The 70,278-nt window shown below is 54.9% G+C and overlaps 1 protein-coding gene across 3 annotated transcripts; it reads right to left on the bottom strand.

Moving 5' to 3' along the window:
• Window positions 1-26,510: 26,510 nt before the first annotated feature.
• On the bottom strand, window positions 26,511-57,997 carry EPHA2 (EPH receptor A2). 3 transcript variants are annotated; one of them, XM_045379789.3, is made up of 18 exons: window positions 57,777-57,997; window positions 52,881-52,948; window positions 50,363-51,032; window positions 40,395-40,550; window positions 39,966-40,298; window positions 37,838-37,953; window positions 37,207-37,360; window positions 36,656-36,755; window positions 36,076-36,131; window positions 35,700-35,825; window positions 35,399-35,587; window positions 34,591-34,652; window positions 34,279-34,488; window positions 33,875-34,024; window positions 32,373-32,566; window positions 31,580-31,735; window positions 27,426-27,504; window positions 26,511-27,295 (listed from the first exon to the last, which is right to left on the bottom strand). In XM_045379789.3, exons 1-18 carry the CDS (start codon window positions 57,859-57,861, stop codon window positions 27,260-27,262), a joined length of 2,940 nt encoding a protein of 979 aa, XP_045235724.2. In that variant the 5' UTR covers window positions 57,862-57,997; the 3' UTR covers window positions 26,511-27,259. The 3 variants fall into 3 exon arrangements, with proteins under 3 accessions (XP_045235724.2, XP_065385504.1, XP_045235728.2); XM_065529432.2 differs by lacking the exon at window positions 57,777-57,997 and adding an exon at window positions 56,229-56,979; XM_045379793.3 differs by having other exon boundaries at window positions 27,247-27,504.
• Window positions 57,998-70,278: the final 12,281 nt, after the last annotated feature.

The raw sequence follows: 70,278 nt of genomic DNA, 5'->3' as shown, positions 1-70,278 counted from the left end.
GGACTCGGCTGCCTGCAAGGCGGGGATCCCACAGTGCAGGACCGGCCCCCTACTGTGTCACGTGGTCCAGCCTCCGGTGCAGCTGGAAGTGTAGACGGGAGAGAGAGGCCCAAACCCCAGGATCTCCTCCTCCTGCTTTGTGCACTCCCAGATCTGCCTGGGGACCAGCTACAGTCTCAGGTCCCTGGGCTGTGGGGCAGGGGTCTTGTTCTCCAGAGCAGGCTGAAACTGGAATGGGCCCTGGTTCTCTACTAATAAAGGACCACTAGGCAGAGGTGGTTGAGGAGGCCCAGAGGACCCCTGGGAGGTCCAGGTGGCATGTACAGGACTCTGTGCCTGAGCCTCTACACTGAGTTTTCCATTTGACTTCATGGCAACCCTGGGAGTAAGCACTAATTTGTTTTAGGTACCAGCAATAGTCTCATTTTCTTTCTTTCTTTCTTTTTTTTTTTGTTTTGATTTTTGTTTTGTGTGTGTGCATGTGTGTGTTTTCTTTTGTTTTGTTTTGTTTGAGATAGGGTCTCACTCTGTGGCCTGGGCTGGAGGGCAGTGGCGTGATCACAGCTCCCTACAGCCTTGACCTCCTGGGCTTAGGCAATCCCCCCACCCTAGCCTCCTGAGTAGCTGGGACTACAGGCATGCACCACCACACCTGGCTAATTTTTTTTATTTTTGTTTTTGTAGAGATAGAGTCTTGCTTTATTGTCCAGGCTGGAATAGTCTTATCTTCTAGAGGGATAAACTGAGTCCCAGGGAGTTAAGGCACTGGCCCAAGGTCCCCAGAACCTGGCATACAATGGCTGTTCACTAAATATTTGTTCAAAGAATGAAGTTGCAAAGGGGAAAGTGACTTGCAAAGCGACCAAAAGCATGAGCAGTCAGTCAAGATTAGGACCCATCTGATGCCAAATGCTCTTCAGCTTCCTGACCTCAGCAGAGCCTCCTCTGCAGCCTGAGGGCTCGCGAATGACACCTGGCTGAGATTTGCCCCTCATGAGCACCCTGTGCCATGCGGCCAGCTTTCCGGGCTCCATGCTGTTTGCTTTCAAATGAAGAAAGAGGGAAGCGACCCCTGACAGCCTGGGGCTGCCTGGCCCCCCCAGCTAACCCTTGGTGTGATCCTGTTAGAGAGACTCCATTTTACAGATCACCCGCATTATACAAGGTCACCCTATGACCGTGATGATCAAGACAAAAAACAAGACCATTTCACAATTATATCCGAACACAGACAAAAAGAAACAAAGGCGACCAGAATCACAAAAATGAGCAAACGTCCCTCTCTCCTGGCTAAACAAATGACGATGGTTTCTTTGCCAATTACAGTTTTGGTTTCAGTTCACTCCTCTCCCCCTGTAGATAAAAATTCCTAAGATCTCCAATCACAGAATGACCTCCCCCTTCGTGACAGAATAAAATTCAGAGCAAACTCCACTTCCCTGAACCCTCCTCAAAAGCATCCAACATGAGCCCGAATCCTCTAAGTCCTTCCTGCACCCTCTTAGACACCCCTCGCTTTCCTGAGGTGTGCGTCTTCCTTCGTATCAATGAGCAGTAAACTCAGCTTTGTCCAGGTGTGTTTCTGGTGGTCTTTGGCTAGAAGGCATTAACAAGGTCTTAGAACAACTGAACGAGACGTGTTTTGTTCAGCCCATTTTGTTGATGCCTCTGGAGCCAGGGGCCAGGAAAATGTCAGCCTCCAGTGAAGCATGACAAGGTGAGAAAGGGCCTTGTCATCGCCAGCTGTTCCCAGGAGGCCGCATTTCCAGGTTGTTGGGTGGAGACGGTTAACTCCTTGCTGGCCCTGCAACTCCATTCACCACAGCCCAAATGCAAGCCTTGACACACCCACCACCACCACCACCACCACCACCACCACCATCACCACCACCACCACCACCATCACCACCACCACCACCACCATCAACACCACCACCACCATCACCACCATCACCACCACCACCACCATCACCACCATCACCACCACCACCACCACCACCATCACCATCACCAACACCATCACTACCATCACCGTCACCACCACCACCACCGTCACCACCACCATCACTACCACCATCATCACCACCACCACCATCACCACCACCACCACCACCATCACCACCACCACCATCACCACCACCACCATCACCACCATCACCACCACCATCACCATCACCACCACCACCACCATCAACACCACCACCATCACCACTGTCACCATCACCACCACCACCATCACCACCACCACCACCACCATCACCATCACCACCACCATCACTACCATCACCGTCACCACCGTCACCACCATCACCACCACCACCACCACCACCATCACCATCACCAACACCATCACTACCATCACCGTCACCACCACCACCACCGTCACCACCACCACCATCACCACCACCACCATCACCACCATCAACACCACCACCACCATCACCACCACCATCACCACCACCACCATCACCACCACCACCACCACCATCAACACCACCACCATCACCACTGTCACCATCACCACCACCACCATCACCACCACCACCACCATCACTACCATCACCATCACCACCGTCACCACCATCACCACCACCACCACCACCACCATCACCACCATCACCACCATCACCATCACCACTACCACCATCAACACCACCACCACCATCACCACCATCACCACTGTCACCATCACCACCACCACCACCACCACCACCACCACCATCACCATCACCACCACCATCACTACCACCACCGTCACCACCGTCACCACCATCACCACCACCATCACCACCATCACCACCGTCACCACCATCGTCACCACCATGAACATCATCACCATCATCGTCACCGCCACCACCATCACCATCACCACAATCACCACCACCACCACCACTGTCACCACCAGCATCACCACCACCATCACTACCATCACCGTCACCACCGTCACCATCACCACCACCGTCACCACCATCACCACCATCATCACCACCATCAACATCATCACCACCATCGTCACCACCACCACCATCACCATCACCACCATCACCACCACCACCACCACCACTGTCACCACCAGCATCACCACTACCACCACCACCATCACCACCATCACCACCATTATCACCACCATCACCACTGTCACCACCATCACCACCATCACCACCATAACCACCATCACCACCATAACCATCACCACCACCATCACCACCATCATGCATCTGTGTGGAGAGGATGGCAGAAGGCGGCAAGCACTGGGCCAGGAGTCAGGAGATCCAGGTTCAGTCTTGCCTCTGCAAGTGGGATAAATGATTGAAGGGAACCCTTCCCCAGTTGAAACTACTCACTCAACTCCCTGCTATCGGCCAGGTGCAGTGGCTCATGCCTGTAATCCCAGCACTTTGGAAGGTTGAGGTAGGCAGATCATCTGAGGTCAGGAGTTTGAGACCAGCGTGGCCAATATGGTAAAACCCCATCTCGATTAAAATACAAAAATTAGCCGGGCATGGTGGCATGTGCTTGTAATCACAGCTACTTGGGAGGTGGAGGCAGGAGAATCACTTCAACCTGGGAGGCAGAGGTTTCAGTGAGCCGAGATCACGCCACTGCACTCCAGCCTGGGTGAGAGAGTGAGACTCAGTCTCAAGCAAACAAACAAAACAAAAACCTCCCTTCTGTCAAACTTTGAGTGGTCAAGACAGGAATCTTCTAGTCTCCTCTATCAAGCCCTGGTTCCCTGAGGGTTAACCAAGCCTTTTCCTTCCAGGTTTGACGCTGGGGTAACCTGAGGAGCAGGTGAGGTCCAGGGATCCCATGTGTCCCCAATCACTACACTGTTGGCCGGGTAGGAAGAAGTGTTACTTGTGGCCATTTCCAAGGGTTCAAGGTCAGGGCTCCGTACCCTTCCATTCCCATCCCTCCTCGTTCCCTGGATCAGGGACCACATCCAAGTCAAACAGGATGGCCAGGACAGAGCCGGAGGTGCCACAGGAAGGGCCCGGCGGAGCCTCGGGGCTTATAAGGAGGACGCTGGCAAGCAGTTGAGGAAGACAGTCTCTGTAGCTCCATTCAGCCTCAAATCCTGCCTCTCATTCGCCAAGGGGATGTGGCATCCTCTGTTCTGCCCTGGGCAGAAAGAGAAGGTGGCAGAAGCTGAGGACTGATGTGTGCGCCAAGGGCAGTGACCTTTCCAAAAAGGGATCATTTCACATGGAAGATCCAGGGAGGTCGCTTTCCCTCAAGTGTGGGATCCTCCAGGCTTCCAGCCCCATCTTTTGGAGGGGAAGAGGGAAAAGGGGAATTCATGCTGGGCGCGGTGGCTCACGCCTGTAATCCCAGCACTTTGGGAGGCCGAGGCGGGAGGATCACTTGAGGTCAGGAGTTTGAGACGAGCCTGGCCAACATGGTGAAAGCCTGTCTCTACTAAAAATACAAAAATTAGCCAGGCATGGTGTCGGGTGCCTGTAGTTCCAGCTGCTCAGGAGGCTGAGGCAGGAGAATCACTTGAACCCAAGAGGTGAAGGTTGCAGTGAGCCGAAATTGTGCCATTGCATTCCAGCCTGGGCAACAGAGCGAGACTCCATCTCAAACAAACAAACAAACAAACCGAAAAGAGGAATTCACAAAGCCTGACAAGGGTGCTGAACCCACCTCCAGCTTCACCCGTCAGTGCCCTCCTCCCTCACACTCCACTCTGATTCACTACTGTGCACCTTCACAGATGTCCTTCGCTCTGCTTGGAACGCCCTTTGCTCCCATATTCCTGTTTGCCTGATAATTGCCACACATCCTTCAAGCCTCAGCTTACATATCACCTCCTCCAGGAAGCCTCTCCTGGTTGGACTTCCTTGCAATGCATCCCGTGGCTCTATTTCTCCCTCCCAAACTTGGGCACACGGGGTTGTCGCCTACTGTCATTCGCCTCCTCAAGGGTAAGGACCTGCCTCTGTCCTGTTCACAGCTGAATCCTCAGTGCCTGGGATGGGCCTGGCGTAGGTGGGTGCCACATAAATGTTGGATGGTGAATGACCACAGTGATGGAGACGTACACCCTCGGGACCAGAATTGAGAGCAAGGGACCTTGACTTAGGGTGGCTTCTGGTGGCAAAGGTCTGTGCAGAGCTTTGAGATTGGAGATAGATAGAGAGAGGGTTCATCCTGGGCTAGGCACAGCCTGATGCCTGTGAGAAATTACAGCTTTGCAGGGGCTTCGGCTTTGAGTCATGATAGGATCTGTAATTTGAACCAACACTCCTTCTGAGGACAACTAAAGTCCCTTGATCCAGTTTCTTAAAAACCATCTTCTGGCTGGGCTCAGTGGCTCACACCTGTAATGCCCACATTTTAGGAGGCTGAGGTGGGAGGATCGTTTGAGGCCAGGAGTTCAAGACCAGCCTGGGCAACATAGTGAGAACCCCATTTGAACAAAAAAAAAAGTGTGTTTTGTTTTTGTTTTTGTTGTTGTTGTTGTTGTTTAATTAACAAGGCAGTAAGAATCCCTTATCAGACAGGCTAGGTGCCTCACACCTGTAATCCCAGCACTCTGGGAGGCCAAGGTGGGCAGATCGCCTGAGCCCAGGAGTTCAAAACCAGCCTGGCCAACATACAAAGACCTCCATCTGTACAAAAAATACAAAAATTATCCGGGCATGGTGGCATGCACCTGTAGTCCCAGCTACTCTGGAGCTTGAGGGAGGGAGGATCATCCGAGCTCAGGGAGGCTGAGGCTACAGTGATTGTACCACTGCACTCTAGCCTGGATGACGGAGTGAGACCCTGTCTTAAAAAAAGAAAAGGAAAAAGAAAGAATCCCTTATCAAACATCTAGGCGAGGAGAAGGTAAGAATCCAGAGAAGAAAGCCACATTTTTCCTGAGGGCATTTGCCAATCCGGAAGAAACAGCTTTGAAACTGAGCTGTAGCTTTGATGGCCTCATGGGGGCTGAGAGGGGCAGGATAAAAGGCAAGCCCAGCCTTCTGTCTGAGGTGAGGAGCCTGATACCCCACAATACCTTTGAGACATCCTCAGAACAAGGATGAACCAGATGAAAACCAAATCTTGAGTGATTCAAGAAACGCAAGCCTTGAGACCGGGCACGATGACTCACTCCTGTAATCCCAGCACTTTGGGAGGCCAAGGCGGGAGGATCACTGGGGCCCAGGAAGTCGAGACCAGCCTGGGCAACATGGTGAAACCCCATCTCTGCAAAAAATTAAAAAATTAGCCAGGCCTATTGGCGTGCACCTGCAGTCCCAGCTATTTGGGAGGCTGAGGTGGGAGGATCACTTGAGCCAGGGAGATGGAGGCTGCAGTAAATTACGATTGTGTCACTGCAGTGCACTTGAGCAAGACCCTGTCTCAAAAAAAAAAAAAAAAGAAAGAAAGAAAGAAAGAAAAAAAGAAAGAAAAAGAAAAAAGAAAAGAAGAATGAGATGAAAGTCTTGAACTTGAATTAAAGTGGCCTTGGATTCGTAGTAGTGCCCCTAAGTGCTTGATAGAAGCAAACAAAACACTTGTCTGAAGGGACAATTTGGGTGTCATCATCCTAGGCCTCAAATTATTCTCACAAATAATTTTCAAATACAATGAGCAGGTCAGTCAAAAATAACCAAGCAGGCTGGGCACAGTGGCTCCCGCCTGTAATCCCAGCACTTTGGGAGGCTGAGGCGGGTGGATCACCTGAGGTCAAGAGTTCGAGACCAGCCTGGCCAACATGGTGAAACCCCGTCTCTACTGAAAATACAAAAATTAATCAGGTGTGGTAGTGTGCACCTGTCGTTCCAGCTACTTGGGAGGCTAAGGCAGAGAATCGCTTGAACCCAGGAGGCAGAGGTTTCAGTGAGCTGAGATCACACTACTGCACTCCAGTCTGGGTGACAGGGTGAGACTCGGTCTCAAAAAAAAAAAAAAAAAAAAAAATCAGTGGGGAGGTGGTTTTCAAGAAATTGTATTGGGAAAACCGGATTTTATTTTTATTTTTATTTTTTTTTGAGACGGAGTCTCGCTCTGTCACCCAGGCTGGAGTGCAATGGCACGATCTCGACTCACTGCAACCTCTACCTCCTGGGTTCAAGCGATTCTCCTGCCTCAGCCTCCTGAGTAGCTGGGATTACAGGCACACACCACCATGCCTGGCTAATTTTTTGTATTTTTAGTAGAGTCATGGTTTCCTCATGTTGGCCAGACTGTTCTCGACCTCCTGACCTCAGGAAATCTGCCTGCCTCGGCCTCCCAAAGTGCTGAGATTACAGGAGTGAGCCATCACACCTGGCCAGACTGTCTTTAAAAAGAGGAGAGGAGAGGGGAGAGGAAGAGAGGGGAGGGGAAGAGAGGCAAAGGGCAAGATGTGGTAGATGGGACACAGAGCTTCCATGCCCTCCCTGGGTGAGCGCCCCCTCCGGTAACCTCCACCTGTTCATCTGTCTGGAAGCTCTCTAGGTCTGGTCCTTTGGGTTTTTATGGAGGCTTCATTATGTAGGTATGATTGATTAAAATATTTGCCATTGATGAGAAATTTAAGCTTGAGTACCTCTCTCCTTCCCAGAGATTGGGAGATGAGGCTGAAAGAACTAACCACTTAATCATGCCTTGGTTTTTCTGGCGACCAGCCCCAGCCTAAAGTTACTGAGGAGCAGCTAGCCATTAGTCCACTTATTAACATAAACAAAGATGTCACTTTGGGGATTCTAAGGGTTTTAGGAGCTGTGTGCCAGGAAATGGAGTTGGAGACCAAATACTTGACATACAAATAAAAGCAAAAAAAAAAAAAAAAAAAAAAGTGAATTGCACTTAATCAAAATACAAATACGTGTTTCATAGTAGCATAGACTTAATGTTTGTGTCTCCCCTGCCAAATTCATAGGTTGAAATCCTAACTCTCAATGTGATGGTGTTAGGAGATGGGGGAGATGAGGTCATGAGGATGGAGCCTTCAGGAATGGGATCAGTGCCCTTAGAAGAAGATAAACAGGAGCTTGCTCTCTCTGTCTCTCTTCCCTTTTTCTTTTATTTTCTTATTTATTTATTTATTTATTTAGAGACAGGGTCTTGCTCTGTCACCCAGACCGCGGCACTGTGGCACGATCACAGCTCACTGCAGCCTCAACCTCCAAGGCTCAAGAGATCCTCCCACTTTAGCCTCCAGAATAGCTGGGTCTACAGGCACATGCCAATACACCCAGCTAATTTTTTATTTTTTGTAGAGATGGAGTTTTACCATGTTGTTCAGACTGGTCTTAAACTCCTGGGCTCAGGTGATCCTCCCGCCTCAGCCTCCCAAAGTCCTAGGATTACAGGTGTGAGCCACTGTGTCCAGACTGCTCTCTGCATTTTCTGCTCTCTATCCTATGCTCTGCTGTCTATCTTGTGAAGATACAGCAGGAAGTCATCTATGAAGCAGGCAGAGAGCCCTCCCCAGAACCTGACCATGCTGCACCTTGATCTCGGACTTTGTGAGGAACAGATTTCTGCTTAAGCCACCCAGTCTATGGTATTTTTGTTATAGTAGCCTGAACTAAGACAATATTGTTAGCAATTAGGGAAATACAAATCAAAACCACAGTGAGACACTCCTTCACACCCACTAAGATGGCTACAACCAAAGACAGACAATAACAAGCGCTGTTGAGGATGCAGAGAAATTGGAACCCTTACACATTGCTGCTGGGAATATAAAATGGTGCAACCACTTTGGAAAACCGTTTGGCAGTTCCTCAAAAACCGAAACGAGGCTGGGCACAGTGACTCACGCCGGTAATCCCAGTACTTTGGGAAGCCAAGAGGGGTGGATCACCTGAGGTCAGGAGATCGAGACCAACCTGGCCAACATGGTGAAACCCCAATTCTACTAAAACTGCAAAAATTAACTGGATGTGGTGGCATGCACCTGTAGTCCCAGCTACTCAGGAAGCTGAGGCAGAAGAATTGCTTGAATTGGGGAGGCAGAGGTTGCAGTGAGCCGAGATCATGCCACTGCACTCCAGCCTAGGCAACAAAGCAAAACATCATCTCAAAAACAAACAAACAAGCAAACTACCTAAATGAGCAGTTACCGTATGGTCTAGCAATGCCACTCCTAGGAATACCCCAGAGAAGGAAAAACAGGTGATGTTAACAATAGCACTGTTCATAATAACCAACAAGTGGGAGCAACCCCAAAGCCCATACAATGGTGAATGCTAAATAAAATATGGTTGGCCGGGCGCGGTGGCTCACGCCTGTAATCCTAGCACTTTGGGAGGCCGAGGCAGGCGGATCCCCTGAGGTCAGGGGTTCGAGACCAGCCTGGCCAACGTGGCAAAACCTCATCTTTACTAAAAATACAAAAATTAGCTGGGCATGGTGGTGCATGCTTGTAATCCCAGATACTCGGGAGGTTGAGGCAGGAGAATCACTTCAACCTGGGAGGCAGAGGTTGCAGTGAGCCAAAACCAAACCACTGCACTCCAGCCTGGGTGATAGAGTGAGACTCCGTCTCAAAATAAAATAAAATAAAATAAAGTAAAATAAGTTCTATCCTCTCAGAAAAAGGACCATTCAAAAGAAAATGTTCATAGTGGACCAGGGTGGTTGCAGTCAGACACGTGGGTAATAAAACCTGGACCTATCATCTCATGCTCACCACTTGCCTGCATGACTGGAGTTTGTGAAAGATTTCACTGAAAGTTGCTGGCTGTAAACCTGTTTATCAGATGCAGAACAAAGACAAGATGGAATCAGTTGCCCGCCACCAGACCTTCCGCCAGACCCTAAGACGCCTAACCTTTCATCTCCACCCGCTCGCTCGACGGTATGTTCATCGGATCTTACACAATAGTGTCACTTAGCTGAGACCAGAATTGCAGGAATGCAGCCGTTGCTTCACGCTGCTTCTGCCACTTTCTGTGCTATGCATATCCCTCTGTGAGAAAATTGTACACTGTGCCTCACAGAACCTACTTCTGGACATGTTCTCGGTCTATACTCTCTATACTGAGTGCCTATTATTTCACTTTTTGATCAACAATCCTTGCCGTGAAACATTATTCACGTTAAAAAAAAGAATAAAGTTCTGATCTGTGCTACATGCGTGAACCTTGAAAACATTAGGCTAAGTGAAAGACGCCAATCACAAAGGCCACATACTGTATATTCAATGTTTGGGTTTTGTTTTGTTTTTAAGATGGAGTCTCACTCTGTCGCCCAGGCTATAGTGCAGTGGTGCAATCTTGGCTCATTGCAGCCTCCACCTCCCAGGTTCAAGTGATTCTCCTGCCTCAGCCTCCCGAGTAACAGGCACGAGCCACCACCACGCCTGGCTAAAGTTTGTATTTTAGTAAAGACGGGGCTTCACCATGTTGCCCAGGCTGGTCTCGAACTCCTGAGCTCAAGTGATACGCTCACCTCAGCCTCCCAAGGTGCTGGGATTATAGGTGTGAGCCACCGCCACAGCCTGTATATTCCATTTATATGAAATGTCCCGAATAGGCAAATCCTAGAGGCAGAAAATGGATTACTGGTTGCCAGGGGTGGGGGACAGAGAATGGGGAGTGGCTTACAGGCTTCATTTTGGGATGATGAAAATGTTCTGAAATGAGACCATGGTGATGTCTGTGCAACCTCGTGACTATAATAAAAACAACTGTTGTATATATTTTAAAAGGATGAATATTTTGGAATGTGAATTGTATCTCAATTTTATAAAGATCCTCACAGATGATGCTAGCTAATAAGAATAATGACTCACAGGCCGGGTGCAGTGGCTCACACCTGTAATCCCAGCACTTTGGGAGGTCAAAGCTGGCAGATCACTTGAGGCCAGGAGTTTGAGACCAGCCTGGCCAATATGGTGGCCCCTAGTAAAGAACAGCAACCAAAATGGGGGAGGGGTCACAGTAAGGACATCAGGAAGTGCTCACCAGGAAGCCATGGTTGCAAGTTGGGCAGCCCTTGCTGTCTGAGATGGGGGAGGAGCTTGGAAGTCTTCCCAGAGCTGTTTGCTGACCCCGTTCCCAGCCAGGAGGCCCCTGCCGGCCCAGAGCCCACTGACTATCCCTTTTCATCCCCTTCTGCCCCTCTGCCAGGACTGGTATCTCTATGACTCTCCCACCAGCTGCACGGTCCTGTCCCAGTCGCCCCAAAACTTTTTTTTTTTTTTAAGAGACAAAGTCTTGCTCTGTTGCCAGTCTGGAGTGCAGTGGTATGATCGTAGTTTACTGCAGCCTTGAACTCCTGGCCTCGACGGACACCTAAACGAGGACAGGGAAATAAGTTTTGGGGAGGCTGCACACAGAACCTGATTCCTGCAATCCCAGTGCTTTGGGAGGCAGAGGTAGGAGGATTACTTGAGTCCAGGAGTTTGAGGCTAGCCTGGGGGAGACAGGGGCCCTCCTTAGCTACTCCGGGTCCTGGTGCAGGACTCAGCACAGCCCTCAGACTCACTCCAGTGCTCAGCCTACCCTGCCCTACCCAGGGGGCATGAGGAAGGGGCGCACTTCTTCCCAGGCCCCTCCTGCTCAGCTCTGGGTCTGGAGGAGGGCAGGGCTGTCACAAGCTGCTGTCTCCAGTGCCTGGGAGAGTCAGCAGTGACTCGGTGGTTGTAGCCCCACTGAGGTGACTAAGACCTGGGGCTCCCTCCCCACACCTGGATCCCTAAGTCTCCTCATTGTAGGGACCTGCCAAAAAGAGCCTTAGCTCCCTGCTGACCTGGAGTGAAGAGGCCCCCTCTTTTTTCTGGAAGCCACAGCTCTGCTGAGAGCAGAGCTTCAGGCCCAGAGTGGGGAGGCTTTTCCAGGGAGAGGGAGGGACAGGGACCTGGGTTGCAGGACATGCTTTCTGATGGCGAGACATACATTCAGCTCTCTACAAGGCTGTCGTGTGGTGGTGAGGGAGTGAACCTGGAGTCAGCGTGCCTGGGCATACATCCCACCTCAGGCATTGACTAACTATGTCACTTTGGGCAAATCACTTGCTGTCTCTGAACCTCAGTTTCCCCATCTGTGAAATGGGCATAACTACTGTGCCTGCCTCACAGGACTGAAACGAGTTAACAAGCAAAGTCTCCTAAGCAAAGCTTCCTGGCTGTTCTAAGTGAGGTCTCGATCTTGTCACTTAATACTCGGTGTGTGCGGGTGCTACCAAGAGCCAGACAAAGTCCCTGGCCCTCAAGGAGCCCAGAGCCAAGTGGAGGATAGATAAACTGTAAATAAGGATTTAAATGAATTAACAAGATTCTTACAATTCGGGGATGAGTGCTGCGAAGGAAAGAGCCAGAGGTTTGGAATGGAGAGTGCAGGGAGGCTGGGGGTGTCAGGAAAACCGCTCTGAGGAAGGGACTTTTGAGCAGATTCTCAAAAAGTAAGAAGGAAGCAGCTGTGTGATGATCTGAGGGGAAGAGCATTCCGGCCAAAGGAAACAGCAAGTGCAAAGGCCCTGAGGCAGAAATGAACCTGACATGCATGACATGCGCTAGGAACAAAAGAAAGGTGAGTGCGCCGGAAAATTGTTTGTTGCAGGATGATTATAGCTTCCCTAGCCTCTGCCCATCAGATACCAGCAGTGACATCCCTCCAACTGTACCAAAGAAAAGTGTCTCCAGAGAGAGCCAAGTGTCCCCTGGGTGGGCAGTGGGGAGGGTTATTGCCCCTGGTTGAAGACCACAGGGTCGGGGAGAGCACAGATGACAAGGCAGACAGATCATAGGGCCAGCAGGGCCTGGCAAGCCCCTTCCAGGGGTCAGATGATGGGAAGATCAAGTCATGGGGACATGACTGAGGAGAAGGGGACACCTCACTCCTACCCTAGGCCTGCCCAGATGGGGGCTCTGTACTGGCCTCCCCTCCACCGCAGCTCCTTTGGAAGTGTCCCCAGGGCTCCCTCCCCAACCCACACCAAGCCGGGGGGCCATCCAGGGGCCACCCCTGGCCCCCACTGAGCCTTTGCTCCCTAGGTAGGCTCACCCTGGGATGCAGCTATCAGGGTGTCCAGAAACTGCCCTCAACCTGAAATACAAATAACCATAAAGGGTCCTCCCTCCATCTTCCACTCAGGGTAGTGGGGGTCGGGAAACCCCTTAGACTGAACAGCTGCCCTCCCCTCTGGGGGCCCCTCTTCCCTCTTCTCAGCTCTCTGGGTCTCTGGGTCCCTATTTCTCAAGCTTTTTGTTTTTTGAAACAGGGTCCTGCTCTGTCACCCAGCAGTGTAGTGCTGGGTAGTGAATCACAGCTCACTGCAGCCTCGAACTCCCAGGCTCAAGCAATCTTCCCACCTCAGCCTCCAGAGTAGCTGAGACCACAGGCATGCACTCTTTAAAAAATTATTTGTAGTAGAGACGGGGTCTCACTCTGTTGCCCAGGCTGGTCTCGAACTCCTGCGCTCCAGCGATCCTCCCACCTTAGCCTCCCAAAATGCTGGGATTACAGGCATGAGCCTGGCGCCCCCTTTCACAAGCATGCTCTCTCTGGGCCTCTCTTGGGCCTCTCCTTGTCTCCCACCTTATCTGCCCCCTTATCCTCCATCATCCTGTCTGTCTGTCTGTCTGCTTCACCCCTACTTCGTCCCTTGCCCGGTCCTTGGCTGCATCTGTCCTCTCTGCCTTGATCTCTTTCCCGCCCTCAGCCTCAGTCTTGGTCTCTCCAGCCTCATCACCCACTGCCCCCCTTCCCGAGTCTGTCTCTCTCCCTCAGTGGCTCCAGTGGTTTGGACAAGCTCAGCTCCCTTCTGCCCAGATGACCTCATTCCCCACCACGTCCACAAACACACACACACACACACACACACGCACGCACGCGCTCACTGTCACACACAAATCCACACAAACGCACGCACTCACACAAAGACACAGTGACACATACACTTACATACACATGGAAACACACTTACAGGTGCACACGCCCAGGGACACCAGCACACACTCTCATATGCTCAGACCCATGCACACGGGTCCCTGGCTGGGTTTCTCTCTAAATCTGACGTGGCCCTGCCCATTGTTGGCCTCTGTGCAGGCTTGGCCCATCTAGTCAGGTCCCAGGGAGGAGTGAGCAGAGCCACAGCAGGGAGCCCAGGCAGGGTTTGCAGAAATCAAGCTCTCTGCTCAGACACACCCGGCCCACTCTTGCCAGTGTCCCTCCCATCTCCCCCTGGAGCTGGGGGTTACTCATGGCTCAGGGTCCCCTCACCCCGCCGCATGTGGACGGACCATCTCCTCTGCCCCCACACGCTAGTCTGCCTTCTGCAAAGGCAGCCAACCCTGGCCGGAGACCCAGAGACCCGGGCCCAGCCAGCTCAGCCACCATCACTCTGGGAGACCTTGGGCACGTGCCTCAGTTTCCTCCTCTGTCAACAGGAACCTTTACATCAATTCTGCAGTATTGCTGACACAAAGTGGGCACCGGACAGTGACAGGCATGAAGATTCTGTGGACAGCCTCCCACCCTCCTCTAGGCTCTCGGGCCCCCCTAGTCTCCCTCTGAGGTTGGCTCCTGCTGGCAGCCTGTCTCCAGGAGAACTTCCCGGCAGACTCGGGGGGTCAGAAGGAAGGGGGAGCCGACCTCCTGCCTTCTAATTTAGATTCCTGGGTTTATGGCAGGAAGCGCAGCAAGGCTGACGCTGTAATTAAGGCGATTCCTGAGGCTGCAGGAGGAGGCAGGCAGAGGAGCCCGCCACAGGGCTGGGCCCCCACTTCTTTCCTCCCCCTGCCAGAAGCCCCAACCTCAGAGCTTCAACAGGCTCCTCTGCCTTACAGCCCAGGCTCTGGAACTCCACTTGGCATCCCAGGAAACCAGAGATGGGCAGCTACATCCCAAGGGTCACACAGCACACGATGGCACGTGCCTGAGCCACCCCTGCGGGCCTCCCTCTGCCACCTGTGGTCCAGCTGGGGGTGCAGAGAGAGCGCAGACACGAGGCTTCTTTGTTCCGTCCAACCCGGACCCCAGGTCCCTCTTCCCTGAGTCCCCCTCCCCCTGCATTCCTGAGGTGTCTGGGCAGAGTCCGGCAGGGCTGTGGCAGGAGGGGCAGCTCCCCCACTCAGGGGTCAAGGCCAGGGCAGCAGCCGGGCCTGAGCACCGAGCAGTCTCCAGCTGAGGCCTGGAGCTGTGCTGGGTGTGTAGTACCCAGGGGGAGACTTGGGGGCTCACTGTCCCCCTCCCTATCCATAGACTGGAGCTTTAATTTTCACTCTGCTCCTCTGGGAGACCCTGGACCTCTCTTCTTGGAGTCCCAGTGTTCTCATCTACACAAAGGGTGCCACCATCACTGGGGAGGCCAGTTCTTCTTCCTGCCCTGGGCTGAGCTGGGGGTGCGGCCCCACCAGAGCACTTGGGTGGCCTTCATCAGCCTTCCCCGATTCTGGTCCCCGCCCAGTCAGGCTCTGTGGCCTTGGGCAACCCCTGCTCTCTGGGTCTCCACACCTTCCTTGGTAAAAATGAGGGGCTTGGACAGAGCCAGGGTCTCCCGCTCTGGAATTTCTCAAGCCAATACTGATCCAAAAAATCAGGGACAGGCTGGGCGCGATGGCCCACACCTGTAATCCCAGCATTTTGGGAGGCCCAGGTGGGCAGATCACTTGAGGTCAGGAGTTCCAGACCATCCTGGCCAAAATGGTGAAACTCTGTCTCTACTAAAAGAACAAAAATTAGCCAGGTGTGGTGGTGCATGCCTGCAATCCCAGCTACTGGGGAGGCTGAGGCAGGAGAATTGCTTGAACCCGGGAGGCGGAGGTTGCAGTGAGCTGAGATCACGCCACTGCACTCCAGCCTGGGCAATAGAGTGAGACCTCATCTCAAAAAAAAAAAAAAATCTAGCCTAGGCCAGGTGCATTAGATCATGCCTATAATCCCAGCACTTTGGCAGGCCAGGGCAGGTGGATCACTTGACGCCAGGAGTTTGAGACCAGCCTGGCCAACATGGTGAAACCCCATCTCTACCAAAAATACAAAAATTAGCTGGGTGTGGTGGGGCATGCCTGTAGTCCCAGCTACTCTGGAGGCTGAGGCATGAGAATCGCCTGAATCCAGGAGGTGAAGGTTGCAATTAGCCAAGGTGACAGAGTGAGATTCCATCTCCAGAAAAAAAAAAAAAAAAAAAATAGGGCTGGGTACAGTGGCTCACGCCTGTAATCCCAGCACTTTGGGAGGCCAAGGCAGGGGGATCACCAGGTCAAGAGACTGAGACCATCCTGGCCAACGTGGTGAAGCCCCGCCTCTACTAAAAATACAAAAATTAGCCAGGTATGGTGGCGGGCGCCTGTAATCCCAGCTACTCAGGAGGCTGAAGCAGGAGAATCGCTGGAATCTGGGAGGCGGAGGTTGCAGTGAGCCGAGATCATGCCACTGCACTCCAGCTTGGCGAACGAGTGAGACTCCGTCTCAAAAAAAATAAAAAATAAATAATAATAATAATAATAATCAGGGACAGGTGTAGGTGGGCACTGACCACATGGCTTCCATGGGCCCCTCTTGGTTCCCAGCCAGCTGGGGACAACTTTGCCCTAGACTGCTTTGAATGTGGGTGGACCTTGGGGCGGCAACCTGAGGGCCAGGCTGTTTGGGGGGCCAGGGCTGCATGCCCTCATGTGTGCGTGTAGTGGGACATGTGAAGGTGGGGGGAACCGTGCTGAGGAGGGTGGTGGTGCTCCCACCCCATAAAGGGCCATGGCTGCCTCTCGGGCTCCAGCCTGGGCTCCACAGAGTGAACACTGGGGTCTGGGTCCGGGGAGCAGATATGGAACAAGGCAGGGGCGGGAGGGGTGCCAGGCATTCCTTCAGCTGGGGAGAAAGGGGGCTTTGTTGCCCGAAACTGAGCCGCCCCCGGTCTCCTTGCATGCCCAGGCACTCGGCCAAAGATAGAGAAGCCCGCACGGTACAGGCGGGGCTGCCGAGGCCTCTCCTGAAACTTCAGCCTGCCCTGGCCCGCGTGCCCCTGGTCAGTCGCTCCCTCCTCCCAGCCTAGGGCCCAGACGGGTCCATTAAACGGTGCTGATGCCAGCCTGGGAGGGGGCTTGGCTGGGGCCTGGAGTCCAAGGAGACACAGTGGTTGGAGTGTTGGTGTCAGGACTAGGGAAATACCCGCGCCCCAGCTAAGGAAGGGGTGAGGCGTGAGTAGCATTCCGGGCACTCACGCACTCTCATCCAGCCTTCCCTACACCCCGCGAGGGAGGTACCGTCAGGCCCATTTTACAGATGAGTAAACAGATGCTCAGCAAAGGGAGGGCATGCAAGTTCGTGGCAGAGGAGGAGCTGCAAATCAGTCCTGTGCCCCCAAAGCTCCAACCTTGGAGACTCAGGGACACCTGGGAGAAGGAGGGGGCTGCCAAGTTGTCCCCAAGCTGTCCCCGTGAGGGGCTTCCCTCTCTGAGTGCCTGCACAGAGCAGCCAGGCTTGAGGCTGATGCCAGACACCACCTTCCAGGCTTGCGAGATTAAATGACCCCAGCACAGACCAGTGCAGTTCTCAGCAGGTGTTTAATAAGTGTTCATTGGTGCCCTGGGTGACAAGTCCCTGTCTCTCTCTAGGCCTCTGTCCCCAACCTGTGCCCTGAGGCTACTTCCCCCAGGCCTGCCTATCAGGGATTGGGATCTTCTTATCTTCCAGCAGATTCATGGCCTCCTTCTCCTGGCCCATGGCTCCCAGCTGGGAGGCCCCCCAGGGCTCTCCTCCTCACCCCACAGGTTCTGCTTGCAGCCTCCTCTGCCTGGGATCTGGCCCTAGATTTGACAGTGGTGCGGGGCAGGAGGCAGGGGGTCTGGAGCTCCTTTATCTCTGTGGTCTCCCTAGCGGGGGATGGGGAGGCAGGAGGGCTGGGGCCTGGAGACAGCCACGGGGGTGGCAACAGGGTCTCCAGTCTGACCTGGAGGCCCAGCTGGTGGGGGCTGGGGGAGGGGGCTCTGGAATGCACAACCTCTTGCCGTCCCTTCCCTCAGACATGGGTAAAACACAAAGCGCCTTCCTTTGTCCCCAGCCCGTGCTTAATAGGATTGGAGGCTGGGGGTGGGGAGCCGGCCTCTGGTGGGGGACACCCTCCTGTGCAGCCACAATGGGGCCCTCTGACATCATGCTGCCCCCTGCTGTGATGTCAGAGGCCGCCACAATGGACCTTCCCAGCCGCCCAGACTGGGGGTGGGACAGATGGCTGGGGCGGGGGTCGTGGGGGGCGGGGCCAGGACACCTGCGTCCTCGGTGGCTCAGTCCCGGCCAGGCCAGCCATGGTTCTGAAGAACAGGCCGGCAGGGCCAGGCAGCATTGGCTGCAGTGCCACTAAGGACAGGCAAATAGATTGACTTTTCTTTGGTGTGAGTCAACACTTAGACCATTTTTTTTTTAAAGGGAACAGCGCCGTTTTGAAAAAAGTAAAAGTTGAGATATTCTTGCCCTTTATCCTGGCTCACCACCACCACCTGTCAGTTAAGGAGCATTGAGCGGCTTCCTGGTGCCCACCCTTAGGATAAAAATAAAATCCTCGGCCGGGCTCGGTGGCTCATGCCTGTAATCCCAGCACTTTGGGAGGCCGAGGCGGGCGGATCACAAGGTCAGGAGATCGAGACCACGGTGAAACCCCGTCTCTACTAAAAATACAAAAAATGAGCCGGGCGCAGTGGCGGGCGCCTGTAGTCCCAGCTACTCGGGAGGCTGGGGCAGGAGAATGGCGTGAACCCAGGAGGCGGAGCTTGCAGTGAGCCAGGATCGCGCCACTGCACTCCAGCTTGGGCGACAGAGCAAGACTCCGTCTCAAAAAAAAATAAATAAAAAAAATAAAATAAAATAAAATCCTCAGCAGAGCAACAAGGCTCAGACCCTGCCCACCCCTCCAGCCTTGTCCCTCCCTGCCACCCGGCCCCCTGCAGCGAGAGCCTTCAGCCACGCTGGCCTTCCTTCCACTTCTGAGCCTAACAATTGCTGTTCCCTAGCCTTCCCTACTGTCTCTTCCTTCAAATCTCAGCTTAGACACCACCTCCTCCAGGAAGCCTTCCTGACTCTCCACAGGCTGAGCATGTTGTTCAATTCCTGGGTCCCGCAGCCCCCACGTCTGTCATATCACAACGTTTATCTTTGGAGTATTCTCTCCGACAGAGTAAGAGTTCTGTGACAGTGCCGCCTGGGCTCTCTCGCCCCTTGCTATCTCCCCAGCACGGAGCAGCATTCATTGAGTCCATTGACTCCTTCATCAAATATGTGGGGGTACCCACTGGGTGTCAGGTCTGGGAATCTAAGGGAAAAACATGCCTGTCCCCATCCTCATGGAGCTGGCCACTGAGTGGGAGGCAGGGATCAGTGACAGAAAATTATCTCACCACGTGGGGCCACAGCAGCAAAGTCCAAAGTGGCACAAATGAAACATGGTACAGATTGGATGCACCTTTAAGATGGGTGATGGGAGGTGGGACGCGGTGGCTCAAGCTTGTAATCCCAGCACTTTGGGAGGCCGAGGCGAGCAGATCATGAGGTCAGGAGCTCGAGACCAGCCCAACCAACATGGTGAAACCCCATCTCTACTAAAAATACAAAAATTAGCCGGGCATGGTGGTGCGCACCTGTAATCCCAACTACTCAGGAGGCTGAGGCAGGAGAATCGCTTGAACCCGGGAGGCAGAGGTTGTGGTGAGCTGAAATCGCGCCACTGCACTCTAGCCTGGCGATACAGTGAGAGTTCGTCTCAACAACAACAAAAAAAGGGTGATGGGGGCACCCTCTTCCCGGGTGTTGCTCATGAGCTGGTAAGATCGTGCTGAGGATGTGGGGAAGAGCTCCAGGCAGTGGGTGGCATTTAGCAGATCTCAAGGATCTTGTGTAGAGACTGAGTCAGATGTGAAAAAAATAGAAAAAATAAAAAACAACAAAAAAAGAAAGAATCTTGCAAAATAAAAGGAGGGTGGAGAGAAAAGCACAAAGAGACCTAGGCTCACTCACTGGGAAATTCACTGATAGCTTAGAGCAAAGCCCTGCGGCAAGGGACTGGGCTCAAATCCTGGCGCTGCCACTTGCTAGCCGTGGAGTTCTGGGCAAACCCTTCACTTCTCTGTACTTCATGGTAGGGTGACTGGATCAGTTATTGTCCAATTAAAGACAGAAGGTGAAAGGGGGAGCTATTACAGCCAATTATACCAGGACGACAGGCCAAAGCCAGGACTGACCTGGACGGAAGGGAGAAACGGCCCCCAGCCCATGGGGTAATAGTAGGACTAGGTCACAGAGTTGTTAGGAGGATGAAATGAGTGAATCCATGGGAAACACTTTGAACAGCGGCAGTACATGTAATGCGCTTAATAATTGTTAGCTATTAGCATTTTATTACATACACGCACACACACACACACACACACACACACAGAATCTCAGGGGAGAGGCTCAGACAGACAGACACACCTGAGTGTCATTCAAGTCCTATGTGATCCATAGCCGGCTGCGATAGGAGCTTGGGGGAGGCAGGGTTGACGTGTCCCCATCGCCTGGCAGCAGAGTGTACTCTGCAAAGGTCTCTCTCTCTTTTTTTTTTTTTTTTTTGAGATGGAGTCTCGCTCTTGTCGCCCAGGCTAGAGTGCAGTGATGCGATTGATCTCAGCTCACTGCAACTTTCACCTCCTGGGTTCAAGCGATTCTAGTGCCTCAGCCTCCTGAGTAGCTACAATTACAGGCACGAGCCACCACACCCAGCTAACTTTTGTATTTTCAGTAGAGACAGGGTTTCACCATGTTGGCCAGGCTGGTCTCGAACTCCTGACCTCAGGTGATCCACCCACCTTGGCCTCCCAGAGTGCTGGGATTACAGGCGTGAGACACCGCATCCAGCCTGCAAAGGTCTCTTGGAGAACGGGTGATTTGATTTGAGCCTGGAAGGGTGGGTGCATTTTCCACAGACAAAAATAGGGAGGGATATGTGGGGGGGTGGGCGAGGGCTCATGGTGAACTGAGGGCAGGTCCAGGAGTCTGGACCACATTAGAGTACAGGGGAGGGGTGCAGAGTCTGGGGAAGTGTGTCCTGTGGCCAGATGCTGGAATTGGTTGGCGGGGCCCATGAGGCCTGGTCCTGGGGGAAAGGCCCCTCCGCTCAGCAGGAGACCTGATCATGCAGCCGCCTGCTCTGCCAGCCCAGTGTGGAAACTGCATCCGTCCATCCATTAGGCTGCTGAGGCCGTGGGGAATGTGATGAGGCTGCTGAAATGGGGCCCGGGCCCAGGGGGAGAAACGAGGCCCCCACCCTGGGCAGGGGTGGAATGTGGCTGCAGCTTCCCAGAAACTAGGTCTGGTTCTGCCGACAGAGACTGGCTGACGGTTTGAACTGAAAAGCCAGACCCAGAGGGCCGGAGTGGGGCCTGCTGGCCGGGCTACCTGGGGCTGCCCAGGGCTGCCTGGGGAGAGGGTGCCAGGAGTGAGGAGGGGGCAACTCTGTGGTGGGGGCAGGGGCCCCTCATCTCAGCCAGGACAGACTTCCTGGAGCCTTCCTCACTACAGATGGACAAACTAAGCCCCTGTGACACCAAGGGACATGCCCGGGAGTCCACAGCCAAGTCAATAGGAGGCGCCCAACCGAACCTCTGTCTTCCCTTCCCAGTCCAAGGATCTTCCTGCCATTTCCTAAAAAGAAGCCCAAGGTCCCCAAGTGTCACGGAGCAGCAGGCAGTGGGATGAGCTGACTCTTGTCTCCTGTGCCGCTCTGTCACCTCCTAGCTGTGGGAACTTGGTCTGAATACTGTAACCTTGCTGAGCCTCAGGGTCCCCAAAATGGGGATAAATGTATAACTCTCAGGGTCACTGTGACCTTGCATAAGACAGTGTGGGTCTTGGGCTGGGCACTGGCATGGCAGAGTCACTGGCACCATGGCAAGTTAAAACCGTGTTGCCAGGCATTAGCCTTAGATTTCCTAATTCGTTAGCAACTCCTCTAGGAACAGGCAATGCTAAAGCAACACCCACCACCTACAATGGTAGGTGTTGAGAAACACTCAACTGCTTCTCCTTACCAGCTTTTGAGGTCCCTCCTGGCCAGCCAGAGGGAGCCCAGGACCATTGCACAGCACTTACCGTGTTTCCAGAACCCATATCCGGCTCCACAGGGCCCTTGGATCTCAAAAGCCCAGTTCTTGTCCCCCTAGTTCATTTGTTTATTGAACAAATGTTTATTGAGGGCCTACTGGGTACCAGACATGGTTCCAGGGAGGGGCGATGGAGGCACGACGCACAGAATGGGTGAAGGCACAGAGGGCCCGAGCCAAGGACTCAAGCACTTCCCACACACATTCATTTGCCCCTGTTCTAGCAGCATCTATGGTGCCCCAGGCCCCATCCCAGGCCCTGGGCTGCAGCTGGAGCTGAGGAGGTGTGAATGGGGAGGCGAGCAGAGAGCTTGCCTGTCCCTCCAGAATTTGCTAATGAATTAGGAAATCTCAGGCTGGTGCCTGGTGACATGGTTTTAACTTGCCATGCAGACTGGGAGCAGCAGAGAAAGCAGGCACCTCCCTACCCAATGCCCCCATCACCACTGCCTTTCACCTCCTTCGGGGCTTTGCTGGATACATCAAAGGCCTGCCAAGGTTCCTGCAGCTCAGAGCCCAGAAAGGGCTGCGGGCCCACTTCTCAGCAGAGAAAACTAAAATCGGAAATGAAGGTTTTGGTCAGGGTGGGAATGAGGGCATGGTTGCTGTCTTACGCTGCTCCTGACACAACAGCCAGGGGTTAGGGTGGCATAGGAGGTGGAGGAAGCTTGTCGTGGTCAAATGGGACCCAGATGTTAGAGGGGAGACTCAAGCCCCACCCACAGAGGTCTGGAGTCAGAGCCAGGCTCTTTTGGGACACTTCTTCCCCTATCTGGTGGACTCCCACTTGACCTTGACCTCAGCTTGGATGGCTTCTCCTCCAGGCAGCCTGCCCGGACTTCCTAGGCTGGGTCAGGTGCCCCTCCGTCCTAACCTCTGGCTCCTATAACACCCAGCTCTGCCCCTTCTTAGCCTGGGTCCTACTGTATTACCATTGCTGCCCCCACCAGACTAAGAGTCCCATGAAGGCAGACAGAGGCCTTATCCATCTTTGTGGACCTTGTGCCCAGCCTGGCATAGAGCAAGAAATGGCCACTGAGAGAAGGGACAGAGGAGCAAACCATCTGGATACCTGGGGTGTGGGATGTGGTGGCATTTGGAGACCATGGGCAGGTTATGGTGCCTCAGTTTCCCCAGATCCAGTGCTTCTCAGACCTTATCTAGGGAAATGTCCATGATGGCGGAGAGGGGAGAGGACGTCTCTGGCCAGTTATGTAACCTCCCTCCCCTTGGTGTTCGAATCTGTAAAATGGGATATTAATAATATCTACCTTGAAGGACTGTTGGAAGAATTAAATAAGTAAACACAGGCTAAGTGCTTAGAACAGTGGGTGGTGCCCAGAAAGCCTTGTGTAAGTGTTTGCTGATACCTGATCTTCAATTCAAGCTCAGTGTTCCTTCTGCTCTGAGTTGGTTTGTTTGTTTTTTCTCTGATGATATTAACTTTGATCACTTGGTTACGGTGGTGTTTGCCAGGTTCCTCCACTGTAAAGTTGCTTTTCGTTTTCTTTCTTATTTTTTTTAACCCCTTCTATACTTCCCTACTGCCTTTCTTTGGAAGGGTGTCCAGTCAACAGTCCAGGCAGTGGGGAAGTAACTTTACCCGCTAGAGGGAAAAGAATCCACCCCTTTGAAACTCATCTGTAAGGAAGAATTGTCTAGTCTCCCCCGACTTATTTATTTATTCAAGCTTTTTTTTTTTTTTTTTTAAATGAGATCTCATTCTGTCGCCCAGGCTGAAGTGCAGTGGCACAATCTCGGCTCACTGCAACCTCCACCTCCCGGGCTCAGGCGATCCTCCCGTCTCAGCATCCTGAGTAGCTGGGACCATAGGCGTGTGCCACCATGCCTGGTTAATTTTTTGTGCTTTTGATAGAGATGGGGTTTTGCCATCTTGGCCAAGCCGATCTCAAACTCCTGAGCTCAAGTGATCTACCCACCTCGGCCTCTCGAAGTGCTGGGATTACAGGTGTGAGCCACTGCACCCAGCCTTTAATCATTTATTTATGTCAGTATGGACTCGTGAATATTTATTTTCGACTTCTGATTTAATCTAATACCTCATCGTTTTGTTGCTCAGCTTGTTCTAGGTTTGGCCCTTGGGAGTTCTTTAGGGCTGGCTCCTGTGTCTCTCTGGCACAGCCCCACCTGTTTATTTTTGAGCACTTCTTTACGCTCTGATGCTCCAAGATGCTCCCAGCTCATCTTGTATTTTCCCTGCTTCAGCCCCAGAATCAGCCATTTCTCTAAGGAGCCCTGGTTCTTTTATTAGAGAATGGTTTTCAGGAACCAAGATCTGTGGGCTGGGTGTTCTTATTGCTACAGGAGTGTTCCTGCATTTAGGCCCTCTAGGAGACAGCTCTGGATTTGCTTTCATTTAAAAATAAAGTTTCCCCTCCTGCCAATTGCAGGGTCCATTGGAGACTGCAGACAGCTGCTCACTGGGTTTTGAGCATCGGACCTGTCTGTGGCCCACAGGTTTATGCGTTCTCACATGCCCTTGAAGGGCCTTATGTCCAGGACTTCAAGGGAGAGAGCACATGAGGCCACCTCTCCCAATGCTGAGCCACTTCCTGCTCTCATTCCTGCTCATCAGCAGGGCCATGGCCGAGTTGCTTTGGGAATGGGACTCAAGCCTGGTCTTGACGTGCCCTCATAGCCCAGATTGCTGTGGGTTTGCAAGCTGCAGGCTTACTCCCTACTGGGCCAACAGCTTTGTCAGTGGTAGCGATAGTAGCCATAGCCCAGCCGCAGAGCTACTGTGGCCACCTGGGTCAGGCCAGGCCAGGGTCAGGCACCAGGAAGGTCTGACTCAGCAATCATGCCCAGTACACTCAGGTGGCCCAACACTAATGGGAGGAAGGCCCAGCCAGGTGCTCCCTGCACTCCCAAGGCTCAGCCAACCCCAGCCACACCTGACACAGGCGGTCAGATGTCTCATGGATGCCCAGTGGGCCAGGACCCAGAGGGAGGCAGCTCTCCTGCAGCAGCGGGGGTCAAGGCAGAGCGTGCCAGCCTTGAGACCCCAGGGCAGGCCGAACACCCTCCCGACTTCGCCAGCGCCTCTCCTTTATCTCCCCGAAGCTCCCGGCTGAGAGTCAGGAGCTCTGGGTTCCAGACCTGCCTCTACCAGTGACAACAATCATGCCACTCCCTGCTTGAAACCTTCAGTGACTCCTTATTGCTCTCAGCTTGAAATCCCCACTCCTAGGCCTGCTTTACAAGGCCCTAGAGACCTCTCCAGCACCTCACGTCATGCCTTAATAACACCAAATTGCTTGTGGTTCCCTTGCACAACCATGTGGTTTCACGCCCCCGCGCCTCACTCTGCATCACCCTCCCTTGGCTTCGCTGGTTAACTCCTAGTAGTCCCTGAGGTCTCAGCTCTGGGACCACCTCCTCCAGGAAGTCTTCCTCCTGGGCCTCAGATCATCTCTGCTCCCTGGTTACGTTCCTGGTGACCTGTGTTTGACATCTTCCTAACTAACCCCCGATATGAATGACCTCTGACCTGCAGGGCTGCAACCCGGTAGAGTGGAGAAGGCTCAGGTTTGAAATTAGGACGCTGGTGCCGGGCGCAGTGGCTCACGCCTGTAATCTTAGCACTTTGGGAGGCAGAGGTGGGCAGATCACAAGGTCAAGAGATCGAGACCATCCTGGCCAACGCGGTGAAACCCCATCTCTACTAAAAATACAAAAATTAGCTGGGTGTGGTGGCACGCGCCTATAGTTCCAGCTACTCAGGAGGCTAAGGCAGGAGAATTGCTTGAACCCGGGAGGCGGAAGTTGCAGCAAGCCAAGATCGCACCCCTGCACTCCAGCCTGGCGACAGAGTGAGACTCCGTCTCAAAAAAAAAAAAGAGAGAAATTAGAACTCTGACTTTTCTTGAGACTGCTGTGTGACTTTGGGCAAGTCGCTGCGTGTCTCTGAGACTCCATTTCCTCATCTAAGAGAAAAGCATCCCACTGAGATTTCTGACCCTGCTTTCAATTCTGGCCTCTGCCCCTAACTTGCTGTGTGGCCTTGAGCAAGTCCAGTTGCTGGGCTCCAGCTTGATTTTCCTTTTCTGTGAAATGGGGCCGCCCACAAAACTCATAACAAAGTGTTGAGGTTCCAACAAGCCGAAACCTGTGAAAAGCTTGTGTAAACCTCAGAGCCATACGTGGATGGTTGAAGGATCTATTTCGACAGCTCCGGGGAGCCGTGGGAGGGAAGCTGATGGCGGCTCTTGCTTTCTCCTACCTCCCAATCCTCCAGAAAACTGAGCAGCCTGGAGATCAAAGGTGATTGGGGCCTGCTGGCATGGAGGCCGGGCTCGGCAAAACCTGCTTCCTGGCCCCCTGCCCACCTCCCACCCACACCTGCTCCCAGGGTTAAGTGATGTGTCTGCCTTGTGCACGAATCTCTGTTTAAACACTCGGTGTTTGGGGGGAACCCTCAACCCCTCAACTCCCACTCAGGAAGCTCTGAGACCCCACTGCTTTTCCCAAGACTGACAGCCAAGATCAGTTTGAATCATCTGCAACTTTATTCCAGAGCAGAAATAAGTCATTTTCTAACAATAAATATAAAAAAAATAATAAATTAAGATTCGAAAAAAATTTTCAACAAAACAAAATCATTAACACTGACAGAATAGAACCTGCTATCTACAGGGATGAGAGATGGGGCCAACTGGGGCATGGGCAGGACACTCCTGCAGCACCGGCCCCCGGGTCCCCAGCTCAGGAATGTTTGACACAGGCCACCCTCTGTCCCCAGCCCTGACGGGAGCCCCTGCCACACACACACATTCTCTCCACAAAGTACAAAATATATATTTAAAAACCTCAACACAACCAAGCATCTTGCAAAGGCCCAGGAAAGCAAGGGTTTGGCCAGTCAGGGATGAGGACGGGGCCCGAGTGTCTAAAGAAGGCACTAGAGGGACGGGGACCGCTTTGGGTTTCGCCCAGTCAAGTTCACGGTCTGCCCTCTTAGTGTGAGAAAATGGAGCTTGAGGTACCCTGTTCACTTGGCACTGGGCCAAGCCCCCCCATCTCCTGAGATGGCCTCATGTGGGAGAAGACGAAGGGGAGGTCGGCTTGGGAATATCCTCTGTCTGTCCGAAGGCTGTGGCGGGGCTCCTGCTCCAGGGATGCTGGGGCGTGGCGGTGCCTGCTAAGTGCTCTGCTGTGTGTGCCTCGCAGGGAAAGACGGCCCGGCCCAGTATCCACGGTCGTCTCCTCAGTTCAGGCCACGGTGTCATCCGAGACCCCTCAGCAGAAGTTGCAGGGGGTATCAGTAGGAAAGAACTAGAAATAAATAAGGTCCCCAGTGGCCCAGCATGGCACAGCAGGAGGCCACTCTGTGTCTTCAAGTATTCTTGGCCGATGGGGCTCCAGGCCCTATCGAGGCTCAGATGGGGATCCCCACCGTGTTCACCTGGTCCTTGAGTCCCAGCAGGCTGTAGGCGATGCGCTTCTGGTGGCCGGGCAGCCGCACCCCAATCCTCTTGATGTCGCTGTGGGCCCGGAGGGAGAGAGGGAGAGTTAGGGGCTAGAGCAGGGGAGGGGGCCGGGCTGGGCAGGGACAGGACTCGGTGGGCGGCAGGGGAGGGGAGTGGAGGGAAGCAGAGGAGGAGGGTGGAGAGGGGGCCTTGGGGACCTGTAGGGCAAGAGAGCTCTGGTTAGGTAGGCCTGGGAGAAGGAGCCACAGCCTAGAAGCTTGCCAAGGTGGCCCATCATCAACAAAGTTAGGAAAACGACAGAAGCCTCAACTCTGTACGATGCTTTAAAAAATAAAAATAAATCAAATCTTCTGAATTATCTGTGAGGCAGGTGCTCTTTTCATCCCCATTTTGCAGATTAAAGAACTGAGGTCAGAGAGGTGAAGTGACTTGTCCAAGGTCACACAGCTAGGAGGTGGAAGAGCTGGGAATCAAACCAGCTATGAACAAATGCCTCCCCTCCCCTCACCCCCAGTCTGTCCCCAGTGCCCCCAGCTCAGGCCTCCTTCCCAGGAACTCTCTAGGGATGTCGCTCAAAGCCTCTCTGCCCAAGGTCTCTTCCCACCCACTGCCTCATTTCTCCCCCACTCCTTCCAAGTTCCCACTGCTGGTCATGAAGGAAGGACTCGGGAAATACTTGAAGGGTTCAACTCCGCGAGTCTCCATGGGTGAAGCTTGCAGGTCACCAGATCCAGTGACTAGGAAGATGTCTTCCCTTGGGGGAACCTCAGTCTCCTCCCGTGTCAAATGGGAGCTACTGTCCATCTGGAGGGCGAGAAGCCTCAAAACCAGCGGCCGAAGGAGAAGGCAGCATCAGTTCCAGGTGGACAGATGTGCCCAGGAGCCCACAGCCCAGCTTTCCCACCCCCACAGGGTACACACTCTCCTGGGCCCCCCTTCTATGCCCCTCCGTCCCCTCATGAAATCACTTATGCTCCCAGGAACCTGTGAGGAGGGCATTTATTACTCACTTTGGGAGCTTTCTCCTCCACCGTCCTCACCCACTAGCCCAAATCCATGAAAACACCCAGGTTTTTACGGGCCGTCTTTTGGCTGTAAAGGGAGCTAATTATATGATGCAAGATTCTAGTTGCAGTTCTGCAGACATGACTTTCCCACAGGCTTCGGGAGCCCCGGGACAGGCGCAGAGCAGGGAAGGGCAGACCCAGCTGAGTGGGGGGGACTCCGGGACCTCCAGCAGAGGCTAATGCTCCCTCAGCAGCAGGAAGGCCGGGACACTTGGGAGAACTTCCTATGCTACCCACACGGGACGTTTCTAACCTGTTGGAGGTGCTGAAAAAGCAGCATTTTCCCACACACTTGAAGGTCTTGAATTATGGCCCCTGGACAAGCGCTCAGACCATGGAGAAGGAGACAGGACCCTGGCCCAACCCCAGATTTGCAGTTCCACAGGCGGAGCAGGGAGTCTGCATTTGGTTGAATCCCAGAAGAAACCTGACATCCGGTTGAAGAACCAGTGGGTTGTAAGCTCCAGGAGGACAAGTGCTGAGACCTCGTCATCTGGGCCCATCACCCCCACAGCCCCTGCTCCCGCCCCCACCCCTGCCCAGGGTCCAGGATAGACCTGGCACATAGTAGGTCCCCAAGGAGTGTCAGCTGCATGAATGAATGAGCGAATGAATGCTTTAGCAGAGATTGGGCCGTTGCTGGGCCACCTCTGGTCCCTCTTGCAAACAGCAGTGGTTAATCTCACAGGACGGGAACACAGTTTGCTTCTGAAGCCCTGTGTAGAAAACTCCAAGGCCATATACTCGGTGAGTTCCTACTGTGTTCTGGCCCTGGGTGCAGGGAGACGGGAGTGAGAAATGGCTCCTAGAGCCTCACGCGTCAGATCATTCATTCATTCAGCAAGCATTCCTTCAGTACCAAGCCTATGCCAAGGACTCTGGAGACCCTAAGATCTACAACCTGTGCCCTCGACCCCCACACAGGATGCAGATGCTGCAGTCCCAGCTCTAGACAGAGCCTGGGATTGGGCTATTTTTCCGGGGTGCAACATCCACCCCTTTCATCAGCTGCTCACAAAACATCTGGGACCACTAGTCTAGCTAGAAACCCAACTGACTCCAAAATAGCACAAATGGAGAAGAGACAGTGGCTGAGGGACCCCAGAGGAACAGGCAGCTGGTCCCCTGGGAGGGACTCAAGGAGGCAGGAGGTTCAGAAGGGGAGGGGATGGGACACTGAAGCCTAAATCCTGATCCCAATGGGAAGGGCACACATTCCCCTGCAACCAGCTCGAAGTCTCCCATTGGGACCCATGGCGTGTGTAGACCCAGGCTTCAGGTTTTAAAAAGTCCTTTGAGATCCCCATTTATTTGAAAAGAGGCAGAGGAGAAGGAGGAGGCCTGCAGGCCCCAGCTCTGAGCACCAGCGGCTGGTGGGGGGGAGAGCGAATGACTTCCTGCCTTTATCCAGGCCCTTTCACAACAACGCACACTGCAGCACTCACATATACACACACAGCCTCCCTCCGTCCAAGACTGCCCCATCCCTGCTCGTGGGAAAGGAATTGGCGAGGAGCACCCCGAGCTATTTAGGGAAGCCTCTAAGAACATGTGTTTCCTATAAGCACTTCTCCTTGCCCTCAGCTCTGGTCACCAGAAGAGAGGCTGTGTTGTCCTTGGTGGGAGCCCCTGGAGGGGCAAAGGGTCTTGTGGATGTTCCCAGGGAAAAGGAGAAAAGGAGGGGTCATTTGCACAGCACTAGAGGAGGAAAGCAAGGGAGTGGAGGAAAAGAGGAGAGCAACAAGGATTTAGCGCCTACTGTATACCAGGCGTGTCATCTGCACTGCACCCATGCAATCCCATCAAACTTGATCAAGGTCACCCACTAGGAAGTGACAGATGCGGGACTTGAACCCAGGCATGTGTGCAGAGCCCAAGTCTGTAGTCCTGCTGCACTGGCTGGCAGCAAAAGATATCCTGTGATCCATCTCCCCTCCCTACGTCTCCCTGCCTCCCTCTGGTCAGCTCTGTCCCTGCCTGCTTCCCATCACGGACTGTCCCCTGAGAGGGACTGTGGCCTTGGCTAGCAGGTTGGAAGCCCAGCTGAGCAGTTTCCAAAGGCCCTAGAGAATGTTCATGAACAGGCTCAAATCCCAGAACTTCTGTGACCCAGAACCATGGGAGGCCCAGGTCATCCCATCCATACAGTTCCCAAAACCTCCCAGCCTCGGGGTCTGCTCCCACCATGACCTTGGGCCATGCACAAGCTGGGTTGTTGAAACCCGCCACTATTTTTAGAGGCACAAAAGGCTAAGAGGATAGTGTCTTCCCCCTCCTGGGACAGGAGGAGGTGTCTGTGCCAAGGCCATGCCGGGAAAAGTCTCAGTGCTGGAGCTGGGACGGAGAGAAGAGCTCCCATGGGGCAGCTAGACAAAGGGCCAAACCCAGGGCCAGCAGGGAGTACGTGGCACTTCTCAGCAGGTGGGACTGCAGGCTGAGAGCCAACCAAATGGAGAGAGGTGCCAGGGGTAGGCCAGGGGTTCAACTCTCCCCTGGGCAGCAAGTAGGGCATCTTGGAGAAGACTGCCCCAAGCTGGCTGTGTGACCTCAGGCAAGCTGGTAACATCTCAGCCTGTTTGTCTACCAGTGACCTCTCTGATCCCTGGGCTCTGGGACCCCGACTGACTGGGGCTGGAATCCTGCTCTGCCCCTAGTGGCTGTGGGACCCTGGGCGGGTCACTGCACTTCTCTGCATCTGTTTCTCACCTGCACCTGTTTCTCACCTGTTAACAGGACTCACCCTGCTGGGTTCTCATTCAAAGTGCTCAAGCAGAGACAGCACACAGCCCTCAGTAAACAGTAGCTACCATTATGATTACGGTTACTATTATTTCCCCACTCTGGTAAAGGATGTAGGAAGAGGAGGGAGCTGAGAGTGGGCGCCCAGAACTGCCAGCTGCTGGCAGAGTTCTGCCCTTGCCTTCCAAGGAGCCTCTTACCAGAAGAGAAAGAACGAAGAGAGGAGCATTGAGGGGCAGGGAAGAGGGTTGGGGGGCGTGGAGGCAGCCTCTGGAGTGGGAGGCAGCAGGGGTGGTGGGGGAACAGGAAGGGGCCTGACTCACTCGTTGGTCATCTGCACCACCTTCTCGATGGCAGTGTAGCCGGCCGCCATGAAGTGCTCCGTATACTGCTGCATCTTGATGGACTCCAGCCACTCGGACACCGTGCGGAAGGGCACCCCCTCCGAGCCACTTGTGCTGGGGAGCCGGATAGACACCCTGCAACCGGAAGCACTGCAGGTGAGGGGCTGCAGAACCCAGTCCACCCTGGGCCCCGCGCCTGCTGCTCCCTAACCTGGATGATTGACTCAGCTGCCCCGTGCCTCGGTTTCCTTATCTGGGCAACGGGGAAGCCCAGTCACATAGGGTTCAATGAGACCTCCTGGCATGTTGGGAGCCCTCAGCATCTGTAACTACTGCTGCCCCTCCACTCCTACTAACAGGACCACCACCAATAACTACCAGATCATAAAACGCTACGAGCGGAGATTCCAGATCCCGAGGTCACGATCCCAGCCTGACCACTTCCAGCTATGTAAGATATTCAATCACCCTGTGTCTCAGTTTCCTCTTCTACAAAATGAGGATAATTTTGTAGAAGAGGACTCATCTCGTACGTTGCTTAAATGAATGAAAATGTATTAACTGTTCACACAGTGCCCTGCACCCTCAACATAAGCTGGTTGCTCCTATTAGGATTTCCGGGGTCATCGTGTCCAGTCTAAGTCAAGTCCACATATAACCTCTGAGCCCCCAGCACCCCTCAACTTCCCCTGGGTGGCCACTCTACCGAAGTGGTTCAGGAGTCTGCAGAAGGGAAATTGGGGTCATCATAGGCAGAGGGCACAGAACTCACCGGGGGTCGAAGTCAGCCAGGGTCTTGAGGGAGTCAGGGGCACGGATGAGCTTGTCCAGGATGCTGACGATGTCAGCAAACTTGGGGCGGCGGGCACGCTCCTGCTGCCAGCACTGCATCATGAGCTGGTAGATGGCGGAGGGGCAGTCCATGGGCGTGGGGAGCCGGAAGCCATCGTTGATTGCTTTCATCACCTGGCGGGGCATGAAGGTCAGGGGTGTTGTTGCAGAAAGCCACTGAAACCCTATACAGCCTCCAGCCTACGGAAGTGGGCTTCGGAGGGAAGGGAAACAGGAACATCCCAGAAACAGACGGGAAGGGTCTTTCTTGAGCTGACACCCAACCTTCAGAGCTGCCCAAAGGGCAAATGCCTAAGAGGCTGTGGCCAGAGTTCACTGGAAGGGACTTTTTTTTTTTTTGACCGAGACAGGGTCTCAGTCTGTCACCTAGTCTAGAGTGCAGTGGCACTATCAAACCTCATGGCAGCCTCAGCCTCCTGGGCTCAAATGATCCTCCCACCTCTGCCTCCTGAGTAGCTGAGACTACAGGCACGTGCCACCACGCTTGGCTAATTTTTAAATTTTTTGTGCAGATGGGGTTTCATCATGTTGTCCAGGATGGTTTCGAATTCCTGAGCTCAAGTGATACTCCTGCCTCAGCCTCCCAAAGTGCTAGCATTACAGGCATGTGCCATGGCTCCCAGCTAGAAGGGACCCTGCTCCCTCACAGGGCACCAGGTAGCAGCCATACTGTGTGCCCTTAGCCCAGCCTCCCTCCCATCTCTCTTCTCCTCCTTCTCTTCATCTGGCTGCCTTATAGTGCCCTTGGTCTTGGCAGAGATGTGACCTCTTCTGAGAAGCTTCCCAGGTCACCAGGCTGAATAAGGCACCAAGCACACAGACACACACACACATGCATGCATGCACATGTGCACACACATGGATGCACACACACGCATGGACACACGGATACACACGCACACCCCACTCCTTGTTTCATCTCTGCACTCTCTGACCCAGCTCCTGGAACCGAGCACAAGGCCTGGCACGCAGTAGATCCTCAAGAAATATTTACGGGGCTGGGTGCGGTGGTTTACGCCTGTAATCCCAGCACTTTGGGAGGTGGAGGCAGGTGGATCACTTGAGGTGAGGAGATAGAGACCAGCCTGGCCAACATAGTGAAACCCCATCTCTACTAAAAATACAAAAATTAGCTGGGTGTGGTGGCGCATGCCTGTAATCCCAGATACTCGGGAGGCTGAGGCAGGAGAATTGCTTGAACCTGGGAGGTGGAGGTTGCAGTGAGCCGAGATCATGCCATTGCACTCCAGCCTGGGTGACATGAGCAAAACTCTGTCTCCAGAAAAAAAAAAAAAAGAAACATTTATGGAGCAAACCTAAGAAGGTTTGTCTAAACTCTCCTCTGCCCAGCCCCTGGAGTTTCAGATGAGTAAAGGCTTGAGTTCAGGTCCGGGCAGGTCTGGGGAGGGCAAGGGCACCCACCTCATGGTTGGACAGCTCCCAGTAGGGCCGCTCGCCATAGGTCATCACCTCCCACATGACAATGCCAAAGCTCCACACGTCACTGGCAGAGGTGAACTTGCGGTAGGAAATGGCCTCCGGAGCCGTCCAGCGGATCGGGATCTTGCCACCCTGCAGGGAACCCAGGCCTAGTCACCACTATCCCCTCCAGCGGATCGGGATCTTGCCACCCTGCAGGGAACCCAGGCCTAGTCACCACTATCCCCTCTGGCTGGCCCCAGGACCATTGCAACCAGGCCCCAGGACCCCTCCCTGGACTCCTACAGGTGTTCCACCTCCTGAAGCCCATGCCCAGAAATACAGGCGAGAGGACACCAGGCAGGGCGAAGGCTGCTTCTCCCTTGAGGTCCCCTTCCCCAACTCACACTGGTGGTGTAGGTGGCCTCGGGGTCGTCCTCCAGCACGCGGGACAGGCCAAAGTCAGACACCTTGCAGACCAGGTTGCTGTTGACGAGGATGTTGCGGGCAGCCAGGTCACGATGCACATAGTTCATGTTGGCCAGGTACTTCATGCCAGCTGCGATGCCCCGCAGCATGCCCACCAGCTGCAGCACACTGAACTCGCCATCCTTCTCCTGCCAGAGTATGGGCACTCAGTTGCAGGCCAGCCCTGAACCTGCCAGGCCAGCCCTAGGCCCCATGACCAGGCATGCCCGCCCCATAACCCACATCCTTACCCGAAGGAACTTGTCCAGGGCCCCGTTCTCCATGAACTCAGTGATGATCATCATGGGCTTGTCTGTGGGGGGGGCACAGGTGAGAGGTAAGTGCACCCGGGCATGTGGGAGAGGTGGGCACAGGTGAGAGGTAAGTGGGCCAGGGCGTGTGGGAGAGGTGGGTACAGGTGAGAGGTAAGTGCACCCGGGCATGTGGGAGAGGTGGGCACAGGTATGGGGCAAGGTGGGCACAGGTGTAGGAGAGGTGGGCACAGGTGTGAGAAGAGGTGGGAACAGGTGTGGGGAAGGGTGGGTACAGGTATGGGGAGAGGAGGGCACAGGTGTGGGGAAAGATGAACATGGGTGGAGGAGTGGGCACAGGTATGGGGAGAGGTGGGCACAGGTGTTAGGGAGGAGATGGGTGCAGGTATCAGGGACAGGTGGGCACAGGTGTAGAGGAGGTGGGTACAGGTATGGGGAAAGGTGGGCACAGGTGGAGTGGGCACAGGTATGGGGAGAGGTGGGCTCAGGTATTGGGGAGGTGGGTGCAGGTGTAGAGGAGGTGGGCACAGGTATAGAGGAGGTGGGTGCAGGTGTAGAGGAGGTGGGCACAGGTATAGAGAAGGTGGGTGCAGGTATGGGGGGAAGGTGGGCACAGGTGTAGGGGAGGTGGGTGCAGGTATGGGGAGAGGTGGGCACAGGTGTAGACGAGGTGGGTGCAGGTATGGGGGAAGGTGGGCACAGGTATAGGAGAGGTGGGCACAGTCACAGACAGAGCCTCTGCTAGGTGGCCCCTCTCCACCCCATGTGGGCAGGCCCCAAGCCTCACATTTGGAGACGACGCCCTCCAGGCGGATGATGTTGTGATGGCTGAACTGGCCCATGATGCCAGCCTCACCAAGGAAGTCCACTCGCTGCTTCTCTGTGTAGCCAGCTTTCAGCGTCTTGATGGCCACGGGCACCTCCTTCTTCCCCGAGGATGTCTTCAGCGTGCCCTTGTACACCTCCCCAAACTCTCCTGTGGGCAGGCAGGGTCAGGGGAGCGCCCCAGTCAGGCCCGGCACGAGGGCTCCCACCCTGTGTCACCACCACTGCCTCCTCAGGGCCCCTCGGCAGTGGGCCGACCTCACCTGCTCCGATCACCTTCTGCCGAGTGACACAGGACGGATGGATCTCGGTGGTGAACTTCAACACAGCTTGGTTGGGGTCCTCATATGTGTGTGGGTCCACGTATGTCTTCAGGGGTTTCAGTTGTTCTGGAAGGAGAAGAGGTGGGGTCACAGGCAGCTCAGGAGGGGCCCCATGGGGGGTGCCCTGGAGTCAGAGAAGGTCACGTGATCTTCAGAGACTTAGACGAGGCTGTGGGGGATGGACCCCTCAGAGCTGCCCACGGAAGCCTGTGGCCCAACCTCAGTGAGCTGGGAACATCCTGGCTGCCCCCACCTCCCCCACAGAGCTGGGGACGGTGCCGGCAGGGCTGGGCCTGGAGCGGGGGCTGCATCTCACCTGACTTGGAGAAGTAAACGTCCTCCGGGGACTGGCGGGCACGCAGGTTCTTCCTCCTGAAACAGCCCCACAGGGAACCAAATGCAGGGAGGTCAGTGAGGTCTGCTCCGGCCAGGGAAGCCTCCTGACCCTACTTTGGTCCGAGGGGGACCTGGGGTGCTCAGAACGCAGCCCAGTCCCCGCCGTCGCTGCCCAAGCTCCACTCTCAGGGCTGAGGGTGCAGAGAAGGCGGGTGGAGTGAGCCAGGACTCCCTCCCCGGGATCTAGGCCCCAGAATGGCCCCTTAAGCAGCGGTGAGGAAGGCATTCCCATTACAGCTACCCGGGGTTTCCTGCCTGCGTGTCCGGAGGAAGTGTGGACACATCATTAAAAACAAGAGCAGAGGTAATGAAGCCCGTGTCCTGGCCCCGCCGCGTGCCAGGCACTTCACTCCGGCTCGTATATCCTCGCACCATCCAGAGGCAGGGATTAGACTCGACTAGCGTCCTATGGGCCCCATGGTTCAGATGAGGAAACGGAGGTTCCTGCCCCATTTTCCCACCCAAGCCCATGAGGAGCCAGGGTATGGGCTCTGACGAACCTGCGGTGGATAAAGAAGCCAACTCCTGCCAGCAGCAGAAGCAGGACCACACAGACAGCCACACCGCCAATCACCGCCAAGGAGCCAGATCCCTCCGGGGCTGGTGGAAGAAATCAGGTGATGACAAATCACAAATCTCAGCAACACCTGCGCTGCACCCAAGACACCTGGGCCCCCACTGTGTGCTGGGTGCTTGCACTTTTGCACTTGGGAAGGCTCCAGAGGGTACTTAGTCCCATTTCACAGACGGTCAAGCGGAGGCCTTCCCAAAGGTCTCACAGGAGGTACTGCAGGCGTGTGAGGCTCAAAGCTCTGGCTCTTTCTGCGATGCGGATTTGAACTTCCTCACATCACTGTCGTGAATTCACATCCCAGCTCCTCCACCCCTCAGCCCTCCATGCTTCCCTGTCCCCAGGCCTGGGGGCAGTCCCCGAAGGGCTGACGGAGAAAGGGGCATTTCTAAGTTCTTTGATTCACTTCCTTTCCCAAGATGTCTCAATTACTTGGTTCTGGGCCCTGGCCCAGTCCATGCCCAGGGTCCCCCAACTCACACAGTGTCTGGAATTCGTGCACCTTGCTGCCGGCCCCCTGGCCCTCCTGCGTCAGTGCCTGCACCTGGACCAGGTAGGTGGTGTCCGGAGCCAGGTCGTCCAGGGTCACGGAGAAACCCTCGGTGCGGCGTACATTGTAGCTGTTGGAGTCTCCCTGTGGGTGGGTGGCAGGCAGAGGAGCAGGCAGTGAGGGCAGGGCAGGGCAGGGGCCTTGGCTCAGCCCACTGGAGACCACCCTGAGCTAGCAAGGTGGCTTGCCTTTGTTAGCAAACTTGAGGCTCTTCTTACAGAGGAGGAAACTGAGACTCAGAATTAAGTGACTCACTCAAGGTCAGAACCACTAAATGCATGACCCAGGACTCAAACTCAAACCGAGCTGTGTGGGGTCCCCAAATTCTGCCCCTGTCCTCACCCTGACTGCCTCTTCCAAGGACACCATGTCTTCTCTCCTACAAATCTCTGCTGTGCTGCCTTGGGAGATGTAACCCCCTGGCAGACCCCAGGTCTCAGTTTCCCCATCTGCAGAAGAGTGCTTCTTCAGATGGCTGGGTGGTTTGGTGAGCATCTATGTGACCAGCCTGTCCCCTGCTCTCGGCCCAGCTAGAGCCAGCCCCGACCCTCTGGGAGTTACCTTCTTGCGGTAGGTGACCTCGTACTTCCACACGCGGCTCTGCTGCGGCGGGGGGATGCTCCAGGAGACGCTAAGCGAGGTGGTGCTGCGGCCCTCCAGTCTCACCTTGGGGGGCTCTGGGCAGGACAGGCAGTGGGGGAAGCAGGTAAGAAGCTGCCTGCGGGCAGGCAGGGTTTGTGGGGGACAAGTGGACGTGGAGCCAGATCCTCCACAGCCCAGATTCTTTTATTTTTTTGAGATAGGATCTCGCTCTGTCACCCAGGCTCGAGTGCAGTGGCACGATCTCGGCTCACTATAGCTTCGAACTCCTGTGCTCAAGTGATCCTCCTGCCTCAGCTTCCTGAATAGCTGGGGCTACAGACACGTGCTACTGTACCTGGCTAATTTTTGTATGTTTTGTAGAGATGGGGTCTCCCTATGCTGCCCATGCTGGTCTCAAATGCCTGAGCTCAAGCAATCCTCCTGCCTCAGCCTCCCAAAATGCTGGGATTATGGGCGTGGTCACCACACCCAGCTCCCAGGCTCTTTAGATCCCAGTCTAGGATCCTAAACTTCCAGTTCCGGAGCACAGGACCTGAGTCCCAGGCCTCCACCCTGTCCCCATCACAGGGGCTGGCACATCAGAGGCGTCCCATATTTACTAGAGAATAAATAATAATAATAATAAAAGGCCAGGCACGGTGACTTACACCTGTAATCCCAGCACTGTGGGAGGCCGAGGCGGGAGGATCACCTGAGGTTGTGAGTTCGAGACCAGCTTGACCAACATGAAGAAACCCCGTCTCTACTAAAAATACAAAATTAGCTGGGTGTGGTGGCGCATGCCTGTAATCCCAGCTACTCGGGAGGCTGAGACAGGAGAATAGCTTGAACCCAGGAGGCAGAGGTTGCGGTGAACCGAGATCGTGCCATTGCACTCCAGCCCGGGCAACAAGAGCAAAACTCTGTCTCAAAAAAAAAAAAAAGAAGAAGAAGAAGAAATAACTTTTGCTGAATGCTATCTTTTTTTTCTCTCTCTTAAAGAAGAACTAACTTTTGCTGCATGCTTGCTTTTTTTTTTTTTTTTCTTTTGAGACGGAGTTTTGCTCTTGTTGCCCAGGCTGGAGTGCAATGGTACGATCTCAGCTCACTGCAACCTCCGCTCCCCAGGTTCAAGTGATTCTCCTGTCTCAGCCTCCCAAGTAGCTGGGATTACAGGCATGTACCACCACACCTGGCTAATTTTTTGTATTTTTAGTAGAGATGGGGTTTACTCCATGTTGGTCAGGCTGGTCTCGAACTCTCGACCTCAGGTGATCTGCCCACCTCAGCCTCCCAAAGTGCTGGGATTACAGGTGTAAGCCACCATACCCGGCCTCAATCCTCAATTATTATCCCACTTTACAGGTGAGAACACTGAGGCCCAGAGAGGTTAAGTAACCTGCCCACAGTCACAGAGCTCAGAAGCAGCTCTAGAGCAGGGATGTCCAATCTTTCAGCTTCTATGGGCCATAATGGAAGAAAAATTGTCTTGGGCCACACATAAAATACACCAACACTAACGACAGGTGATGACCTAAAAAAAATAAACAAATAAAAATTGCAGGCTGGGCACAGTGACTCATGCCTGTAATCTCAGCACTTTGGGAGGCTGAGGCAGGCAGATCACGAGGTCAGGCGATCAAGACCAGCCTGGCCAACATAATGAAACCCCGTCTCTACTAAAAATACAAAAAATTAGCTGTGTGTGGTGGCACGTGCCTGTAATCCCAGCTACTCGGGAGGCTGAAGCAGGAGAATCGCTTGAACCCAGAAGGCAGAGATTGCAGTGAGCTCAGATCAAGCCACTGCACTCCAGCCTGGGCAACAGAGCGAGACTCTGTCTCAAAAAAAAAAAAAAAAGGAAAAAAAATTGCAAAAATAATCTCATAACGTTTTAAGAAAATTTACGAATTTGTGTTGGGCCGTATTCAATGTCGGCTGGGGCTGCATGTGGCCCACGGGTTGGACAAGCTTGCTCTAGAGACTGTGCCTTTAACCACATACTCTGCTGTCTCTCTCTAAACACACCCGAGCCCCAGGTGGCCGTCCTCCTTAAGCCCCACCTGGGCAGGCCCCATAGGGCACAGCTGCCACCCCTGGACCTCACCTGTCTGGTTGATGCTGACACTGGCAGTACGGAAGCTGCGGCTGGTCACCAGGCCTGAGACGCCGTTGCGGGCCTCTACGGTGAAGGTGTAGTTCATGTGAGGCTCCAGGTCGCTGACTGTCACACTGGTGCGGGTCAGTCCGTGTGGAGGCTCTGAGTAGCGCACACTAGACTCACACGGCCCACACTCCCCAGACTCGGGCCAGCACTGTTCGCAGGTGACGCTGTAGACGATGTCCTCGCGGCCCCCACTGTCCTGAGGGGGTGTCCAGCGCAGCTCCACCTTGGCACCCATGCCCACGGCCGTGAGGTAGTGTGGGGCGGAGGGGGGTCCTGCACAGACGGGAGGAGTCAGTGCTCTGCTGGACCCAGGCGGATATGTCACACGTCACCCTCAGTCATGCCACCCTGACCCACTGCAAGACTCACGTGTGCAGGGCATCGACATTGGGTCCTGAGGTGCCCGGAAGAAGCCTTCCTCACACTCGCAGGAGGTGGCACCCTCAGGGGATGGCAGCGTGTGCTCAGGGCACTCCAAGCAGGGGCTCTCAGACACCTCAAACTTAAAGAATCCAGGCGAGCAGGCTGGTGGGCACAGGACAGACAGAGCACGAGGACATCAGTTCAATCTGCTTCCACCCCACGTGACTGCCTCATTCCCTCACCAGGGACCCCTGCCCTGCAAACAGGTCAATAAATCTCTATGGACCTGTTTTCTCGTTGGCAAAATGTCTTGTGATGGAAAAATGCATGGCAAGAGCCTAGCATGTAGCAGGCACCCAGGAAGTGCGTCACACACATGCTGCATACCTTTGCTTCACTCCCCACTGGCTCCTGCAAGAAGCACCACACCCCTGAGCCTGGCATTTAAGGCCATACCTTGCCTTTCAGCTAACCAAGAATCCCATCACAGCCTAGCTAAGCACTTCACCAAGCACGCTGCCCACCGGCCTCATTCCCATTCATCCGTGCAGACTAGCCTGTCAGGTCCCCACCTGGGTAGCTGAGAGCTGCCCAGGGCTATGACTGCCTCTTCTTGACCATGTGTATTTGTTGACTGTCACCACCACCCTGACTCACTGGCCAGCCTCATCAATTCAGGATGCCATTCCTGCAGGTGTTCCCTCCAGCCCAGGACCTGCCCGCCTTTCCATTCGGGGCTGACCAGGAAGCAGGAAAGGCCAAGCCCCCCGGCATTTTCTCTGGCTCTGCTTCCAGGACCGAGTCATATCCGCCACTCACAAGAACAGCCAGGAAGTGACTCTTCCTCCCCCAGTGGCCAGTCCTGTCCTGGCCCAGCAGGCTGGGGGCTCAGGCACCTGACTCCGGGGGCTTCTTCCTCCCACCACCCTATCCTGTCTCATCCCACCGCTGCCCTAAGCCCCTTCCTGGCCCTACAGGCAGGAAGCTGCCCAGACACAGGGCTCATGGTGCAGGGCTGTCCAGGGCTTGGGCAGCTGCTGAAGTGGACAGGGTGAGTAGAGGTCACCCTAGGGAGCTCCCCCAACAACCCTACAATACTAATCCTTCAGATTGTTCTGGTGAGAGGGTCCTGAGACACCTCCAACCTCAGCACCACGTTCACCACACACACAACGATCCTCTGCTCTGTGTCTGGCCCAGCCCCAGTGCTGGGTATGCACCAAGATGAAAACAAACCCCTGATCTCAGGGAGCAGAAGCACCTGACAAGGTCTGCAAGACAGAGGGAGGAAACAAGCTAAGAGCTAAGGGGGTGGAGGAGGGGAAACAACCTTGGCCAGGAAGTCTGAGAAGTCACAGGGGACATTTTGGTTGGGGTTCAGAGGCTGCATAAGAGTTCAGCAGGGGAGTGATAGCTATTGGGAGAGGGAGTTAGGAGTGAGAAAGAGCATGACTAATACGGAAGGTATGAGTGGGTTTGTGGGCACAAATGTGGGGAGCAACAAGCAATAAAGCAGTTGAGAATGCCAGGCCAAGCAGCTGGGACTTTATCCTGGAGGCAATGGAAAGCTGCTGGAGGTCTGATGTGGGGAGGTCAGATTCCTGCCTTCAGGAAAAATCTGTGCCTGGAGGCAGCTTTTGTCCAAGACCCTGGGGACAGCCTGGCTCCTAATAGCCTAAGGACAACCCTCTCCAGGGAAGCCAATTTCAAGTGCCCTGGCCCAAGCAGGCCGGGGAACTCTCAGGAGCAGAGTCTGGAGCGAAGACTCTGTCCAGTCCCCTGTGTGAGCAGAGGTGGGGAGGGGGACCAGGAGTCAGGGCAACAGGACTCAAAGGACACCCAGCTCCGTAAGGTGCCAGATTGTGACTTCCTGCTAATGACTCTGCTCTCAGAACCAGGCTGCATCCCTGTCCCCTCCCCACCCTGGCCCAGGGACCACACAGCCACTCTCACCTCCTCGGCCCATCCTGCTTCTGCAGACCCTCAGCATTGGCCCTGCGAGAGCTCAAGCACACAGGCCAGGGAAGGGGGCTTGTCCTGGGTCACGCAGCAGGACAGAGGAGGCCCGGGGCCCGACTCCTGCTCTGCACAGAGCCTGAAGTCCCAGTGACAGTGACCGCAAATAAGCACCTACTGTGCGCAGGGCTCGGGCTGAGCATTTTACACTCATTTAGTCCTCACAATAGACCTGCTATATACAGGCACTATTAGCGCTCGTTCCACTTTGGAGGTGAAGAGAGACAAAAAACCTTGCCTGAAGTCACCAAGCTCCCAAGACAGGAAATCAGAACTCAAACTTAGGATGTCTGATTTTCAGCCTCTCTCCTCTCCCACTCCTTTTTCTTTCTTTTTTTTTTTTCTTTTCTTTTTTCTTTTTTTGTTTTTGAGATGCAGTCTCGCTGTGTTGCCCAGGCTGGAGTGCAGTGGTGGGATCTCAGCTCACTGCAACCTCTGCCTCCTGGGTTCAAGCAATTCTCCTGCCTCAGCCTCCTGAGTAGCTGGAACTACAGGCACCCGCCATCACGCCTGGCTAACGTTTGTATTTTTAGTAGAGATGCAAGCTGGTCTTGAACTCCTGGCCTCAAGTGATTCACCCGTCTCGGCCTCCCAAAGTGCTGGGATTACAGGCGTGAGCCACCGCACTGGGCCTCTTTTCCCACTTCTGTTCTTAGGAACACTTCAATTTGGAGCAAAGAGCAATCAACATTCTGAAACAAGCCTGAAGAGACAGGAGATAAGGCCTGACCCACTTCAAAAGCCAGACGCTCCCCACTAATCTCAGAGCAGCTGTGGGTCTCTGTGTTGTGGAGGGAGGGGGAGGGCATTGCCCACCACAGATCTGGGCACTTTTGTGTCTGTGAGCAGAGAAGTGTAGAATCCAGCCCAGGGGGTTGGTTGGGTGGCTAAAGCGGTCTTCTTCAAGCCCCAAATGTCTTTCAAGTCTCCTATTGTATTTGTGAAACCCATGAGTATATTGCATCCCTCCCCATAACATATCTGCATGATACAAAAATAGCTCTCTCCTCCCCCAGATCTTTGAGCAAAACTGAGACTCCAGAAAGCCGGGCCGTGTTTATCCTGGGGTTTCAATTCCCCCAAATGCCCTGACTTGTCTGCTGAGGAGACTTCACCTGGCTAAGTGCTGGCTCCAGGTGGTCCAGGGCCAGCAGACTTGGGAAGCTCGGGGGCGTTCCCAGCTCAGGCTCTCAGGCCAGGCAGGGGCCATAAACCCCCACAGCCCGGCTCGGACCCACTGAAGGCTTTAGCAAACCCTCACAATGCCCCGACTCCCCACCGTGCGGCTGCTCCTATGCCAAGAGGAGGAAGTGGGGGAAGAGATGGGCTCTTTGGCCCCAGCGCCCGGGGGTGGCTTGCCTGCTGCCGCCAGGAAAGAGGGAATTTGGAGAGATTTCCGCTGCGGATGTGCCAGATAATACAGTGGAGAGGCAGCGTCAACAGGGCATGTGCCTGCCCGACGAGATGTGCTTCCCCTCCTCCAACCACAGAGCTACCAGGGCCTGTCTCCAGGACCCCGCCAGAGTTTCCAAGTACTCAGGGGTCTCAGAGTTCATGAGTAGGACACCAGCAAGCCCCTGTGTTCTTCCTGACTTTATCTAGTTGGATTTCCTGGCATTCTGGGCGGGCAAGTGGGGACAGGGGTCACACACACTCAAACACACCCATATACACCAAATACCTACTGTTCCTTAGCCAACCAGCAAACTCCTATGCATCCTTTAATACCCAGCTTAAGCTCCTCTACACAGCCCTCCCAGACTGCCCAATTCCTGGCCCCCCTGGCCCCCATTAGGGCATCTATTAATCTTATGTTTACCAAATAGAAATGTGCACTTCATATGTGTCTGGCGCAATGTTGGGTGCTAGGATATGATGGTGAGACAGATAAAGGGGAATTCATAACTTGGCTTTCATGTTCCATTAGAAATTATTCCTGCATGTATCAGGAGCTTCTGTGAGAGTAGCAGCTCCTGAGGAGCAGGAATGGAGACCAATTTATCTGTATCCCATGGCCCAGTGGTGCTCAGTTAATGTTTGCTGAATGGAAGGACAGACGGATGGATGTGGATGGATGGATGGATGGATGGATGGATGGATGGATAGATGGGTGGGTTGGTGGGCGGATGGGTAGATGAGTGTGTGGATGGATGGATGGGTGGATGAATGGACGAATGGCTGGAGAGGGTATGAGTGGGTGGATGAATGGACAGATGAATGGACAAGTGGATGTTTGGGTTGGTGGGTGGACGGGTGGATGAGTGGGTGGGTGGATGGAAGGATGGATGGATGGGTGGAGGGGTGGACGGATGGATGGATAGATGGGTGGGGAGGATGGACAGATGAATGGACAAGTGGATGGGTGGGTTGGTGGGTAGACGGGTGGATAAGTGGATGGATGGATAAGGGATGGATAGGTGGGTGGGTGGGTGGAGGGATGGATGGATGGATGGATGGATGTGGAGGATGGACAGATAAATGGACAAGTGGATGGGTGGGTTGGCGGGTGGACAGGTGGATGAGTGGGTGGATGGATGAGGGATGGATAGGTAGGTGGGTGGGTGGAGGGGTGGATGGATGGATGGGTGAGGGGATGGGTGGAGGGGTGGATGGATGGATGGGTGGAGGGGGGTATGAGTAGGTGGATGGATGGATGGGTGGAGGGGGGTATGAGTGGGTGGATGGATGGACAGATGAATGGACAAGTGGATGGGTAGTTTGGTGGGTTGGCAGGTAGATGAGTGAATGGATGGATGATGGATGGATGGATGGATGGTGGATGGATGGATGGATGGTGGATGGAAGAGTGAGTGGGAGAGAGAATGGATGGCAAACCTACCATGTACACATGAAATATGCACTCCAGGGCCAGAGAAGTGAGCAGTGTTTCAGCGCCCAGAGAGACACTGTGGAGAAGGTCCACCAGAATGCCTACTTGCCTTGCACAAGAGCCTAACTTTGGCACACCTGTGGCACACCTGTGGCACACCTGTGGAGAGCTGTTCTGGCCCCGGTTGTCTGGCAGGCCTGGGCCACTCCGAGCAGGGGAACTGGGGCACAGTGGCTGCACCTCCGGCTATACCCTGGTTTTTCCAGTTCCTGATGCCCGCCCCTTAGGTGGCAGCATGAAGTGACTCAGGGACAGACGCCCTTATCATGACGCAAGTCCAGCCCCCAGTGGAGCCCCTCATCCCAAGGCACAGCCACCTCCCAGGTTGGCAGTGGCAAGGTTGTGAGGTCAAGAGGTCATGGTGGCAATTTACCTAGGGCTAGTCACCGCCCAAGCCCGGCCCAGCAGGCGACTGCAGGAACCACCTTGGCCCAAGGATGTGGAGCTTGGACTTTGTCTCTGGGCCCTGACAGACGGCAAATGGTGACCTATGGGTTACTGACCCAGCAAATAAGGGAGCTGACAACCTCAGGCCCTGGTGGCTTCTTGTTCCCAGCAGGCCCTGTCGTCCCTGCAGAAGGGGGGCTGCCCCCAGGGCCCGATGGCTGCCAGCACCCTGTCCCTTCCACACACACCCTAAGGAGCTATCTGCAGGCACATTCCTCCACCATTGATAAGCACCGCTCCCCACCCCAGCCCCCGCTCCCCACCTCAGCCCCCGCCTCCCGCTCCCATCCTGCCACCAGCCTTTCATCTTCTGTTTGCTTTCCCTCGCCTCCTTCCTTCCGTTCTGGGGACCCACTTACCTCCAGGAGGGAGAAAGGGAGGGTGAGAGGGAGGGAGAAGCCGGTGCCCGCCCAGCGGAGCTGCCAGCACCTAGCTTTGCCCCCAGTGTGAGCTGAGGGTGGGGCAGACAGGGCACAGAGGTGAGAGATACCACGGGGGGCTGGGGGTGCTGCCACCATGGTCCCACCTCTGTAGGCCAGAAGAAACATCACAGAAATAAGGCCCAGTGAGACTTCCCAAGGAGGGGACAAGCCTTCGAGCCACAGTCAGCAGCTCCCAGAGTCCCCCACCTGGGGAACCACCCATGATGTGATGAAACAGGAATCCTGCCACGGCCCCCACCACGGCCCGAGACCACCCTGTCTAAAGACCGCCTTCACCAGAGCCATACCCTGGCTAGGGGCTCCTCCCTGTCAGCTCTGGACCTTAGGCCACTTGGGCTGCAAGCAGTGGGACCTCTCCTCACCACACTTGAGTCACACAGTCAACAGCTTCCCTGGGGTTCAGACTGAGCCCCAGTGGGAAACCACAGGAGGGAAGCTCAGATCACCAGGTTGGCAGCATCCTTCAGGGCCACAGGTCCAGCCCACTCATTTTACAGATTGGGGTGGGACCCCGAGGGGACGTGCTATGGTCATACAGCCTGTGGGTGGAAGGACACACATCAGGGGCAACTGCCTTCCTGTACCAGGCCCCCGTTCTTTTGGTGACTGTTCACTGCTTCCTCTCTGGACCTCAGTTTCCTCATCTGTAAAATGGGGATCAAGTCCTCATCCTCTCCGGGTTGTGTGTGAAGAAAGAAGAAAGCCCTGATTATGAGATGTTCAACATGGTGCCTGGAATGGGGTGTCCCTATGAACCGGGGGATCATGAAACAGTAGGGAGGGGACATCCCCAAGGGGCTGGGCCCCCTGAGGGAGCAGGAGCCTCTCAGGAGGGAATCTCCAACCCCCTACAACCCCAGTTCTGGCCTCCCAGCTGTTCAGCTGAGCCGCTGGCCAAGACCGCTGGCCACCTGCTCACCTGGCCAGCGGTCCCCAGGGCTGAGGCGCCAGCAGGGGCCCCGCCAGTTCAGCTGCTGAAGCCAGCACAGGAAGCGGAGACAGGGAGACAAAGCAGCCCCCAGGGACAGCGGTCAGCCCGAGTGACTCCACTGTCCGTCCCGCAGGCAGGGCCAGAGGCGGGGAGGGGGAACCAAGGGAAGCTGGCTCATTCCTGACATAGTTCACGGGAGCGCTCCGGGCAGCGTGCCCACCTGCCGCACACAGCACCTGGGAGGTGCCTCCCTTCCTCTGTCCACTTAACTCTTTCCTGAGCTCCAGGCTTCCTGGGGAAAGAACCCTGAGGAGAAACGGACAAGCTGGGAATAACCTAGACAAGGTGTCAGGTGACCTCAGGGTGCCCCGCCTTGCTCTGGGTCTGGTTTGTCACCAGGAGGAGCCCCAGTGAAAGAATCTGGGTCTCCAGGCCTGGGGAGGGTCCAGCAGGGAGGGCAGACCCTGTGCCTCCCTCTGGTTCTCCCTCAATGTGCCCAGCAGTGCCCTCTCCAGGACTCCTGCCTCCAACAGAGCCCCCAAGCCCCTGCAACAGACCCTGCCATCCCCAGGACTGGCCAGAGAGCCTACCCCAGGGCCAGGAGCTGAGTCAGGGATTCCAAAGGAACTGGTCACTTCCCGCCCCGTTTCCTGACCCATCCTGCAGCCTGGGCACCGCTGCGCTGCCTGGATTCAGATCCTGATGCAGCCACATCTTAGCTGTGTGACTTCAGGCAAGCCTCTTTACCTCTCTGAACCTCAGTTTCCTCATCTATCAAATGGGATTGATCACAGTCCCTGCCGCACAGAAAGGCAGTGTGGATTCCACTCGCACGTCTGATAAAGTGCTTGCTTGGCTCAGCGCCTGCCCCTCCGACGGCTCCTGTCTACGGTAGCGACTGTCATCACTTCCCGCAGCAGCATGGCCAGGGGCTGCTGAGAAAAGTCTAGAGGCATAAAGAGGAGCCAGCTGGGCGTTCCTGGCATCTCACGCACCGGCACCCATCCACACTGAAAGGAATTTTGGTGGGAGGAGCCTGAGGAGGAACAATCCGGCAATAGGTGACTAGCGATTGACAGGGTCCCACCAACTAAGTAGGAAATTTCGCTCTTGGAAACTTGTCCTCCTGCTGGGCTGATCTTCCAACAGGGGGCTGCTTGGCTCTCTGCAAACAATCTGCCAGAACCCCGACCCCCCACCTCTAGAGGAGGGAAGGCTGCCCCCCTTCCTGGAGAGACACCCCCACCCCAACCGTCCGCTTATCTCTATGGGGCCTGTCTCACCAGCCTGTGGAAAGTTTTCAGCTGCCCCTCACCCCCACCCCCGCATTCTTGTGCGAGGATGTCATGTAGGAGGAGCCTGCTCGCCCCACTGGGCTGCCTGGTCCCGGGGGCCCCCCCAACCCGCAGTCATTGTCTGAAACTGGGAGTGTGCATTCGAGGTCACCAAAAGCAGGGGCCGCTTGGGGAAGGGGGGCTCACTCAGCAGACGGGAGCTGGGAAGACAAGGGGGCAATGGGATGGGCCGGAGCAGAGCTTACACCACAGGCTTATGGCCAGAAAGGCTCGTAGGGAACTTCTCATCCGGGGTTTACAGACCGTGTTAAGTAAGGTTCTGAGGACTTGCTTTGGGAGGCAAGTGGGGCCTATCACAAAGGGCTTCAGGGTCCTCCAACCCTTCAACCCCCTCCAAGGGCTGCGGGATCCATGGCTAGAAAACAAGCATAAAGTCTGCTGGTGCTGTTGAACTTTCTCATTTGACTCAAAGGAAACCCAAGGCCAGAGATGAGGGGGGATTTAGCTAAGGTGTGTGCATCGCAGCCACTAAACCTCCAATTCCTTAATGTCCCGCTTATCTCAGCAAAGAAGATGCCAGAGAGAGGGGATGAGCCAGCCCTCCAAAGGTCCGCCTGCATTCCACAAATGCTCTGCCTCATGGCAATTTCCAGAAAAAGTCACCCATTGAAAATCCACATTGCTGTGGAGATTTCCGCTGTCACTGGCCCTGGCCACACCACGCCACAGCTTCCTCCACGTGAACTCACTAATGCCCAAGCCTCATTCCCCAAGGAGAGTCTGATTTAATTGGCCCTTTTCTGGGCCCAGTGTGTCATCTATAGAGGCCCCAATGGAAAATCAATAGAGGCCCCAATGGGAAGTTTGTGGCCCTGGGGAGATTCAGACAAGAAAGGCAGACCCTTGGCCCCGCTCCAACCTCTCCCTCAACAAAAGCATTTCCCAAAAGCTCCGCTGGTGATCCTGAAATGCAGCCAGGGGATGTGCACCCCGGGTCCAACTCAGTCACTTCTATGTACAAAAGAGGAGTTTGAGGCTAAGTACCTTGCTTAAGGCCACATAGTGAGTTGATAACAGACATGGAACTCGCTCCTGGTACTCCATTATGGGACCACAGTGCCGCTGCACAGGAGCTACTTAGTATACATTCGTGGGATGAATCAAAAATAACAGCCACATTTAAAAGTACTTACATGGCAGGCACTGACCTAAGCACTTTACTATTAAGTCATTTGATTATCACAGCCACCCTACGAGATAGACGCTATGATCATCTCCATTTCACAGATGAGGAAACTCAGGCACAGAGAGGTCAAGGAAATGGCCTAAAGCCACACAGCTAAAAATGTAGACCTGGGATTTGAACACAGCCATTCTTGTTCTAGAGTCAACAGTCATAAAATCCACATTCTACTGTTTCTCAATTCATTCATTCTTTTTTTTTTTTTTTTCAGACAAGAGTCTCACTCTGTCACCCCAGGCTGGAGAACAGTGGTGGGATCTCAGCTCACTGCATCCTCTACCTCCCAGGTTCAAGCAATTGATTCTCATGCTTCACCCTCACAAGTAGCTGGGATTACAGGTGCATGCCACCACACCCGGCTAATTTTTGTGTTTTTAGTAGAGACGGGATTTCACTACGTTGCCCAGGCTGGTCTCAAACTCCTGGGCTTAAGTGATCCACCCACCTCAGCCTCCCAAAGTGCTGGGATTACAGGCATGAGCCACCACACCCAGCCACAATTCATTCATTCTTAATGAATGAGTTAATCCAGCCTTAACAAGGAAACTGATGTCTGGGAAGGATCTATAATTTGCACTAACAGAACTAATGTGTGTCAAAGCAGGGATGAGCCTACCAAGATCCCACGATTCCAAAGCTAAAGACCAGAACCCGGGAATGCAACCTGTCCCTCCAGAACCCCTTCCCTGCCACCAGAACCGTCACTCACCCTGGCAGGCATCCTCCACTTTCTCGTAGCCTGCCTGGCACAGGCACTGCCCAATGGGCACCAGCCACTCGCCATCCACTGCGCAGTGCATACGGGGCTCTTCACCCCCTGGTGGCACCACAGCATGGTCCACACAGGTGCCGGCCACAGTGGCCAGGGAGGGTGCATCAGAGCCGGCGATGGTCTCAGGAAAGCGGGCCAGGCTCTGCAGCAGCTCGGGGCACTTCTTGTAGTAGACACGGACGGAGAGCAGCGCCACACAGGCACCGATATCCTGGAAGGCCAGGTAGAAGCCTTTGCGGGTGAGCGGCCCCACGGAGCGCTCCTCCACGTTCAGTTTCACGTGGCGTGCCTCGAAGTCGCTGCTGACGGTGATCTCATCGGGCGCAATGGTGTCAATCTTGGTGAACAGGCGCTTCTGGAAGTTGGTGCCATAGTCCAGGTCCGACTCGGCATAGTAGAGGTTGAAAGTCTCCTTGCAAGAGCTGGCGCCGCCAGGGAAGCTGTTGCAGTCGCGCACAGTAAACTTGAGTTCAATGAAGATGCGCTCGGCCTCTCCTCGGTACACCCAGTTGGTGCGGAGCCAGTTGTCCTGGTCACCAGACATCACGTTGCACACGGAGTACATGTAGATCGGCATGTCATTCATGATGTTTTGCATCAGGTCCCACTGTGAGGGGAAGACACAGGTTAGCGTGCGCAGGCGCCTAGGGAAACTGAGGCCCAGGTGGCACAGCGGGGCACTAGGAAGACACTTTCTGGTACGTGCTCTCCCGGTTCTAAAGTGAAGGAAACTGAGGCCTGGGGCAGGTAGGGGATGTATCCATAAGTGGCTGAGCCAGAATCTGGCCCCTGGTCTCGCTCTCACATATCTGGAAGCTGAACCTCCCTATTAGACTGTGAGCCTGAGGGTGGAGTCCGGGGCTCCATGTGACCTCAGGTGGGTTATGCTCTCTAAGTCGCCATTTCCTCATCTATACAATGGGAGCAAGACCCCCTACCTCGCAGAATTGCTGTGAGGATAAAGGACAGAATATCTACACTGGCCGAGCACAGTGCTTGGCACAAGGTAATAGGCATATGGGCAGATAGTATGATTATTGTTACCGTTAGTATTATTCAATGCACACGCATGTGTGTTGACAAGCACAGGAGTGGCATGAAGTCAAAAACAACGGATGATCCTCTCCATCATTTAGAATCTGGCTTTGGAGCAGATCAACACGTTCCTCCCTCCCTGGATCACAACTCAGCCTTCTCTGGAAAGAATTCCCAGCTTAAGCCACAGTTGGGCCAAGTGCCCCCTGCCATCCAGCTCCCACAGTTGCCCATGTTCCCCTTGCCCTGTACCCCTTGCCATTTATCAAGGTGCACTTGGTACGGCACATGGGGACACCAACATCTGGGCTCCCACACAAGATTCTGAGCTCCTTGGCCAGGGTCTGCATCTAATTCACCTGTGTCCCTAGAGCCTGCCTGAGACAGAGTAGGTGCTCAGGGAAGCGTTTGTTGAATGAATGAACAAAAGAATGGATGAAAGCACAGGGGAGGAGGAGAGAGGCCCAGGCTATACTGTGGGACATTGGCCAAGGCCCTACATGCCCTTGGGCCTCAGTTTCCCACGCTGTATAATGCCTGGGTTGTATTAGGTGACCCATGTTCCCTCTCGGCTAGGCTTCCAGGATCCTAGGAACCTGCTCAGGGCTACACCGCAGCCAAGCCTGCCCAGAGCTAGGGTGACTAGGGACAAGAACCCGACTCATGCAGATCTGGCCAGCTGTGGGGACTATTCCAAGTAGTCCCTGGGAGACAGTCCCCTCTCTCAGCTCAGGGCCCCAGGACGAACTCAGCAAGGGCCCACTGTATAGAGAGGGAAACTGAGGCCCCAAGAGCCGCAGCATCTTCCCCAAGATCACACAGCAGACACACACAGCTGGGGGGAAAAGCCTCCAGCCCCTGCCCCCACTCCTGGTCACATCAGGACAGCATAGAGGGGAAGACCTGGGTGAGAATGAGGCAGAGAAATGCAGCCCCCTACAGGAAGGGGAAGCAACAGCTGGAGGTGGGAAAGGGGCGGGCAGGAAGGAACTTGATCAGGTTTTCCTGTTCCCTGTCTCTTCTTCACCTCTCACCTCCTGGGCTGAGATCTCAAGACAGGGGACACCTTTAACCCCTTCCCTCCCAAGAGGTGGATGGGGGGTGTCAGAGATCCCTCTGACTGTCAGCCTTTCTGGAACATGGAAGGCCCAGCTCCACTAGGGCCTTCTCTGTCTCCCCAGTTCCCCCCACCTTTCAGGCTTACACCTACCGCCCCCAGTACCTTCCCATGCCCATCCAGCCCCAGGCTGGGCCGGCTGCCTCTGAGTCTGGTGTGAGAAGCTGGACCCTGAGCCCGAGACCTGGCTGAGCTGCTGAATTGAAGCCATGCCCCATGCTCCCTGGGCCTCAGTTTCGCCATCGCTACAGGGGACCAGCAGCTCCATTCCCACACCCCTCCCCACCCCGAAGGCTTACGTACCCCTTTGCCATACGGGTGTGTGAGCCAGCCGAGCTCCCCTCCAGCTGCAGCAAAGTCCAGCAGTACCACTGAAAGACAGAAGGGAGAGGGGGTGAGCCTGACTTCAGGAGTCAGACCATGGCAGAAAAGGTGAGGATCCCCCCAGGAACCCCAACTCTTAGACAGACAGAGACCCCACCACACAGGGTCACCATATCCAAGAAAACCATCCCTTGACTCATGAGGGAAACAGGGCCAGAATGTTTCCCTCATGAGAACCATGAGGGATGGAACCCAGCTGAAGCCACATAGCAGGTTGGGGTCAGGACTGGGCCTCTTGTCTCCCAGGCCAGGATTCCAGCCATGCTGCCCTCCTCTGTTAGTCCCCAGCTGGGCAGAGCAGGCCAGGGAGCTCAGCCCAGCAGGAGAACAGCAGCTGGGCAGAGAGCTTGACTGAGCAGGGTATTAAATGACACCACACCGCCCCGTCTGCTTCCTTGAACAAGGCCCTTCGGCAGCACTTCACATGCATGTGGGCCTTGGGGACACTGGTGTCTGCTTCTGCCACATTCCCCCCAGCAGGAAACACACCAAGCCCACTCAGGTCATGTGGCACACACATATGCACCCATATGTACACGTGCATCTTGTGGCACTCCAAGAAGAGAGTCCTGTTAACAGGTGGGAACAGCTCCAGGGTGGAGGAGGGAAGGGGGTATCTGGAAACCGATCTTCTCACCACAAAAGCCACAGAGCAGGCAGGATAAATCCCTGAACCCATAGGGCCCCTAAGAGGGGCCCAAAGATACACACAGCTGGTGAGGTCCCCTCCCTGGGAAAGTCACTCCCACCGCCCCTGCCCCTCACATCCTGACCACTGCCCTGCCAGGGGTGCCAGAGTTTCCTGGGGAATCAGGGATGAAAGCCCTTGTAGGGGACATTCTAGGCCCAGAGGGACCAGGTATCAGGACCATCCTGTTCCCAGAGAGGCAACTGGAGCCTGGCGGAGGGATGCACTCCCAGGGGCTTCCCTAGACCAGTCCTGCCCTTGGGCTCCTCCCACTGATCCACCCCAGGTTCTCCGCCAGGCTCAGAGGCCATAGCCAAAACCTAAGACCCTAGGTACTGCCCCCGCTCCATTTCCAAGTAAAGTCCAGGTAGCTGCCAATAAGTGCTGCCCTCCCTAGAGGGTAAGGAGATGGAAAAACTGAGGCACAGAACCCATGCAAGATGGATTCAGAGGGTAAAGCCCTAAGGTGGGGGTAAAGAAACCAAGTCAGTGCTTCCTTTGGGCCCTGGAGCATGAGGGATCTGCCTCAGAAGCCCCATTCCTCAAGGCCAGCACCGGAGAAGGACTCAAAGGGTGGACAGAGCTCCAGGCAGGCTGGGAGCAGGGATGGACTGGTTTGGGGAGATGGGAGCTGGGCTCTGAGGGTGGTCTTGGAAACCCCTTCCTGAAGTGACATGGCCCTCCTACCTGGGCTGAAGGCCCCAGGCTGGGGCGTGAAATGCTGCCACCCCCACTACTGACCAGGCCAGACCTCTCTAAGAAGGGTCAGGCAGCCCAGACAGGCAAGAGGAAATCCAATGTGGCACCGGCCCCATGGCAGAGGCTGTGGGAATAGGGGAGGGTGGCTGGGGGCAGTGAGGTGGGCAGGGGCAGGGATTTGTTCAGACATGCCCAGGGCCGGGGCTTTGAAACTCACTAACCCCACTAGCAAATGGAATGTTCCAGCTACACAGGAAGGAATCTGGAGGCTCCTGATTTCAGCAGGGTGGGTAGGACAAAGGTTCCTCACAGTCCTGCAGCCCCCCCTCAGATTGACAGGAGGCTGAGGTCTGTGCCCAAGTGAGAGGGCTCACCGCTACCAGGCTTCTGAAGGGTTAACCTGGCATGGAGGGCCCTCCCTTTCCAGCCTAGGCCTGGCTCTAGAAGTAGCACAGGGCTCAATCAGAGAAGAAAAGAAGCCCTCACGCAGGAAGAAGCCCCCCCCCCAGCCCCGGGTTTCCAACCCCGGCCCCCTCCCAGGGAAATTCCCTCAAACCAACCACCAGGAACAGGAGGCGCCCAGTGCTGGGTCCCTCCGCCCTGACGCGGGCGCGGCTCTTTCCCCAGGTTCTTCCAGGGACAGAGGCTCCCACTTCCCTGGAAAGGGTGGGAGCCTGGGAGCCCCTCAGCTGCCCCAGACGGCTTCCTGGAGAAGCTTAGGCTAAGCAGGGCTTATCCATGAGCCCTCTATCCCCTTACCTTCCCATTTCTGTGGGGAAAAAAAAGCAAAAAACACCTCCTTCTTTGCCATGAGTTCCATCGTAAGTGCCATCTTTGTGGGTCCACATTGCTCCACAGTTTCCTCCACAAATGCAGGACTACCACCCACTGCCCTGTGGTTCCCTCCCTGCTCCCCCCATTCCTCTCTAACCAAGACTAGCTGAGCCCTATAGGAAGTGGGGAGGTGGGCGCTCTGGGAAAACATGAAAGAAAAGGGGAAGGGGACAGAGGGCAGACTGGGCCCCAGCAGAACCAGAAACCAAGGACTTTCTGGCACTCTCCAGCCCTCTTCCCATCAGCAGCACCCCAGCTCAGCACCCCCTGCCACCCACCCAGGCCTCTGCCCAGCTATGCCAGGAAATCTACCATGACACCAACCACAAGGCAGGCAGGGCCTTGGCTCCAGCAGCCGAGAAGCGGGATGCTCAGGTCTGGTCCTCTGTTCAGAGGTCCCTGGTTGGCAAGGACTTGGGCCTCCCTCAGTTTCCCCATTTGTAAAAAAGAGGGCAGATTCAGTAGCTGTTGATGACCTAACAGGAGCCACGTGGGCAACCAAGTACAGCCTAGGGGCAAGGGGGCAAGAAAGAAGTCCACAGCAGCCTGGGGGTAGGTGAAAAAGGCACCTGTGTCCTCCTGCCTGCCCTCTAAGCCACCCCCAGGCCGTCACAACGCATCCAGCCTGGTTCCCAGGAACTGAAACCAGCAGCTGCCAGCTGGGCCATCATGCCCACACCCACCTAAGCACACTTCTCTAGGGAGTCTTTCACGGGGACTCAGAGTCAAGCAAAAATGTACCCCTACCCCAGTGCAATACACAAGCCTTTCCCCATGCACCCCACGGGGTGTGGGGGTGGGGTTTAACCACAGGCTGGGGAGAGGTGGACGCAGGGAACAAGAACAAGGCAGCTCCAAGCTTCCAGGCCAGCTCGGGGCTGCAGCAGCAAAGCACCCGCCTAATCCCCCACTCCCCATGGGCAGCCGAGGAGAAAGGCCTGTAGTGATTCCAGCTGTCTCTCCCCTTCTCTCCAACCACAGTCCCTCAGGAAGGGGGAGGACCAAACGTTGGTGGGGCGGATATTGAGGGTGGCAGAAATCCCTACCATGAGTGCCTCCTGCAACCAGAGGTCCCAGTTGAGACCCGGGTCCTGTCACTCCAGAGACTGAGACAGGATGCCACCGCCAACACCTGCCACTGCACAACGGCTCCAGATCTGGCCTCTTTTTCTCCCAACACGGAACAGCAAAACCTTCAAACCCAGTTTGGGAGGCAGAAAAAGAAGGAAACAGGCCGGGCACGGTGGCTTATGCCTATAATCCCAGCACTTTGGGAGGCCGAGGCAGGTGGATCACCTGAGGTCAGGAGTTCGGGATCAGCCTGGCCAACATGGTGAAACCTTGTCTCTACTAAAAAACACAAAAATTAGCCGGGCATGGTGGCGGGCGCCTGTAATCCCAGCTACTCAAGAGGCTGAGACAGGAGAATCGCTTGAACCCGGGAGGTGGAGGTTGCAGTGAGCCGAGGCAGCCCCACTGCACTCCAGTCTGCAGTCTGGGCGACAAGAGCAAAACTCCGTCTCAAAAAAAAAAAAAAAAAAAAAGGGGGGAACTTCTCACCCGCTTCCCCTTGTGGAGCCTGCGGAAACCTCGCTCTGCCCAGGCAGGCGGGGAAACCTTGCCCTCACTGTTGGAAAATGAAGCTGGCCTCGGCTGGGTGGACAGGAAGGTCCTCGGCCAGGGCAGGAGCCCCCATCCTCACCGCGACCTTAGCGGAGGGACAACACCCCCACTACACACCCGCCGCGCCATAAGCAAAGTCTTCGGCACCTCACCCTGCGCGGCTCCGGGAACACTGGGGCGGGGGTGGATGATTCAGTCCCCCACCCCCGGGTGTCCTGACTCCCTGGTGGCCCTGGGCTGACAGCTCCACACGTAGGGAGGCCGCGCCCCCACCTGCCGCATTTCCTCGTTCTGAGTCACCCTTGCTCAGAACGCTTGACTTTGGGACTTCCTGTCCGCACTCGCTGCCCCTAACCTGCCCCGGGAGCCCGGGAGTGCGGCTTGGGAAGGAGGGAAAGTAGTGTGTGAACAGGGATTGGCCCGAACCTTCCTCCACGCTCTCCCCCGGCACTGGAGGTGAAGGGGGGCATGGAGAAAATCTCAGGGAACACGGGCTTCGCCAGGGGGCTCCCGTCCGCCCGAGCCCCCTCCTCAAACTGCAAGGCCTGCACAGTATGCTTTCTCCGCAAAACCCCGGCAAGTGGGTTAGTAAATTCAGGTCACTAAGAAGCTGAGCCCGCGGAAAGCCTCCCAAACACCCACTTCTCTAGGGCACTCCCCACGCCCCCCGCCGGGACGCGTTCCCAAAGCCGCCGCCTGGACTGCAACCGCGTGGCCTGCGCCGCGTCCTCTTCTCCGCAGCCTCCGAGGCCCGTGCGACCAAGTTGAAACCCCTTATTCTCCGGAGCCCCTATGACCCCGGTTGGGGGCCAGGGCTCGCCTCGATCGCAGCCCGTGCGCCCTCCGGACTCCAGCTCGCCGGGACTGGGCGGCACCAGGTCGGTTTCCAAAGTTGAGCGAGTGAAGACGCGCCGGGCCCTGGGGGGCACTGGGGCCCGGGGGCCAGGGGGCCAGACGCCGCGCGCACTCACCTTCCTTGCCCTGCGCTGCCGTGGCCGGGGCCAGCGCACAGCCCCACAGCAGGACGAAGCAGGCGCGGGCTGCCCAGAGCTCCATGCCGCGCTCCTTGCTCTCGGTCCGATTCCCCGAGCCCGGCGCCCGCACACCCGCACGCCTGCACGCCGGCCTGGGTGTCCGCTCCCGCCAGCCAACCCGCGCGCAACTTCTGCCCCTCCTGCCCAGAGTCCTTAATGGAAGTTGGGTGAGAACCGACTCCTGTTCATTCATGCCCCGCGTGACGTCACCGAGGCCACGCCCTCAGGAATGTCTTTAAAGGGGCCGGGCTGGCACCGGGAGGAGAGGGAGGGGAAGTCCGAAGGGGTTTGGAGGAGGACCCTGGGGCCCTCTGCACTCGCGGGATCTCCGCAGGCCCTCCAGAATTTGAGCGTCTCAAAGCGCCAGCGCCCCTACGGGTTAGTCCCCAGGGATCTCTGAGCCTGGGATCCTCGTTGCAAACGTGGAATGGTTTTGCGCTGAGCCGTACCCATTCTGTCCTTCACCTCTGAGACTGAGCTCAATGCGACTGAGCTCAACGCTGGCCTGAAGGCCTGAGCTGAAATGGATTGGGGGTCCAGTAAGCAGTTGCCTTCTAAGCAGCAGGCCTGGGAGAGTGGCCCAGAAATAGACCCGGATGCCCTCCTTCCTAAAACCCTTGAAGAGTGTACCAAGCTGTTAATGGTCAAGAAGAGTATCTCTGTTCAGAAGCCTCTAAGCCTACTATGATCTAAGAGTAGGTTCATTTCCTCTGGCAATGGATCAGACATGCACTATCTTATTTATTAATCATTCTCATCTGGGAGGCAGGGGTCATCAAGAGGAAACTGAGGCTCCAAGAGCAGAAACAACATGCCCAAAGGGTGTACAGTTCATGGGTAGTAGAAGTAGGATTTGAATCCTGGTGGTCTCTGCTTGAACCATTGCTTCTTTTTGGGGAAGGGGGGAAGGGGCGGCCGTGCAGAGCACCCCTAGCCCCCAACCCTGGCATGGCAGGATTGGTTGATAGGTTTTGACACTTTGGAGGACACCTGCCTACCACCTGCCCCTTGATAAGGCCTCTTCATAAAACTTCCTCAGACATGAGCTCATCTCCCTTCCTGACAGAAGCGGCTAGTGTGAGTGAAACAAACGGCAAATGTGCTCTGGCCAGCCTGCCCGGCCACCCACGGCTGCCTGTTGGCCAATCACCATTTGACTAGTCTAGGAAGAGCAACTGTGGCAGGCCTGATTTCCTGGGAGGCCCCAGACTCCCTTTGCCTACCTCTTCCTCTCTGACCCCATCCTTGCTTCGATGTCCGGGACCTGCTACCCAGGTACCTGGGTCCTCTCTGCCAGATGTGGACATCTTGGCCTCTTGCCTTAGTTGCCTGTTCTTGGGAAGCGGGTCCAGACGTCTCTTCTGCAGGAGGAGAGGAAGGGTTAATTACAGGTGTTGGGGTTAACTAAAGCCTTTGACCAAGAGGATAGGAGGAAAGTCTTGGTCCTCTGAGAGCCTGTGAGTGTGCAAGTGCCTGTGAGAATAAGTGCATGTGTGTGATGGTGTGAGATTGTGTTGAATGTGCATGCATGTGTGTAGACATGAGAGTGTTGATGTATGTATGACTGTGTGTGTGTGTATGGACATAAGTGTTGTATGTGACCAGGCATGGCGGCTTACGCCTGTAATCCCAGCACTTAGGGAGCCCGAGGCAGGCAGATCATTTGAGGTCAGGAGTTCGAGACATGCCTGGCCAACATCGTGAAACCCTGTCTCTACTAAAAATACAAAAAAATTAGCTGGGCATGGTGCCACTCACCTGTAATCCCATCTACTAAGGAGGCTAAGGCTGGAGAATCACTTGAACCCCGGAGGCAGAGATTGCAGTGAGCGGAGATTGCACCACTGCACTCCAGCCTGGGCCAGCAAGACTCGGTCTCCAAAGAAAAAAAAAAAATTGGTATATGTGTGTATGAGTGTGTGTGCATGGGCATGAGAGGATTTAGGTCTGAGTGTGTGTGAGTGTGTATTTGAATGTGTGGATTGTGTGGATGTGTCTAGATGTGTGTATGAATGTGCATGTGGGTGTGAGAGATTTGTGTATGAGTGCATGCGAGTGTGGATTTGTGTATGCATGTATTTGTGAGTGTGCCATACTTCGCAGTAGTTGTGGAGTGAGTCCGCGAGTTTCTGAACAAGTTATTTCACTTTTCTGAGTCTCAGTTTGCTCACTGGGAAGATGTAAAGCCTGTTTCGGAGAGTTACTGTAAAGATCAAATAAAGTCATGCATGTAAACTCCGGGGGCCAGAACTACAGAAAGCACGCATGAAATCTCAGCTGTTACTGGGTTACACACAGTTCAGCAACAGGAAGCCACATCCGTGGAGAGCCGGGCATGTGTTGTGCCCGGGGCTCTGCGGACAGGCACATGGGGTGTGTGGATGAGTGTGAGCATGTGTGTAGTATGTGGTTTGGATAAGTGTTTTGCATGTTGTATTGGAGCCTCTGAGCTAGGGGTACTGGTGTGTGTAAGACTCCATGTGAGTTGCGTGGAAGCCACTGCTTGTACATGTATGTTATATGCCATTTGCAGGCTCCATCTGTCAGATGTGTCACTAGAGGACACACTGCAGGAGGACAGGGATGTTTGTAGAAAACAGGCAGTTCCTGGGCCAGACACGGTGGCTCACGTCTGTAAACCCAGCACTTTGGGAGGCCAAGGCAGATAGATCACTTGAGGTCAGGAGTTCGAGACCGAGCTTGTCATCATGGTGAAATCCCATCTCTACTAAAAATACAAAAATTAGCCAGGCGTGGTGGCGCACGCCTGTAATCCCAGCTACTCGAGGTGGAGGCTGGAGAATCGCTTGAACCCAAGAGGCGGAGGTTGCAGTGAGCCAAGACCGCGGCACTGCACTCCAGCCTGGGTGACAGAGTTAGAGTCAAAAAAAAAAAAAAAAAAGAAGAAAACAGTCAGTGCCTGATACACACTAGATATTCAGCAAGCCTCCGCTGAATGAATGAACTGAGTGAATGACAGTGTTGCAAGTTCTGTGTTGCATGAAACTCTCTGTACGTAGTGTTGGTCGGTCCTTCCGGTGACAAGTGTGGGTTTCCATGTGTGGCCTCAAAAGGTTGGATCCAAGCACACGCACATGGCGGGGTGCAGGCAGGCCCTGATGGCTGTGGGCCACATGCCCAGCAGTATATGCACAAGTTGAGGGCCGAGAGCACAGGGCAGGGTGTCGCTCACCTGCAGTGTGTGACGTGAGCAGAGGCCTATGGAAAGGAGTGGTATGTCAGGTGGCAGCAAGAGGGTATGGGGTGGGGGCCATTCCCTGGCTTTTAGTCACCCATCTAATGACACACCCTTCCCTCTTTTCCTGTCCGACTCAGAGTCCTTCCCGCTCTAGGTGACTGGGTGCTAAGGAGGAAAGTTTTTCAGTGAGTCTTATAAAGCGGCACCAAAACGTGGTATTTACAGCGATACAATCAGCCCTAATGGAGATGGAATTACCCCATAAAGGCCCCAAGGAGCCCTCAGGGCCTCAGCGCCACTGCAGCAGACAAGGTTCCTGTACAGGCAGGTGGAACTCGAGTGAGTGTGTGTTTGTGTGTGACTGCCTCCCCTGCCAATCCCTGCCTCCAGCCCACCAGTCTGCTTAGGGGCCCACCTTTGCTAGGACTTAGCTGGGGCTGGGGACTGGGGTCAAGGAGATGACAAAGGTGAATGCTGAAGCCATGGCCTCACTTAACCCACCTTTGATCTGTGCCTGCCTTTGGCCAAGAGCATCAGAAAAAAATAATGTGGCCTGGGCAATACAGTGAGACCCCATCTCTACAAAAGAAAAAAGAAAAAAAAATAGCTGGGCATGGTGGTGAGCACCTGTGGTCTTAGCTACTCAGGCGGCTGAGGCAGGAGGATTGCTTGAGCCTAGGAGGTCAAGGCTGCAATGAGCTGTGATTGCACCACTGCACTCCAGCCTAGGCAACCAAGTGAGACCCTGTCTCAAAAAAAAAAAATTTTTTTTAAAGAAAAGAAAAGAATTGTAGCCAATACTTATAAAGCACTACTGTGTCCCGGACCCAGTTCTAGGCACTTCTCTATAGCGATCCACTTAGTTCTAATGACACTTTCAATGAGGTGGCACTGCTCCTGTACACATTTTACAGAACAGCAAATTTGGAAGTAAAATTTGGAGCTGGGATTCTGGCCCAGACAGGCTAGATCCAGCACACACTGTCATGGGTACGTCTGGATCATTGCCTCTGAATGGTCTCAGCCTCTCAAAGTGCCTCAGCCTCCCAAAGTGTGAGCCACCGCGCCCAGCCCCCTCCATTCATTTCAATCCACGTTTCTTGAAGGCCTGCTCTATGCCAGGCCACTTCACCTCTGTGAACTCATTCAATCCTCTCAAGCCCTGGAAGGAAAAACTAATATTTCTTCCATTTTTGCAGAAACAATGTGAGGCTCAGAGAGAAGAAATGACTAAAATTACACAGTGGTACGTGGCAGAGATGGAACTAAGAAGTGAAGTGTGTCTCCCCCAGAGACGAGTCGACTTGCTCTTTTTTGAACACATCCTGGGCTTTCATGCCTTTGTCCCAGCTGTGCCCTCTCCCCGGATGCCCCTTCCATCTGGGCAGCTCCTTCTCGACCTGCCTTGGCATACATAACACAGGAGAACGGAGTGTCAAAGGGTAGGAAAGTGCCTGGTCTATAGTGCGAGCCCAACACAGATTTGGTGAATGAATGAACAGTGGGTCCAGCAGACCTGGATTCTGCCATGTAACCCACTGTGTGGCCTTGGTGGAGCCACGTGGGTGCAATAATCCTGGTTTCCACCCTTCAGGGCTGCTGCCTGGGACTCAGTGAGACCATCATGTATCTAATGCCCTTCGCTCAGTGCTGGGCACACAGTGAATGTGCATTGAATCTTAGCTATCTACCTTTACAATCGATGGAAAGTCACTTCTGAAGAACCGACTGGGTTCCCCCAGGCCAAATAAATAATTCCAGCTCTCACTCCCTCCTCTTTAGCCAGGGGGATCCCTGAAGGACAGAGGCCTGATTTTATTCCATCTTGCCACCCCCATGGTGCCGGGCATACAGTGGTGCCCAGTAAACGTGTGTGTTACACACACATGCGGTAACTAGGGCCCCATCTTTTTCAAAAGAAAACACTCCCGGGTTGCAGCCGCAAAGAGAGACTGTTCAGCTTTTCAGGTGAGGTTCTGGGGTGAACTGGTCTGAATAAAAGTTTTGCTGAACACCGCCTCACCCCCAACAAGGAGGCAATTTGAGGTGGGGGCGGGGAGACTTAAATGTGGGCTCCCGGGTTTTAAAGGGGGTAGCGCGGGAGGAAGCCCCCCAATAATTGCGGGGCTTCCCCCACCCCCAGAGCTGGATTAGAGGCTGCGCCGCTTCCTTTGGGGCTCTCTCGCGCTTCCTGGGAGCCTTTGAAGTGGGTTCTCGGTAAATCCTGCCCGCGGGGCCTGGATGCGGGCGGAGCCTCCGGGCGAGGCGGGGCCTCAGCCTGGGCCCGCATTGGGGAGGCGGTCGCCCGGTAGCTTCGGCGGGTTCCGCCCACCTCCCGCCTGTATTCACAGCCCCCTTCCAACATCCCCGATTCCCTGAGGGCGCCTCTCATTCTGCTCGGCCTTGCCTTCCCCATCCGGCCACATCCTCCTCTCTCTCAATTCAGCTTCGACCCCCAACGCCTTTCCCTGACCATCGGAACCACAGGCTTTTCTCCGGCCTCTGAGTGCCAGTCTTCAACGAGGTGTTCTTTAAAAAATCAAAAAGCATCTCATCCTACGGAATGTGTGTGAAAAAATAAAAATAAAATAAAGAAAAAGCGGGCCGGACGCGGGAGCTCACGCCAGTAATTCCAGCACTTTGGGAGGCCTAGGCGGGCGGATCACCTGAGGTCAGGAGTTCGAGACCAGCCCAACCAACATGGAGAAACCCCGTCTCTACTAAAAATACGAGATTAGCCAGGCGTGGTGGCGCATGCCTGTAATCCCAGCTACTCTGGAGGCTGAGGCAGGGGAATAGCTTGAACCCGGGAGGCGGAGGTTGCGGTGAGCCGAGACCGCGCCATTGCACTTCAGCCTGGGCAACAAGAGCGAAACTCCATCTCAAAAAAAAAAAATTTTTTTTTCGAAAAATAGGCCAGGTCTGCTGCAGTGCTCTTATACGTACTGTCCCCTCTGCCTGGATCCCTTTGTGCCCCTGCCCCCAAATTTTCAGGGCTGGCTCCCTTGCCTCCTTCAGATCCCTGTTTGAAGTTCAGCTCATGTGTGCCATATGTCCTGACCACCGTATTTAAAATAGCAGCCTCAGGCCGGGCATGGTGGCTCAAGTCTGTAATCCGAGCACTTTGGGAGACCGAAGCAGGTGGATGGATCACCTGAGGTCGAGAGTTTGAGACCAGCCTGACCAACATGGAGAAACCATGTCTCTACTAAAAATACAAAATTAGCTGGGCGTGGTGGCTCATGCCTGTAATCCCAGCTACTCTGTCTCAAAATAAAATAAATAAAATAAATAAATAAAATAAAATAAAATAAAATAAAATAAAATAGCAGCCTCTCACCCCACTCCACCCCTGGACTCGCTGTCCCCCTTCCTTGCTGAATTTTTCTCCATAGCAATTACCACCACCAGCTGCCACACTCCAGAGATTACTGTTCATTTGTCTATTGTCTGTCTCCCCTTGCACCCACCACCCCCATTTGTGTGTAAGCTCCAGGAGAAGGGCTGGAGTTGCTGCTGCTCTGTGAGTCGTGAACCATCCCCAACCCCCGTCTGTCCTACAAATTTGTTAAATGAATGAGCAAATAAACGTGGTGGCTTCCCAGCTGACGGGTGATGAATGCTTACACTGCGTGATCTAGGCTAGTCACTGGTCTTTCCCTTCCTCTCCTCATCAGTGCTTTGGGAGATGACAGTAGCTCAGCCTCTTAGAGCAGTATGACGATGGCACAAGTTACTATATGCCAAGCACAGAGCATGACGTCATGCCCAGAGGCCCAGGATACAATCCAGAGACAATGACAAAGAGGGATTCCCGCTGCTGCAGAAGGTGGAGCGACCGGTGCCCAGGGGCCCCCAGGAAGTGCCCTTACCTCTGTCCCAGGATCCTCCTCTGTGACCCTGGGGCCTTCCAACCTGCCAGGTACTTTTCTTTTTTTTTTTTTTTTTTTTTTGAGACGGAGTCTCACGCTGTTGCCCAGGCTGGAGTGCAGTGGCGCTCACTGCAAGCTCCGCCTCCTGGGTTCACGCCATTCTCCTGCCTCAGCCTCCTGAGTAGCTAGGACTACAGGCACCCGCCACCGCGCCCAGCTAATTTTTTGTATTTTTAGTAGAGACGGGGTTTCACTGTGGTCTCGATCTCCTGACCTTGTGATCCGCCCGCCTCGGCCTCCCAAAGTGCTGGGATTACAGGCTTGAGCCACCGCGCCCGGCTGACAGTTTTCTTATATTACCTTATTTTATCCTCCCAGCAGCCTCTGTGAGCAGCACACTCCCCATTTCACAGACAAGGAAACTGAGGCTTACACAGGTGAAGTGACCTGCTCGACATTGCACAATGAAGTGGCAAAGTCAGGCTCTGAATCCAAGCCATTGAGCTCTAAAGGCCCTGATGCTACTCAGCTAACCACGTGGCCTCTGGACATCACTGCTAACTTTTCTCTACCCTCCTCTCCTCCTTTCACTGTGTTCTGAGGGTCAGCCTGACAACCCATGTCCCCGTGGCAGATGTGCAGAGGAAGATCAAGCTGTTGTCGGCCAGGGGCTGAGGGCAAATTTCTGGCTTCCCAGGGCCACCACTTACTGGGAGATTTGGATGAGGTGCTTTACTGCCCTGAGCTCTTCTTCTCGGTCAAGTGGGGATAAAAATAATACAATACCCACCTTGTGGGGAGACATGGGAGCCTGAAAAACCTGGCAACGTGCCTGGCACAGGGCAAGTAGTCCGTAAATGTCAGCTAGGATTATTTTTATCACTGACACCATATTTGGGGGCCCCAGGCTGGCAGGGTACCTGTCAGGTGCCACCCCCTTCCTGAGTCCTGACAGTTTGGCTGCAGGCCTGGGTGCAGGCTTGGAAGGAAGAAGGGAGGAAGGGAGGAAGGGGTCAGGGAAGCCCCTCTGTTTGTTTTCTGTCTCTGAGAACCTCCCAGTCTGACTCTAGCCCCCTCCCCTCCCTGCAGGCACTAACACACAAGGCCCCCATTCACCAGAAATCTGCCCCAGGCCCCCTGGCTGCCATGCTCCCTGGATAAACCCACCAGGACCCCCTCAACCCCTGAGGGAAGGGGAGAGAGCTTACACTCCTCCAGGCCCCTATTTCCACGCCCATCACCAGGCCTGGGCCCTCACAAGGCCACACACACCAGGAAGTACCAGGAACACAGCCACGCCAGGGCACCCACAGATGCCTGTGCGCACGCTCGCGCACACACACACACCTGTCCATGCAAACTCGCATACACTTTCCTAATGGCCAGGTCTCAGGGGCTCTGTAGGGACCACCTCGGGACAGGACATGGTCTTCCCTCCCCCAGTTCCCATTCCGCTTCCTGCCCTGTTTCCCTCTGTCTGTCCATCCATCTTCATCAACCAGTCCCAGCGGGCCCCTGCTCACTCCCTCCCTGTTCCCCCTCCATCCGTCTGCCCATCCGTCCATCCACACATGGGTCCATCTGTCTGCCGTCTGCCTGTAGCTAGCCCTGCAGTGAGCAGTCTATCTCCACCCAGCCCTGTCCATCACTTCTGCCACAACGCCCCTGCAAGACCCTGTCCCTGTCCTCAGCAGGGTCTCTCATCATTTGTCCAGACCCCACCCATCTATCCCCCAACCCCTTCAGCTGTGTCCTTCATCTGTCAATCTGTCCTTCCTTCCTTCCTTCCTGCCTTCCTTCCCACCTTGGCCCAGCCCCTCTCAGCCCTCTTTGCATCCCATCCATCACTTCCCAGACAGCCCTCCCCAGCCAGGTAGTCACCTCCTAGCAGCTCCATCTGTCTGTCTGTCTACCAACCCATCCATCCATCTGTCTGCCAGCCCATCCATCATGCCACAGGTCACTTGTCCATTCTTGTCACTGTTGACATGTTCCCTAGTTGGGCCCTTGTGGTATCCCCCAGCCAGTGCTGTGTAGGTGGGGGCATGTGTTCATGTCAGTAGATATGTCTCTGGCCACCAGCATGCCTTGTGCTGAGCAGAGGGCCAGGGACCTGGATGAGGAGCTGGGGAGGGATGGGGGACAGGGAGACTGGGAACCTCTTGGTAGGGGGCACACTGCGGTCTGTTGCACCGTAGGCATCAATGGCCTGCTCAAAAAGAAATATACGACTGGAAAATTCTCCCACCTCCATTCTTTTTTCTTTTTTGGCGGTGGGGAAGAGGGGGACAGAGTCTCGCTCTGTCACCCAGGCTGGAGTGCAGTGGCGTGATCTCAGTCCATTGCAACCTCCACCTCCCGAGTTCAAGCGATTCTCCTGCCTCAGCCTCCCAAGTTGCTGGGATTACAGGCCTGCCCCACCACGCCTGGTTAATTTTGTTTTTTGGTTTTGTTTTTTCTTTTCCGAGATGGAGTCTTTCTTTGTCACCCAGGCTGGAGTGTAGTGGCCAGATCTTGGCTCACTGCAACCTCCACCTCCCGGGTTCCAGTGATTCTCCCGCCTCAGCCTCCGGAGTAGCTGGGATTACAGGCACCAGCCACCACGCCCGGCTAATTTATGTATTTTTAGCAGAGATGGGGTTTCACCATGTTGGCCAGGTTGGTCGCGAACTCCTGACCTCAGGAGATCCACCTGCCTCGGCCTCCCAAAACGCTGCAATTACAGGCGTTAGCCACTGTGCCCGGCCTCCATTCTTACTTCCTGATTCCTTAAGAAGGGCCTGACTAATGACCAGCATATGGCTGGGGACCCAGGCTCCCCCAGCCCTGGAAGTCCCTTGCCTGGGGTCATCCAGTCTCCTCCCTCAAAGGGCTCTCACTCCCCACCACCGCTCCCTCTCGTCTTCCTGCTGCTGAGAGACAAGAGACCAGCAGAAAGAGACTTGGAGAGACAGAGACACAGTGGCAGATGAAGAATGCTGGGCGCCCAGGAAAGCCCAGGAAAGAGCCCGGGCCACGTGGAGGAGAGGGAGGTGGGAGGAGGCAGGAGAGAGCAAGGCTGCCAGGACAATGGAGCGGGACTAGAGGAGGGACGCGAGCCGGGGGTGCGGTGGGGGGCAGGGGGTGGAACTCCGGGTCCTGCAGGGCTAGCGGGGAGTGGGTGGGGGGGTGCCCCACCTGCCCTGGGAGCGGGTCCTGGGGTAGCCAGGGTCCCAGGGTGGGAAGTGCTGTGTGGAAGCTAGCGCAGGAGGCGAGAGGAAGCGGGGCGGGGGGGCCCCTGTCCCAGCCTCACCCCCATCCCCCAAGTCTCGCACCCCGGTCCGCCCCAGCTTCCAGCTCCGCAGGTGCCGCCTTTGAGGGTCGCCGCTCGCAGTTTACCGTGGAGCCAGAGCCCCTTCCCCGCGGCGAGGAACTGCCTCTGCGTCTTGTAAAAGGGGTCCGGGCCTGGGGGGCGGAGACCTCCGTCGCCATGGAAACGGGATTGGGGAGCGGCGGCCCAGGGAGCCCCAAGCACTTTGCATACCATTGCAGGTTCCTCCCCTTGAGCCCCGCCAGCCTCGCTGGGCCCGCCTCTCTCTCTGCCCCTCTCCCCAAACCCACCACCCTTGCCTTAATTTGTTTTAAATTTATTTTAAAATGTATTTATTTATTTTTTCGAAACAGGGTCTCGCTCTGTCACCCAGGCCGGAGTGCAGTTGTGCGATCATGACTCACTGCAGCCTTTCATCTCCCTGGGCTCAGGTGATCCTCCCACCTCAGTTTCCCAGTAGCTGGGGCCACAGACATGCACCACCACGCCTGGCTAATTTTGTGTATGTGTGTGTCGATGTCTGGCTCTGTCACCCAGGCTGGAGTACAGTGGCCAGATCTCGGCTCACTGCAACCTCCGCCTCCCGGGTTCAAGCAATTCTCCTGTCTTAGCCTCCCGAGCAGCTGGGATTACAGGCACACACCACCACACCCGGTTAATTTTTTTGGTATTTTTACTAGAGACGGGGTTTCACCATGTTGGCCAGGCTGGTCTCAAACTCTTGACCTCAGATCCACCTGCCTCAGCCTCCCAAAGTGCTGAGATTACAGGCATGAGCCACTGTGCCCGGCAATGCTCGGCAATTTTTGTATTTTTTTTTTTTTTTATAGAGACAGGGTCTTGCCATGTTGCCCAGGCTAGTGTTAAACTCCTGGACTCAAGCAGTCTGCCCACCTCCGCCTCCCAAAGTGTTAGGATTGCAGACATGAGCCACTGCACTCGGCCACCCCTGCCTTTAAAAGTCACCTCCTCCAGGAAGCCTTCAGCCACCACCACCATGCCCAGTGGCACCACTGACACTTCGTAACAATAGTAATTCATCATCACAGTCATCATAGCTAGGCTTGGCTGAGCTTTGTCTCTGTGCTTCCTTCACCCCCATCTTCTTCTGTCCTCATACCAACCCTGTATGGAAAGGCCACTTCTGTCGATACTTACAAATGAGAAAACTAAAGCTGGTGGGGGTCTGCTCAATGTCTCACACCTGGAAAATTCCCTCCTCATTCTGGTCTCAGTGTTCCCATCTGTAAAAAGGGAAATTCGTGGCCGGGCGCGGTGGCTCAAGCCTGTAATCCCAGCACTTTGGGAGGCCGAGACGGGCGGATCACGAGGTCAGGAGATCGAGACCATCCTGGCTAACACGGTGAAACCCCGTCTCTACTAAAAAATACAAAAAACTAGCCGGGCGAGGTGGCGGGCGCCTGTAGTCCCAGCTACTCGGGAGGCTGAGGCAGGAGAATGGCGTAAACCCGGGAGGCGGAGCTTGCAGTGAGCTGAGATCCGGCCACTGCACTCCAGCCTGGGCGGCAGAGTGAGACTCCGTCTCAAAAAAAAAAAAAAAAAAAAAAAAAAGGGAAATTCGCACCAGGCGCTTGCCGAGTGGCCACGCAAGGGTGGGAATGAGAGCGTAGGTTTGTCTGAGCGGAGGCTGAGTGTGGCATTCTGACTCTGAAGGCCTGTAGTCAGGATATGCATGCTCTAGTTCACCTCAGCCCTGCTGCATCGCACCCCCCCCCACTCTCTGTCCCCCCACTGCGTCCCCACCCTTGGGACCCTAAGTGAATCTCTCCAGACCAAGCTCCTAATGACTCAAGAGACATCTCTAAGGGGCCTTCCAGCTCTGCCATGGTGAAATCTTAGCTTATCGAGAGGGTGACTTCTTGTGCTGTCTCCCTCCTCTGACTGGATGCTCCTGGGGGCAAGGGGCTGTGTGTCTCCTGTCAGACTGGACACTGCTAAGGGTTAGGACACCTCTGTTACTCCCCCAGGTCTGTGGTCACTAGAAATGCCCAAATCCAGGCTAAAGGCTGACCATGTCTCTCCAAGCACAAGCACACC

This window comes from Macaca fascicularis, chromosome 1, assembly GCF_037993035.2.
Source record: "Macaca fascicularis isolate 582-1 chromosome 1, T2T-MFA8v1.1".
Classification (NCBI taxonomy): Eukaryota; Metazoa; Chordata; class Mammalia; order Primates; family Cercopithecidae; genus Macaca; species Macaca fascicularis.
Note: the sequence above shows the minus strand (reverse complement) of the source record. Positions and strands in the feature narration are given on the sequence as shown.

What these genes read in the sequence shown, in the direction of transcription:
- EPHA2 (XM_045379789.3), bottom strand. Translation starts at nt 57,861, where the DNA reads ATGGAGCTCTGGGCAGCCCGCGCCTGCTTCGTCCTGCTGTGGGGCTGT. An exon ending in CACACCCGTATGGCAAAGGG is followed by an intron (nt 51,033 to 52,880) that starts GTACGTAAGCCT and finishes TTCCCCTCACAG; the next exon opens with TGGGACCTGATGCAAAACAT. An exon ending in AGGTCACCTACCGCAAGAAG is followed by an intron (nt 37,361 to 37,837) that starts GTAACTCCCAGA and finishes ACCCACCCACAG; the next exon opens with GGAGACTCCAACAGCTACAA.